At 35.4% G+C, this 68560-nt stretch overlaps 4 protein-coding genes and 1 long non-coding RNA gene across 7 annotated transcripts in view; 1 reads left to right on the top strand and 4 right to left on the bottom strand.

The window, feature by feature from the left end:
• The first annotated feature begins 8804 nt into the window (after nt 1–8804).
• LOC131010192 (uncharacterized) lies at nt 8805–10403 on the top strand. The gene is made up of 2 exons (XR_009096500.1): nt 8805–9240; nt 9655–10403. It is a non-coding gene; the product is annotated as an uncharacterized LOC131010192 (long non-coding RNA).
• Nucleotides 10404–12691: 2288 nt separating this feature from the next.
• On the bottom strand, nt 12692–14709 carry LOC131010183 (transcription factor TCP23-like). The gene has a single exon (XM_057937609.1). It carries the CDS (start codon nt 14114–14116, stop codon nt 12878–12880), a length of 1239 nt encoding a protein of 412 aa, XP_057793592.1. The 5' UTR covers nt 14117–14709; the 3' UTR covers nt 12692–12877.
• A 13260-nt stretch (nt 14710–27969) lies between these two features.
• Nucleotides 27970–32599, bottom strand: LOC131010182 (probable alkaline/neutral invertase D). 3 transcript variants are annotated; one of them, XM_057937608.1, is made up of 5 exons: nt 32287–32599; nt 30473–30926; nt 29941–30372; nt 29065–29623; nt 27970–28493 (listed from the first exon to the last, which is right to left on the bottom strand). In XM_057937608.1, the coding sequence occupies exons 2-5, from the start codon at nt 30893–30895 to the stop codon at nt 28198–28200; spliced, it is 1710 nt and encodes a 569-aa protein (XP_057793591.1). In that variant the 5' UTR covers nt 30896–30926; nt 32287–32599; the 3' UTR covers nt 27970–28197. The 3 variants fall into 3 exon arrangements, with proteins under 3 accessions (XP_057793591.1, XP_057793589.1, XP_057793590.1); XM_057937606.1 differs by having other exon boundaries at nt 32143–32519; XM_057937607.1 differs by having other exon boundaries at nt 32147–32458.
• A 19273-nt stretch (nt 32600–51872) lies between these two features.
• LOC131009736 (uncharacterized) lies at nt 51873–52688 on the bottom strand. The gene has a single exon (XM_057937144.1). The coding sequence runs from the start codon at nt 52686–52688 to the stop codon at nt 51873–51875; it is 816 nt and encodes a 271-aa protein (XP_057793127.1).
• A 15729-nt stretch (nt 52689–68417) lies between these two features.
• LOC131010187 (uncharacterized) overlaps nt 68418–68560 on the bottom strand; it is a 3552-nt gene continuing 3409 nt past the window's right edge. The window contains exon 6 of the mRNA XM_057937613.1: nt 68418–68560. This exon is cut by the window's right edge and continues 658 nt beyond it. The gene's annotated coding sequence lies outside the window, so the exon portion shown is untranslated.

Here is a 68560-nt window from a genome sequence, read left to right as displayed (position 1 = left end):
AGAAGTCCGAAAGGACATCTACCAATGGAATATGGCATCTTTTTGTCAAGGAATGATTGTCCTTCTAATGATAATGAGATTTAATGCACAAAGAATGATCCTAATGCTAGGGCAATAGGATGGTCATGAATGTCATGATTTTCATTACACAAGGTGTAGTTTGTGTGCTTAGCATCGTTGGCAGATTTTAAGTGATATTAGAAACAAGAGATTATGTTAGAGCAAGTTCCCACATAAGAGGACATAGCTAATCCTTTTTGACCGGTTGTTATGCATTATGAATCATAACAAACACTTTGAGTGTTTGGGCATTGGATATCTTAGAGACTGGCTTTAGTCAGTGGGAGTAAAAGTAATATGTCTAGAAATAATCTATGTTGAGACTTATTACTTGATCACATTTATGACATTTGATGTCACTAATGGCATTATGCATTTATTTGATTGAATACTTTGATTATTTGTTTTCATTCAATTAAATGTTCCCATGAGTTTATATTGTTGCTAATTTAGTGGGAGGTTAGCAATAGAGTATAACTCTTAAAGAGCCCCAACTAAGGATCATCAAGATTGGGATATTGATGATATGTTATAAGTTGGCATGCGATCTGTATCACATTCTTAGAGAATATAGTTGTTCCCACGACTATGAGATATTAGATACTCGTGATAGATGCATGGATACTTTAGAGAGTATTGGCATACCCAACCAATATATCATTTGTTTTGGTGTCTATGATTATTGGTGTGTGGAGTTTGTGACAGTCCTTTGACTTGAGGGCAATGCTTATCTTACTTATTGAATGGTATACTTTGACCAAGTACAATGCTTGCACTCCAACCAAAGGGGTAGATACGGCTTGTGTTGGGTATATCGGGATATAAGGGAAGGTGGTAGTTGTGCCAAGATAGGATTCATTCCTCGATTTACATTTCGAGAAGAACACTCAGTTTCTCTATATTACTTGACCGTTAAGTCACTGGCCAGTGCAATTGATATGTTCGAACTTTAAAAGTTGAACATGATCGATGGAGGTCATTTAATAAAGATGAGATAAATTGATAGAGCTATTAGAAAGACACAATGGCAAATTCTAGGCTCTATCGAGTGGTTCGTGAATGAAAGGATGTTACTATATCTTCGCATAAAGGTTTTGTTTACAGAATCCACGTAAACGTTCTTCATATATCGAGTTCGCTACACAACGCAGTCTAGGAGTTTTGTGTAGACTTTAATTTGATTATCGACGATAATGGAGGCCTATTGGGTCACACTTTATGTGTATTGTTGATTCGCTTAAGAGTGCAAAGTTAGTGCTTGGTGTTTAATCTAATGCTAGTCCAAGTGGGAGATTGAAAGATATTATGGACTAGATTAGGATATATTTGATATATTCTAATACTAAGTAAGACAGTTCAAGTGTGAATTCCTTAGTCGTAATTGTTGACTCAAGTGTGAATTCCTTAGTCGTAATTGTTGACTAAGGAAGACAAGACAATTTAGAATTGTCTTCTTCGCTTATAAATAAGGGAGCTTGGTCTTACGAATCGAATATGAAAATATACGAAAACATTAGAAGAGAAAAACACCTAGAGAGTACTATGGTTTCAATCGGAGATTTCCTAGCTGTCGAAGATTGAAACATGCACTGGGAATTGTTCCTGCATCGAATCGACATACACGTGGATACCTCTAGTGGTGGATTCAATTCGCAGGAATCGAGACGCATGTTTACTACACAACGAGTAAGTTAATTTTATTGTTGTGTACGTTTGTAATCTCTACACATGAATCAATTGTAAATCTAGATCTAATCCTTGAATGTATATTCCGCTGCGTATCATTAGATGATGTCAAGGATAACCAACATTCACCCCATCTGTAGGTACGAACATAATATTCTGATCTAAAAGTTGTTAATTAGTCGAATTTAACCTCATAATCTTCTACTCCCCCGTCCCACAAATAGCTTCCTCTTTGGGGACGGCACAAATTTTAAGGAAAAGTTGTAAAATGTATTAATAGTGGAGAAAAAGTGTAATAATTATCACGGGAAATTGTGAAAATGTGTTATAATTAGTATAGAGAGTGGTGAAAAATGAAAAATAAGAATAAATAAAGTATTATTAATGGTGTGATAGTTGTCCAAAAATAGAAAGAAAGAAAGAGAAAGTTATTTGGAAGACGTCCCAAAAAGGAAAAATATGAAGTTATTTATGGGACGGAGTGAGTAGCTAGTTACGAATAGCGCCTTTACCAATTAAGCGAGGGTGTTTGGCTAAACTTATTTTAAAGAGCTTGTAAGTTCCTTGGGCTTATTTTCGGTGCTTATAAATTGTTTAGAATCTTATTTTGCCAAACAACTTAATTATATAGTTTTTAAACAACTTATATATAAGTTATTTTAAAGAGTTTATAAGCCCAGTCAATCAGTCACTTGACTAGACCATATTGACATGTTATTAATATTTGAACTTTACATATATATGTTAATTACGTATTTTTCCTAATTAACCTTAGTTTTGTTATTATTTTTTTCAATAATTTTTAGGACAATCGAAGAAATATTGTCCGGCTCCAGATATTTCAAGAATAGGTGCATGTGGTAAAAATGGAGAACGTGAGTGTTTTCTAAGTGTTTTGGGGCGTTATCCAGCCAGCAAAATGCCCACTAACATTCGTTGTGTTAATGTAGCAAAAAATATGAGCAAATGTACTAGTCAGATTGTTTGTGACGATGTTGAAATTGTGAAGAATTAATTTAGAAATACTAAGGTTATGAACTTTTGAATAACTGATTTGGGTTTCTCGCATGATTATCATGAATCACATGCATGATCCATCCCAATTAATGGAAAAGTGTAACTGTGTTGAAAATTTTATTTTGTGATATGTCATGGGCTCATATTAGTGTTTGATAAAAGGGTGTTATATTAATTTAAATTAAATTATTTTTACACTATTAATTATATTCTGAATTATCAATAATATTTTTAAAATTTATGTGTAACAGCCCGACTCCCGGGAGAATAAGAAACGGCTACTTAATGGGATTTGCTAGACTTTGTTAGAATAAAACGGGTGATATGTTTTTAGATTCGGGTAATACATTGTTAATAAAGGAGTGCGCAATTGAAGGATAATAAATACAACAATTAGGATAGAAATTTTTCCAACCAGGATCAAAAGTTCGGAGGTCTGAGACAACAAGATAACACTTCATACTAGACATACATATATGCGAGGTTCAATTGCTAGAAATGCGGTTGCCAAAAGAGTTCATAATAATTAGGCTAAGAGTATTTAAAGAGTCATTCTCAAAAGATATCCACCTAAGTGAATATTATGGCAGCGGAAATTGTTATACGAAACTACAACAACATCCTCCCCAGCCTCGCACGACACCACCTGCCGCTCAACCTGCAAAAGGTTTTGAAAACAATTGCAGGGCTGAGTACTAATATACTCAGTGGGTTTAGCCATTTGAAAACATTTGAAATTCCATTTAAAGGAATAATCCATGCTATGAACAGTATAACATATAAATATTTGAAAGCATTCCATGCATACTTAAAATAAATTTGTGGATCCATTTCCAGTCTTCTCTCTATTGGTGCTTCACCTATAATGTGAACATGTAGGAGCAGCCCACAGAGGTCCACTACCATGCATGTTTCAGAAATGGGAGCAACCCAAGTCTGACAGTCTGAGGCAAGTGAGAGCAGCCCACAATACCCCTTTGTGTGTACACAATCCTAACCAGGGCGATCCAATCGCTACGCCGGCTAGGACCCGATCGTTAGATAACATAGGAGCACTTTAAACAATAGAGATATAAGAAACATTTTAACATGGATATTCATTTGCATTTGCATAATACAAGTAGAGTTCAATAACTCAAAGCATATTTTTGAAAATAAAACCCACCTTGATAGGACAAGTCTGTAGATAAAAGATGTACAATTCTCTTCTTGTAAAAGCAAAGCTAATTCCTTCTCTCAAGTGGACCTACAAGACAATCTAATCTTAATAGGTCTCAAAATATCGCATGAGCTAACGATTCTACAAAGTTGCTAAATCTTAATATTCTACGCCCGGATTTTCAAAACTCAATTTAAAATCTTAAAAATCAAAATTATCAAAATATTTTTATTGCATTATTCACTATGCAAATTCATATCATATCTCAAAATCACATAAGGTAAATAATTACACTTAATAAAATAAATAGTCATATTAATATATCAATTGATTAAGAACTTAACTAAATAATTTTAAGTAAAGCATGATTTAACAAAAATTAAATCAGCCCAACATCTAAAATAAAAATGCAGCCCAATACTTTTATTAAATCAAACCCATCTTGAATTTAATAAAAATGCAGTCCAATACTTTTATTAAATCAAACCCATCTTAAATAGGCCCAAAAATTTAATAGTCCAATACTAAAAACCCTAGCCCACAAGCCATCTCCTTTATTAAAAGAAAAATCACACACACACACACACACAACCCACACACGCACACACACAACACAGACGCACGCACACACACACACCCAGACGCACACACCCTCACTCTCTCTCCCTCTCACGCTACTGCCGCCGCTGCCCCTCTCTCTCTCTCCTCCGACTTCTCTCTCTTCTCCTCTCTCTCTCTCTCTTTTCCTCTCTCTCTCTCATTTCCCCCAGCCCTCTCACTTCTCCTCTCATCTCTCCCTCTTCTCCGTCGACGGCAGCGGAAGTCACCGCCGGCGCCGCGTCGACAGCAGCACGGCGGTAGCTGCCGCCTCCTCTTCCCCCGTCTCCCTCTCGACCGGTGTTGGGTATCTTCGCCTAGCCAGGGTTACACCTCTTAATTCCCGAACCTCCTGTCTTCCCCATTCGTGCTCAAGCACTTGAATCTTCTTCTGCTCTGGATCTTCACTTCGCTGCTCTGGAGCGACTTCTCTGCTCTGGAGCGACTTCTTTGCTCTGGCAGCTTCGACTCCTCTGCTCTGGAGCGACTTAACTCCTCTGGCCCAATACTCTTCCCTAGCCCAAATCTGCAGCAGCTGTCTTCGTCGTCCCTGCACGGAGCAGCGCCGCTGCCTCTTCTTTCCTCCAGATCCGGCGACACCGTCGCCCTCGCTCCGTCCGACAACAACACAGCAGCAGCAGCAGCGCCGGCGCCGTGGCCGACGCCTCCTTCTCCTGCCACGCCGAGCAGCCGATGCTGCTCTCCTTCTCCGGCTACAAATCGGCGCCCAACACCCCTCCCCAAATCATCTCAAATCCCTCTATCACATTCTAGTCTTCTATTTCATTTTTTTTTATCGGAAAAAGGAAATAAGATTAAAGAAGGGGCCAAAGGTACCAGCAGTCTTCTAATTCATTTGAAATGGTGAAGAGAAATTTTTAATCTTTTCTTAAAAAAAATTCAATCTTTCTTATGCAAAAATTCAGTCTTTTCTTATGCATTGGAAAAAAAAGCACTTGAGAAATATACTTACAGACTGTGTACTTTCTTGAAGGGATGCTTGTGATTTGAATGAATTTTTGGAGAGGAAAGAAAGCTGATGATAATTGTATTTTCTGTAAATGATCTGATCTTGAGTTTTGGCAAATTTATTTTGGAAGGGAAAAATTGCATGTAAGATGATTGGCTTAAGAAGTGGTGAATGATAGAGTGATACGCGGTGGAATTTCTTGATGAATATGACAAATGGCTGCTGCCAAAACATAACCCATCTCTCTCTTCAAAAGTAAAAGTAAAAATCAACAAAATTTAATAAGAGTATGTGGGCTGATATGAATTTAAAGAAAAATTGTGGATAAAAATGGGCTTATAAGATGTATAGACAATCTAAAAAAAAAATATGCCCAATCTAGATAGGTTAGTATAATAGTTCTATTTGGGCTCAATTCAAATTAAAAGTAATTGAAAAATAAAATGTAATATGAAATATATTCACATAGTCACGTATTTGCATTTAATCCCACTTGGTAAAATTTAATAAAATCTTTTACTGAAAGAAATCCCCTTTTTTTTATCTACAAAAATTTTTATCCGGACGAGAATTCACTTAAATAATATTCTAAATTCAAGTATTCTCGGGAAATCCTATTAGGAAAAATCGGGGTGTTACATTATGAATCACCAATTTTATATTTCTTCGACCAATTTTCAGTTCTAAAAAGTTGACGTGACTCGTCGTGTATTATAATTAATGTACTAATTAAAATTATTCTTTTTTTTATCAAAACAAATACTAGTATTCTTTTTTATAGGAGGCGCAAAAGGACAAAATTGTAATTAACTTAACCAACGACTAGTAAATATTATGCACGTAATGCGATCTTAATGAATGAAGGCATCTAAATGTCGTTGTAATATTTTATGCATAGTATTTTATTTCTCATTTATCTATTTTAAATATTGGTTCGAATTTTTCGATTGAAGAAGGCGGATCAAGACTCTGATCAAGTCTAGGGCGGCCGCATGTTCGTGGCTTGCAGCACGCAACAAGTGCGCCTCTATTCATTTTTGAATCAGAGTTTTGATGCATCTCATGAATATTGCCACAAGACTCTTCCCAATTCTTTTAATATATTCCCATAATCTCATTAGTAATATCTCAATTATTATATTGAGACGTCCTATTAATAATATTTCATTTTATATTTAACAAAAAAAAAGGAAATTAATTAGTTGGCCCGATCCTGATTGAAATGGAATGAGCCTTTTCTCAGTTTCTCTCTCTCTAAAACAAACATTGTAACCCTAAAACACTCCAAATCAATATCATCATAAAAATGTTTCAGATTTTTTTTACTCACTTCAAAATTTAAAGCAAATGGTAAATATCAATTTAAATTTCAAATTAATTTTGTGCTATCAACTACATTTTGAATTATTATAAATAGTTTTTAGCATTCAAGTATTGATTTTGTAACAATTGTATTCTGCATCTATTTTTCAATTCTAAAAAATTGATGTGGTTCATCAAATTGCCAGAATGTATTCAAATATTAATTTTTTAAACTAGCATGGATGCCATGTAGTTAAAAGAAAATTAAAAGAAAATATATCATTTTCACACATTATTCATTGCACCTAAATTAATGTTGAGGTGAATGTCTCTGAAATATCTACATGACTTAAATGGACAACGTAGTTTGATGACTATATAATGGCAACTATCACGAGGACATTAATTTGTCTCTTCAACTAACTATTATGATATTCATTCGCTCAAAATTAATAGTTGTGTGAAAACTCAATATAATTAAAGCTTATATAGGATGACTTCCCGAGAAAATGGAGTATATCTAATTGCAACAATGTCTCCAATGGGAACACCAAGCGGTGCGACCTCCTGTGTCTGAATAGTGAGGTCCCGGATTCAAACGCCACTGCTCCCCCTCCCCAACTCTCCCAAGCCAAAAAAAAATAAAAAAAATCTAATTGCAACAATATCGACCCATAGACGAACGAGTTTTGTAGGGAAGCCATATCACTTCAACTACAATAATTATTTTATTTATTTTTATTATTTTGCACACGCTCTTCACATTTTTTTTCTATCGTTGCGTTCAAATTTTCTCCGCAAATCCAGTTTTCGATCGTAGAAATGGCGATGAACAACGGGTTAAATCATGAGCTCAGAAGCTTCTAAATGCTGCCCCATATATTCTTCCGAAACCAGGTCGGTTTCTTCTGCATATGTCGAATTATTGATATGTATTTTTTTGCATATTTGTCATGTTTAATGATTCTTTGTTCTCAAAAAGGTGTTTAAATTGATGCGGGATGTTAAATTTCAGCCGAGCTCTGTTTCTTGTAGATCGATTAGATGAGTTAAGTTGCCACCTTGATTTTCAAGCTGAATTTGTTGGCTGAATACTAATTCAGCTGGATGCATTTATTTAGTGGAAAGACGATTGCATTTTTGTAATATTGGTTTGTATAATACATGAGGGGTAGCTGCGCCTACATTCACTTTTACCAAATTCTGTCAACTAAAAAACCTTGCCTCAATATGCACGAATTTTCAGTTATTCATTGTTCACAAGATTGTCAATTGATCCCAAGTTAAAGTTAAGGTGGACGCTTAAAATGTGTACATAACTTAGACATTTGAGGGCGTTTACTTTGAATGATTAGTCTTGATAGATAACAATAGTAAGATTAATCCCTTGCTTACTTTGATGGATTGAAATTTTAGGGTATTTTAAGACCCTTGATTATTTCTATCATTTAAGCTCGTTTTGCTTGATTCTTATCCCATTGAAAGGGTGAGACTGGAGAAATCCTACCCTTGAGGATAAAAATACTCAATCATGCATTTTATTAATCATGCTCATGCAAAGTAAACGCCCCCTTGATGTACTAAACGATATATTTGGATGTATGTGTCATAGCTAATCATAAATCATGATGGTATTATTTTCCAATTCAGCCAGCCACAGTGGCATTAATTCGCTGGAAATCGACAATTGTGCGAAAAATCAAAACAATGGAACATTCGTGGGCTTACAGTTGTTATTCCAAACACTGTGTTTTCCGGCGTCTTGCTTTCTACGGTTGATTCTTTCATATATTGAACAGCCAAAATGAGCTACTTTTTCATAATGGGAACCGACTTTCAACTACGAAGAGCAGCTTTATCCTTTATGCTTCTTCTCCAACCATTATGCGAGTCACCACAAAAGGCAGGAACCATTATCCATCCTCTTTTTTTCTAAAAAAAAAAAAAAACTAACTCTCAAATATGTGAACTCATTTCCTGATATATAATAGAGAAGCTACATAGAACAAAATACTCAAAATCTAATCGTTGGTTTCCTCGTGATTTCTTGCATACCTAAAAGTGAAAGGAAAGCTTAAGACTTCTATCTTGTCTTCAATTAGTTGTGTTGTTTCTCTGTCTCAATAGTTTTTGGATTTATTTGATACGATTTGCAACATATATATCTACTTTTGTCATATTTTACGGTCCTGTATAAGCATTAGTGTTTTGCATTGAATTATTGATTTCGTGTAAAATGTCCATAAGGTATGTTTTCTTTGGTGGAAAAGGATGGAAAACAATTATTTTCAACTCTTTTCTCCTCTTATTACATATTCTGTCGAGTAGATAACTTTCTCCGATCATAATGAAAAATTTTCATGTGGAAGGTTTTTCCCTTCTCTTCACTCCAGTTGTGGAAAGTATTATCATGCGGGGATGGTGTGTTAACATTATCATAAGAGGAGAGGTTGGTGTTATTATTATTTTTTTCATCGTTTGAGGAGGATTTCTTTTGGTTTGTAATTGTTCATTATTCATCGCAGTTGATTTTTTGGGTTGAGAAAAGAAGAAAATCAATTGCGATAGATAATGAACAGTGAAAAACAGAAAGAAACTCTCCTTAAACGAGGCCCTACGACAAAAGTTGTCCCCAAAACTAATGCAATATCTCTGAATAATAAATCCTAGCTCACAAATACTAACTATTTAAAGACCTAAAGAAACTCGAGGCCCAAGTAAATATCTTGGAGTCCACACAAAAATTTGACCCACTACTTTATTCTAGGCCTAAATAACTTAATCCTAAATAACTAAATAAATTAAAGAATAACCTGACCCACTACTTGAAGTGTAACTATAACTAAATAATTATATGTATCAGAATATCAGACGAGCCGAGCTCAAGCTCAGTTTGAATCGAGCTCAAGTTCAGTAATTAGGTGGCGAGCCAAGCTTGATCAACAAGACAGAAGCTCAAGCTCGAGCTCGTTCAATAAAAATAGAAGCTCTGAGTCGAGCCCGAGACGAGCTTGAAACTCAAATATTTAAAAGAGCTGAGCTCGAGCCGGCTACTATTTGACTCGGCTCGTTTACAGCCATTGCTCATGCAGCAGAACTCTCCTCAAAGGCTGAAAATCCAGTGAGTGTCTTCATCTTCGTCTCTGTTTCATTATATATTGATAGGCACTGCACAACTGCATGACACATGTGATCGTGGCATAGAAAATGCAAGAAGATAACCATTTTTTTATTACTAAACTACTCATTTCACCATCATCATCTTTGACTATCTATGCAGGTGGTAACATCTAGATACTATTATTTATATAGTGCTTTGTGAATTCTTGCTACTCATGAATCATGTGGCTTTGTTGAAGATTTTCTCTAGTATTATTCTTGGTATATTTTGTTATTACATGTATATATTATCCTTCCCAAAAATTGATATCTTGCTGGATGTACTGCTGCACTGCACAGACATTACTTTCCGGGAAAAAAATGTTCTGTACAAGAATATTGATGTCCTGTAATAAGGTGCTCCAGCTGTACACACACACACACACACATTATATATCTTATTCTTGGAATCATCTTGATTAATTTTTGGGAGTGGCATATCCAATCCAACCACATATTGCCTGTTCATTGTCAGTACATACAATTTCTATTCAGGTTTCATGTTTGAAATCTCTTATGATTTAATATAGATTTGAGAATCTTCTAATAACTTCCTTTGTAGGGATTAAGGAAAAGACATTGAACTCTTTTCTTGGTCAAGTTTTTTGGCATCAAGTTGTTGGAATCCCAAGAATAGTTAACTCGAACCATTTTTGACTCGTAATAATTAAGATCTCTTACATAGATGCTACATCTGGTGAAATGAGATACACGTCATGCAATATCCCAAATACGTAATCGTAGGGGGTGTTCGGTATCAGTTGAGTAGATAGGGTTCGGTACTTACTCTCGAGACGATGTCACGTAAGATTAGTCATGGTTTATATATGAGTCTTAGCCTATCCCATATGATAAAAATAATCTCGAGCAATCGAACGCTCCATAGTTGTTGAAGTAGGAAGATTAGTTAATGGAAGCATTAATTCTTAGCCGTGACTGGATCCCGGTGAAATGAGGTATATATATTGAGTAAGGTGAATACGCAATGATAGGCACTAAGGAGGAAAAAAGGAAAGGTGAAAGGGATCCAATGAAGGAGATTGGTGGTTATACTTATAGTAGAGAGAATCAAATGGAATAGAAAAAGTAGTAGCATGCTTTTCTGAAATTAGGCTATGAGAAAGACAGACAAAATAAGGTGACTCTGATTCCCTCTTTAATTCCTATCCTTTCTTCCAAACTAATTTCTTTCTCATGTGCACCTGCTACCACAATTCCATGTATCATATCCTTTCAATTATTCAACTCTTTGTTGTTTTTCATGTTTCGTGTCTCCAAATCTTGGTTTCTGAGAAAGACTTCTATCTACTTGCATGCTTTCCAGAATTCTACATTTTTAACTTGTTTTAATATATATCAATTATTACCATTTTTTAACTTTAATCTATCAATTTTTGACATTAATACCAAAACTATGCAGATTCATCGCCCTCCCCCCAAATCGTCATGAATTTTGACGTGACTCGAGCTGATGTGATAGTAAAACAACTCATTTTTACTAACGTCAAATTCACAATAGCTCCATGTAACATTTAGGTATGAGAATATATATTCTTTTGAATAATACTCCATATTTTACATAATTTCTCGTAGTTTGAATATTAATTAGTTAAAGATGATAAAGCATTATCTATCAACGATAGAACTCAAGAGAGGATGATACTTTGAGATATGTTTGTCTGTTAAGGCTATTTTTTTTTTTTTTTTTTTGAGAAATAAGTTGCATTTGCATATATTGCATTGAGATTTGTGGGTAAAAAACAACAGGTTGTTGCCATTTAGAATCGATATCTCACTATGTGGTGAACACGAGGTGACAATTTTAGAAATTCTAGCGACATTTGGAGAGAGAGAGAGAGAGAGAGAGAACACTCAATTATTGGAAGAGATTGAGTTTTAATTTTTGAATCAATCAATTAAAATTAGGTTAACAGCGACACGCTACATGAGGGGAAATATTATATTTATTGCCTTCGATTTTCGTTATCTTCTTCCCACTTTAAATGCATCCATTTTCAAGAGACCTCTTTGTTTAAAATAATTTTTTATTCCTTTCAAAGAAGAAAAAGATATTCCTAAATATCATATTTTATTAATAAATAATATTATAATAGCGAAAACTATTATATGTAATCTTTTTTTTTTTAATTTCTTTTCTTTTATAATAAAAGAAATTCGTGGTGTTACATGACTGCTACCTACAAATATGTTATAAAAAAATCCATTCCTAAATAATACCATATAAAGTTAAGAAGGTTGCAATATTCCAAATTATGCATATAGAGAAAGTAGAGAGAGAGTAATAACAGAGTGTCGGCATGAATGGTATCCACAATGTTCCAGATAAGCTAAACAATAATCTCTATTTCTCTCTCTCTAAATCATAAAAATCCACGTAAGGAAAAGAAAAGAGAAGGCAAGGCCCCTCAAGAAATTAAAAAAGTCAAAGCAATTATAGCAAGTAGAGACTTACACATTTCTCCAATCAGAGAAATCACACCTTTGATTACTCACCACAGAATGAAAGAGTACAGTCACCCATTAAATAAACAATCACAAATTTCAAGACCTCTCAGGTTTTCTGCACTGAAATATTTACTCCTAAAAATATAAAAAAATCATACACAAATCCCACAATTTTCTATTTTGAACCCAACATTCTCAAATTTGTCGCTACAAAAGATGCAAAGTTGCCTAATTCAAGAATCATCAAGAGAGAGAGAGAGAGAGCTCAAATGACATGTGGTGAAAAACTTAAGTACTTAGCAAAGCCGACAATAGTTAAAAAAGGAAAAACAAATAGGTATGCACACAAATCTTAATTTTTTTTTACTCTAAGCTATGATAAAAATTGAAAAGGTACAAAAAAATACTACAAGCATTGAAAATATTGCAAGGGTGGTGCAAACTCTTGAAGATTTGTTTTACTATTGTGAATCTTTGGGGGTTTCGTCGCCGCTGTCGCTTTGTTGCGGCTGGTGGTGGTGGTGGTGCTCCAAATTCATGCCGAGATCGATTCTATTGTGGTTGTTGTTGTTGTTATTGTTGTATGCGTTCATAGACGCCAGCATTCCCATATTAGTTTCAGTGACGCCCAAACCGAGCTGATGTACCGGCGGCTGCGGCTGCTGCAGCACCATCGACCCGAGTTGAACCGGGCTGAACCGGCCGGCTCCTGGGAACTCGAACCCGCCGATTCTCTGCGCCGAGGAGGTTTTATACTGCCACTCCGGCTGCCCCGCTGCTGTCGTGGCTGCGCTCCCCGTCACGGGGAGCATCCAGAAGGCGTTCCCCACGTTGGCGGCAGCAGGGGCCACCGCCCACATGGCGGGGGCCGGGATGTAGCTTGAGGGCTGGGACGAACCGGGTTTGTGCTCCGGGCCCGGTTCTTGATCGTGGACGCTGGTTCTAGCTGGTTTAGGGGAGGTGGCGCCGCTGGTGTCTTCCCTGAATCGTTTCTTGAGGTAATTCTCATCCGGGTCTTGCCCGAAATGGGAGTTGGAGGTGAGCTGGTGGTGGAACCCCAGCATGCCGGCGCCACCGCCGAGGAAGAGAGGCGCGGACTTGGACGGCGGCGCCGAGATGGTGGTACCGCTGCTGCGCAGCGAGACGTTGAGGGTGGAGAAGTTGGCTGGGATTGTCCCGGTTCCGGTGGCGGCGATGATGGCCGGTTCGGCCTGGTGGAGGAGCCACTCGATTGTTTCGCCGTCGGATTTGTGGCCCAATTCCCGGGTCAGCTGGAAGACTCGGGCGGCGCATAGGGCGGGCATCCGTATGCGCCGCCCGCGGCCGTCCACCTTGGTGTGGCGGTCCTTGGAGGGCTTCTTGGCGACCTTATTGGTGGCAGAAGTATTGTTGTTGTTGTTGTTCTCATCGCTATTGCTGTTGTTGGCGGTAGCGACAATTGCAGTGGTGGTGGCGGAGGAGGAGGAAGGGGAGTGGGCTAAGTTTCTTGGTTGTTGGAGGGAGATGGAGCCCATTAATGGACCATGGGGTGGGGCTGGGCCGGACCCAGAACCGGGTTCGGTTTGACTTTGGAGGTGGTGGTGGAGGTGGAGGTGGTGGGGGGAGACGAGCTGGAGGGAGGAGGGTGGTTCGCGGTGGCGGTCCGGGTTGGGATTACTATTGGCTCCTTGATTTTTGGCGTGTGTCTCCATAAATTCCATGTTTTTGGGGGGAGGAGAGAGAGAGAGAGGGGGGCAAGGGTTTTTTATTTTTCTGGGGGAAGGTTGTTCAAGAAAATCTTCCCAATCATGCAATTGAAGAATCAAGAGAGGGAGAGAGGAGCAAAACAAGTTAATTTTGATGCAAAGTCTTTAGAGGCAAGTGGAAGGAATTGGTGGGGCTTGCTCTCTTTGCCCTCTCCTCTCCTCTTCTCTTCTTTGTGGTTGACTGCTGTCTTTGGAGAGGGAGAATAGGTGTGGGGGCTAGACAGAAAAAAAAAGAGGATGAGAGAGAGAGGGGAAGGGTCCAAGTGGTGGAGGCAAGTGGGGACCAAACGCAAAAAGATAAATAAATGTTTGCAGAAGCTGAAGCCCACCCGTGGGGTCTTTCTTCTATTAATATTTTATCACAGTGCATTTTAGCTGGCTCCCTCCAAAACTATCAGTTTTCATCCCTTCTTTTTTTATTTTTATATATACGATTATTTTTGCTAAAATACATCAATTTGGCCTATTTAAATTATTATGAGTTAAATGCTCGCTTGTATTTAGTAATATATGAAAAAATATTTATTTTATAAACATAAATAGTCTGTTTAAATTAAGTGAAATACCCTTAGATATTAATGAATGTGTTTGGTTTATTGTAAAAAACCTTACACATTTCTTAGACAAATACAATCTTGGAAGAAATATCAAATGTGTAAGAAATTATATTAAAAGTGAACGAGTTGACAACACTCAATCAAAATCCGTCTAGCTCGTCAAATGATTTAGCCGACGATTAGATGGATTTTGAATGAATGTTGTCAAATCATTCACTTTTTCATATGTGTAATATGTTGTTTTTCAAGTACAATAATGATTGAGACATTACGAAAAATTTAATTAATTTTGACACATAATGCATATGTTTATAAAATGAGTTTTTTCATATAGACTTAGGGATATGAACATTTTTAATTCTCACCCAATTATTATCAAAACATCATTTCGATTGGCACAGTGTCACGTTGATATACACTAACGATTTATTTTATCAGAATACTGTGTCAGTTTTATTTTGGGCAAAAAGCTCAATCATTATAAAATTATAATAATGATTAAGTTCGTGTATTTATATACAACCTATTTTGAAATTGGTGTATTTTAACATTAATATCTCAATCATAAAATAGACATTTTACATAGGTTTGAATCCTAGATGGGGTAAAAGTTTCACCACATTAATTGAATACGGTTATTGGTGTGTTATATTGATTTATTCATAGATTTTATTGATTTATTTGTGATTCTCATTTCTCACTATTAATTAAAATAAACACCAGCCATAAGATTTGAATATGAGAAGTTTCAGATTCATTCTCATTTCTCACCACATTTAATTATTCTTAATGGATATTTCTCTCTCTCTCTCTCTCTCTCTCTCTCTATATGGGTGGGCTAAAGAGAGATTCAAATAAAAACCTTCTTATCGTGAGAATTGTGAGACCTCTTGCCCAGAACGTACAAAATATATGCAAGTGTAAAGTAACTCCACTATGATAGCATTATATTTTTAGTTCATAATTGTAGTGCATATACTTTGTACGTTCTGTGCAAGAGTTCTCACAGTTCTTATGATAAGAAGTTTTTATTTTGATGGGCTAAAATAAAAGACTGATTTAAAATATAAATTAGGAATTATCGTTTTCAACCCTTAGATCATGAAGATCTACTGTGAATTCATCACTTTGTTTGAAAGCTAAAATATCAATGTTTGAATTTATACATTTTCATAATGTATTCATACATATTTTACGTAGATTCATAGGTTCTTAGTTTGTGTTTTAAAAGAGATTTGTAACCTAATGTATAAATTAAAAAATTAAAATTTCTAGCTCCATATAAATTCGAACTCAGGATCATGAATTTATCCATTAAAGTGATGAATCCACCGTAAATCTTCATGATCTAAAGACTGAAAATTAACTAATTTTTATTTTAACTCGTCCCAATATATATATATATATATATATATATATATATATATATATATATATATATATATATATGAACCATTTATACCCCTTATATATATTGTGACGATATACAATGACTTTATGATTTGCTGAATGAATTGTCAGTCCAATGTATGAATCCCATGGTGACGAAATTTTTATTTCTTTAGTATTCATCATTTTCATAATGGATTTTTAATATTTCGTAGCAAATTTTTATTGAACTTAATTATGTTTTTTGTATTGACTACTATTACTGTGACTGAGTATTGAAACTCCTATTTTCATGGGAAATTATTATCTTGTGAGTGGTATGATTTTGTCATTTGACAAATTAAAATATCTCAACTAAATAATATTACCAATTAGGTTTAATTTAAGTGGCAAAATTGAAATACTAAAAAACTCTTATTTGTGATAGGTCTTGGATTCAATCTCGTTCACGTGTGATGTAGTTTTCCCACTTTTATGTGGATAGTGGTCTTGCCTGCGTGCGATTATTTTCTCACCTTTATCTGGTGTAGAGGTCTTGTCTGCGTGCAGGTATCTTATTTGATTAGATAATATATACTCCATCTTGTAATTCTAAAAATAAATAAAAGTATTCTTAATATTTGATCGCTCTAAGAATGATATTTCGTGGAAATTGTAATTTCATTTGGACATCTAGAATTTGTAATAGGGATGGCAACGGGCCGGATCTGGACCGGGTCTGGCTAATACCAGATCCAGATCCGTTTTCATATACCAGATCCAGATCCAGATCCATGGATCTGAAAATTTTGGATCCAGATCCAGATCTGTCAGATCCGCGGGTCCACGGGTCCAGATCCATGAATCTACTATTTTTATATTAAATTAAAAAAAATTCACAAAATCAACAACATCTAATTTCCATCATGAAAAATATAACACAAAATACTTTTATCTAATTACTTTTAGTTTTTATTATTTTGAATATAATTTATTTATTATTTTTAATTTAGTTAATATTATTACTAAACTAAATATAAAATATAAAAAATATATATATAAAATAAAATGGATCCATGGGTCGGATCTGGGCCGGATCCGGATCTAAAATTTCAAGATCCAGATCCAGATCCGTTTTCAAAACTGAGATCCAGATCCGTCGGGTCCAAAAAATTGAGATCCAGATCCGTAAAAACGGATTTTTACGGATCTGGACCGGGTCCAAGATCCACTGCCATCCCTAATTTGTGCCATCCCTAATTTGTAATGCGTACGATGGATTCTCAATGTTTTTGCAGTATTTGAATAAATTGTCATAGGTGTCATGTCATGTGCTAAAACAGTGTTGTGTTTGGGGTGGTCGGTCACTCTGCTGAATTGAAATTTTATTAAAGAAAACGGAACCAAAAAAAACCCAAAGAAAAGACCAGGGTCGGGCCTCATTAAAACCTCAGAACGAGGAAAAAGAGTACCTGTCTAGATACAAAGAAAACATGAAAGAAACTAGGTGCTGCAGAAACTGAGTTGAGGAGACTTCGGAAGTTCCGGCCGTACCATCACCCTCAAATCTCCCCGGTTCCCACCAAGCACCGAATAAAAAACCCAGGACAAGCTATCGCACCATGCGAACAAAGGAAGAATGTACATCATCGAAAACCAGCTGAGCAATCTCAGGAATAGAATGAAGCCAAAACCCTTCCTGCGAAAGAGAGGAAGCGAGGTAATCGGCAACGCGGTTACCTTCCCGGTAGTTATGAGAGCAACGGAGGTTGTACTGCTCCACACCTTGAAGCGCCGCCCGCCATCTGCTCCGGAAACGCCACGGGACCGGAACCTCACGATTATTGAAGACATTAACAACGTATGTCGAATCAGATTCAATCCAAAGGTTATACCATTGATGAGCAGCAGCCCTCTCAAGAATGATAATAAAAGCAAAAAGTTCCGCCTCAAAGGCAAAACCGGCCCCTGCCGAAAAGTGAAAGGACGCCACCACCGAATTAAAGGCATTTCTGACCACACCTCCCGCATGCATCACCGGAGGATTACCCCGAATGGACCCGTCTATATTGGCTTTTAGCCAAGAAGGAGAAGGAAGATTCCAGCCAACATCAATGGTGACCGGAGCAGGGCGCGGATTGCCTGCAACACCAAGGCGACGAAGGATCCCGAGCTCAAATACCGAGTTCGCCATGCTTCCTAATTTAAAATTGCTCGCAGCCTCCAAAAAGGAAATCTTAAGAAGCTTCATCATAGCATGAGGTGAGGCCACAACATTTTGAAAAATCCATTGGTTACGAGAGTACCAGAGACCCCAAAGAATTGTAACGACGCCCACACGCCAAAGGCTTGTCACCTGCGCACTTGCATTATAATTCATAGCAAAGATAATGATACTGCCAATATCATGAGAAAACGGGACCTCCATCTCAAACCATGAGAAAAGAAAACCCCATAAATGCTTAGCAAAGTTGCAACCCCAAAAAAGATGATCAATATTTTCCTCTGCATTGAGACAGATGCTGTATATTGGTGAAGATTGAAAGTGTTAATTGGTGAATTGAGTACCAGGGTGGTCGGTCACTCAAATTATGTGTTAATTGGTGAAGATTGAAAGTGTATCACTACTATATATGTCAAAGTTCCAAATTAGATTATGTACGTAGTTGGGTGAAATATTATAATTATAATCGACTCCAATATATATAGTTATATATACTATAACAAAAAAAATGTTTTGATATATGTGACTGTGAGGCTGTCGACTATCTTACACAAGTGAATGAATTATCAGAAATGTTAGGAGCGTGTGTTTATCGACAGTGTTCGTTTCTACGAAAATTCCCACTTTCACACTCTGTTCTGTTCATTAGAAATTGACACTTTGTCATCTCTTCTCTTAAAATAATAGGCACATGGAGAAATATGAACAGATTACAAAGTCAAAATACAAATTATTATTATTAGCTTTATTTTATTCAAGAAAAATATAATCTTTAGTAAAATATAACCTACATGCGCTGAATAATTATTTTAAGAGGCATTTAATTTGAGTGATAAAACATGATTGATAAAATTAATCAAATTTAATTAGTTTTGTATAAAATTAGAACAATCGAAAATTGGTGCATTTAAAGATAATTTTTGTAAAAAAATCGTGTATAATATTTGATTCTTCTAGACAGCATTAACGAATAAATCATACGATCCCAAATTTACGATCGTACCCGTGTCAGATAATCTTGTGAAGAAACTCGACTTGGTATTTTTTTTTTTTACCAATCTCTGAAATCACCCAATTAACAAAAATAACTTGGGTTGCAGAATAGGACTATGCTATTTATAAGCAGAAACAGAGGGTGAGAGTACTGATAGAGAAAGTTGTTCCCCACCCAAGTTGCTGTCACTCATATAATTTAGAGCAAATATTGTACACATGAATTTCAAATTCCATTCCTTCAAAAATGAGATAAAATTAAAATTAGTAGAGGGTCATATGTGATATGTAAGTGAGCCTTCTTCAAAATTTTCATTTATTTGCACACTCAAACTTGTGTCTCCCAATCAAGATGTGGATCCAATTAAGCCCATATCTAATTATTTATTTGTAATATATATACCAACAAATTACAAATATAAATTTAGATTTGAATCTTCACCCCGTTTTTTAATAAGTATAAATTTAGATGAGGAACAATTTGGAATCCTATCGATGTTTTCTGTCCGGCGAAACGTGATCTTAAGGGCAAACCTTTCGGTTTCGTGAGATTTGAAGGGGTTTTGGATGAAGAGAAGCTACTTACAGACCTCAACACCCTTTGGATAGGTAGCTACAAGCTTAGGGTTTTTAAACCCAAGTTCAAAAGATCCTTTAAAGCTGGAGAAGGCAGGGAAGTGGGTAGATTTGGAGATGCATTACAGAGTTCTACCAAGACCAACAAGATACCAGAAGGTCTTCGGAAGAAGGGGGTTTCTATTAGAGAAGTTCTGATCGGAGATAAGGATGTCAAGGCTGTTGAGAGGTGTGCTCCACAGATCGACGAGGAACTCAACTTTCAAACTTTAGAAGAGGAGAAGGAGTGGCTTCGGGGAGCTTTTACCGGGTTCATTAAATCGGATCATGTTTGGGAGGAGATTAAGGAAGAAGTCAATTGTGAATGTGCTGGGAAATTGAAGGTTACAACGCTCGGTGGGAACTTGGTTTTGATTCGTAGCCTGTGCGACCAAACAACGGAACAGGTTTTGGAAGAACTCAATGAGTGGAGCGATTTCTGGTTCCAATGGAGAAGACCTTGGAGGAACATCGACGTGAGCCATCAACGAATCATTTGGACCAGATGGAGCGGTGTACCGCTCCATGCATGGAACCAAAGGTTTTTCGACGTTGCATGCTCAAAATTTGGAATGGTTCTTAAACTGGAAGATAGAACACGGTGCAAGGAGAAGTTGGATGAAGCTAGAGTCCAAATTTCAACGGGTCTTATCTCGATCGACAGAATCATTTCTTGCAGGATTGATGGTGCTGCCTTCAAAGTCCGGGTGGAAGAGGTGCGTTCACCAGAGGATTTTTCGTGTGAGAATGAATGGAGGAAGATGGAATCGGAGTCGGAATCTGGATGGTCTTGGGAGGACAATTCCATTGCCCCGGCGGAGGCGGTCATCGGCAACGAAACAGATTCCGAAGCGGCGTTGGAAGGCGGTGCGACGAGTTTCGAAGGCGTCTCCTCGTTGCCTGCGAAGGACAATCATGAGTGCATTGGGTCTGGGGAAAATTGCGGCGCACGGGAGGCGGGACGTGAGTTGAGAAACACAGATACCAATACAGACACGGTTGGACCCTTGTGGGCCAATAATTTAATTGGTTTTAAGGCTGTTGGGCCTTCTGACCCAAGTAGAGAAATTCCTAACTCTATTTCCCCTGTTCGGACGGAGGCCCAACAAGATATTGGGCTGGCTGTCTCAGCCCTGGACGCTTTAGTGCGTGAAGACGAGGGTTCTCCACACTCACGGGTAACCTCACCTCTACAAGGGATCTCCGATAGATCGTGTGATAACAACGATGATACTTTGGGAGATTCGACGGCAGCTTCGAATCAGGGGAACCCAGCGCATTCCCCCTCCGATGAAGGCCTTCTTATTGTCTCCTCAGGCGGACAGGCTGGCAGCACCGACGCTGTTACGAAGGAGGTGGATGACGCCCAGACGCAAAAAGGGGAGGAAGGGACAAAGTACCGAGCAGATTCCAGACTGAAGAAGAAAGGCTCGTGCAGGAACTTAGCGGAAAGAGGTTTGGCGAGGAAGCAGAAGAATAGGCAAAAACAAATTTCAAAATCAAATGCTAAGAAGAAATGGAGTTCCTTTATTGCCCAGATGGATCCAGAATCTGGAGAGAAAAGAGAGGAAGGGGAAAGTGGACATCAAAATTGTGCAACACAGGAGAAACAAGGAGGAGAACAAGATACAGAGGAAGGCAAAGTCATTTGGAACTTCGGGAAAAAGCTTGGACTCTCAAGTAATCTCAAAGACTCGGTTATGGAGGAGCAAATTAGATCTCTGAATGAATCAAATAGAGTTCTGGGCGAGAATGATGCAAGTTAATTATGAATTTTCTCTCATACAACATTAGAGGTCTGGGGAGCTCGGCGAAGAAGCGAGATGTTCGAGACGTCATCGGAAATTTCAAAGTTGATTTCTGTTTTTTGCAGGAAACAAAAATGAATAACTTCGACAGGGTGGAGTGCTTTGGCTGGTGGGGAAAGAATAACTTCGAATACGCAAAGAGGGATGCGGAAGGAAGGTCAGGAGGGATATTATGTGCCTGGAATAAGGATCTTTTTTTCAGCGACAAGCTCGTGGGAGATGCCTGGAGCGGTCATCATCAATGGAGTTGGGAAACCAGGTAATCACGGTTTTTGTCTCGTCAATGTGTATGCTCCAATGGAACCTTCTGAGAAAGTGGAATTGTGGGATAAACTGAAGACTATTGCTGAGCAAAATAGAGATAGATGTCTTTGCATTTTGGGTGATTTCAATTCTATTAGAGAGCCTGGTGAAAGGATTGGTAGAGGAGAGAATTATGGATACACAGATATGAGGAGGTTTGATGCTTTTGTTAGAGATAGTGAATTAACAGAAGTCAGAACGCAGGGGAGGAAATTCACTTGGTATCAATCGAATGGAGGCTGCAAAAGTAAACTGGATAGGTTCTTGGTGAATGATTGTTGGCTCGATACGTGGTCGGCAACTGTTGGGAGATGTCTTCAAAGGTCAGTCTCGGATCATTGCCCTATTTTGCTCTCTACAAAAAAGGTGGATTGGGGCCCGAAGCCTTTCCGTTTTGTTAACGCTTGGACCACACACCCAGAGTTTCACCCACTCATCCAGAAGGTGTGGCAGGAGACAAGGGTGGAGGGCTGGGGATGTTACGTTTTCAAGGAGAAAATGAAGGCTCTGAAGGCGGCACTGAGAGAGTGGAACAAGTCTTCCTTTGGCTTATTCAATGATGTGATCAAACGGGGCAAAGAGGAACTGCAACAATGGGACATGATCGACGATGTCTTCGGACTTGATGAACAAGAAGTGATTAAAAGAAATGTGGTCAGAGCCAATATCATACTACACACGAAAAACAAGAACAGCCTCCTCGGGCAAAAAGCTAAATGTCGTTGGCTGAAAGATGGAGATATCAACTCACAGTTCTTCCACAAGATCGTCGCCGGGCAAAGGAAGAAAAACGAGATCGCAGGTCTGTGGTTCGGTGAGCAGTGGATCGATGAACCTGCTGTTCTTAAGCCTAAAGTGTCTGAGTTCTTTGAAAAAAAATTTCGGAAAAAAAGGAGACTTTTGCCAATTATCCCACCTGACTTTACAGCTAGAAGACTGTCAGACGAGGAAAGATTGTGGTTGGTCAGACCTTTCTCCGAGAACGAAATCAAAGAAGCAGTGTGGAATTGTGATGCCAACAAAAGCCCCGGGCCGGATGGATTCAACTTTCATTTCTGGAAATCGACTTGGGAGGTCATTAAGAAAGAGTTTGTCTCACTCATGATGGAATTCCACAAGAATGGCAAGATACCTAGAGGTTGTAATTCATCCTACATTGTCCTCATACCTAAAAAGGAGGAGTGCGGGTCTATTGAGGATTATCGACCGATCTCTTTAATCGGGAGTCTTTATAAAGTCGTTGCAAAGGTGCTTGCGGGTAGAATCAGGGCAGTCATGAGCTCCATCGTGTCTGAAAATCAGAGTGCTTTTATTACTGGCAGATACATCCTTGATGGTGTCATTATCTTGAATGAAGCCATCAACGAAGCAAGGAAAGGTGGCAAAGGAAGGTTGTTATTCAAGATTGACTTTGCAAAGGCGTATGACTCGGTGGAATGGGATTTTCTTGACATCATGCTTGAGAGATTAAATTTCGATGATCTTTGGAGAAATTGGATTAAGGGGTGTCTCTCGTCGGCCTCTGCCAACGTCCTTTTAAACGGCTCACCATCAGGAGAATTCTATCTTGAAAGGGGACTAAGGCAAGGAGACCCCCTTTCTCCTTTCCTCTTCCTCATTGTTGCCGAAGGGTTACAATCCCTCATTGACCGGGCCGTGGAAAAAGATCTGTTACAGCCGGCGGTTATTGGTAGAGATAAGGTGAAAGTGTCTCACCTTCAATATGCAGATGATACGATTTTTTTATTGGAGAATTGTGAGAGGAATATTGAGGCGGCAAGGTACATTTTGCTGCTTTTTGAGCTCATTTCTGGTTTGAAAGTTAATTTTAGCAAAAGTTGCTTGGTTGGTATTGGGGTGGAGGAAGAACTCATTCACAGAATGGCGTCCAAGCTTCAATGTGCAGTTGGGGAAGCTCCTATCAAGTTCTTGGGCATTAAGGTTGGCGGTAGAAATAAAAGTGTTGCTGAGTGGAATTATTTGGTGGAAAAGGTTAAGAAGAGAATTGACAGATGGAAAAACTTGAAGCTCTCGCTGGCCGGCAGAATTACCTTGGTAAAAGCGGTCCTGCAAGCGATACCTCTTTACCAGCTCTCTTTCTCGATCATCCCAAAAGCCACTGTTAAAGCTCTTAATTCTTTATGCTGTAACTTCCTTTGGGGAGGGAACCAGAGTAATGGATGCATTTCGTGGGTCAAGTGGAGCGACGTCTGCCTTAGCAAGAAGGAGGGGGGTCTTGGCTTTCGAAACATAGAATGGGTTAATCTCGCACTTGTTTTGAAATGGATTTGGAGGTACTGGGAAGGGAAGGGCTTATTATGGGTGAGGGTGGTGAACTCGATCTATGGAGCTGTTGAGTGGGGGGAGGGTGGTTTGAATCTCAGAGGGAATAGAGGGACGAAAAATGGGTGGTGGTCGAAAGTTGTGGCTGTGGGAGGGAGGGAGTCGGGATCTTGGTTTAGGGAGCATGTCAAGCGGAGTCTTGGTGACGGGTTGGATACTAAGTTTTGGGAACACTCGTGGGTGGGTACACAAACACTTTGCACGTCTTTCCCTAGGTTGTACCGGCTGAGTGTTAACAGAGAGATAAGCGTTGGCGAAGCGGGAAGCTGGGTTGAGGGGGCGTGGAAGTGGAGGCTGCAGTGGAACAGGACGTTGAGGGAGAGAGAGGAGGAGGCGGTCAGACAACTAACTCATGTTATCTCGTCTTTTGTTCCGGTTGCAGGAATTAAAGATGGCTGGATTTGGGAAGCTGCTAAGGATGGAAGATACTCCATTAAATCAGCGTATGAAGTGATTAAAGATCAACGGAGTGACAGAGGTGCCCTTCGGCCGGAACTGGAAACTCTGGCGTCGATTTGGGACACGCCTGCCCCACAGAAAGCAATTGTTACCGGGTGGAGACTGCTGCGCAATCGCCTCCCAACGTGTGACAACTTGAGGAAAAGGAAGATTAACTTGGGAGAGGAAGATCTTCGGTGTTGTTTATGCCAAGGTCACGAGGAGGACGCAAATCATCTGTTCATATCGTGCCCGAAGACCCAAGAGCTCTGGGACGAAATACAAAGATGGACTGGGATCAGCACGGCTCGCCCCTCCACGGCTGCTGCACATTGGTTAAGCTTCAGCGAGTGCGGACAAGATAAGAAAGGTAGGAAGCTACTGAATGCAATCTGGTTGAGCTGCTGCTGGCTTCTTTGGAAGAGAAGAAATGAGATTAGATTCGAAGGAAAAACGTGGGAGGTTGACAACTTAATCGTGGAAATCAAGGTTAGAGCTTGGAGTTGGAATAAAATCTTTGGTTTAGTTGATAATGTTTTGGATTTTGCACAGTGGTGCTCTAACGGGCTTATACCACGACTGCTGTAAGTTTTTGTTGGGTACCTCTGGTACCTTTTCTTTTATCTAATTCACTTTTGCCTGATCAAAAAAAATAAATTTAGATGAGGAATCTCAATCTATGAGATAAGACTTTAGTTTTCTTAATTTTGTGACGTTCAATCCCTTTTTTTTTTAATCGTCACGCTCAATATCATTTACCTGTTTCTATTGAATGTATCTATAATCTCGTTAGGCGATTTCACACAAGACACTGATTCTCTTTTTTCGGTAATCTTCTTGATTTTGTTTCATCGTTAGGCTCAAATGTGTTCGTCATGTATGAATATTTTATAAAATTTTGGAATATTTAATTTTTGATGGAATGATCAAAATATGTTGTTGCGATTATAGATTTTTTTGTGGGTTTTTCTTTTCTACATAAAGATGAAATATATAAAATAAAGGGGATATGATTCTCATGTTAATAATTGCATGATGAGGAAGGCGGCTAAAGATATTTGAAGAGTGAAAGGTTGGAAAAAATATGAGGATTAGGAGACATTCTCAACCAAAAGTTTAGGCTAAAGTCTTTGTCCAGCTTTTGTTGCCTTTATTTATTTGTTTTTTAATCCAACAAATATATATATATATATATATATATATATATTAGGATGACTGATTTTTTCTTTTCTTGCGTTTCTCAATTCTCACTCATTAAATAATGTACATTATAAGATGTTGATAATGACCAATCCGATTATGTTTGCTTTCCAACATTATGCTATTAAGATTGCTCTTATTATAATATAGAACGACATTTAAAGTGATTATTAGAACACTGGCATATAATCACAATGATTATGGAATTGAATAAAATATATATTGAATCGTATTAATAAACTTAATTAAGTATACAATAATGTTAGTATGGTGTGTATGTACCATCCTTTCTTATAAAGACGTATAACTTTCTACATTGTTATATATATATACAATAGGGCTTTTCATATATTTTTAAGAAGAAACAAATATTTTTACTGCCCATTTAACTTATTAATTCGTTAACGACCAAATTTTATTTATTTTTTGATTTAGAGGAGATAAACTCTAAATTTCACTGTTTATTGAAATGAGTTCGTTTGGTTAGACTATCTCCTAAAGAACAAAAATTTCAAATTATGAATTTTAGGTGAGTTCCCCTTCAATTTTTAAGAATAATCTTTCACATAAATACACATCGAACATGAATCGATAACAAGATATGTGAAATTGAATTGAAAGAGATGATGAATGGTAGAGAGAGAGAGCATTGAAGATGACAAATCATAAGTTTAAATAAAAGAGTCCATTTCTTTGAGGCAAAAGCTAAGGTTGGACAGCTCAGCCAAACACACTGCAACAAAACAACCAGCTCATCGCTACACCCCACCTAACTCCCACTTCTTTTTTCCCTTTTCTTATTTATAAATAAATAAATCTTCATCTCCCCACGATCGCCTAATTTACCGTCTCGTAAATTCAGATACGATACCATCACAATCTACTTTAGTCACTAAACAGCCAAATTTGGGGTTCAAACCTCACATCTTTCCTCTTTTCCAAGGAAAAAAAATACTTCATATTTAATTCTATTGTTACATAATTATGAAAAAGCCGGATTTCGTGATGTTACATATTTGTGCAGTTAGTTTGAGTATCAAAGAATAGAACATCTATTTCCAATGGTTATTTTACTGCATAGGACTTGTTTGATATGGGTTTATAGGTAGGATAAATTAAATTAATACAGATTAATGTGATGTTTGATATCATGTTATATTAATGTGGTCAACTCCTATTTAATCCCACTTCTATGTACTATTTTGTGGGAATAACCCATACTACTAAACCGGCCTCCCCCTCGAATAACTTTAATACTGCGAAGTTGGATAAAAATTCTGCTACCCTTCCTCACGCATATCGACGCAAATGCCCAAGTAATGGTGGACACACATGGTATTTTTAAAATTATATGATGATAGTTTTGGTATTAGATAATATAATTCAACATAATCCTATGGATATCAAACACAACATAGGATTAAGTAGCCATGATATCAAACACTCATGAAATAGTATAAATCCACACTAATTTCTCAAGATAATTTTAATCCTAATCAATCCTAAACTACAAATCAAACGGACCCATAGGGTGCTGCTGCGTTTCCAACATCGGTCCCAACCAGGGTTTTAAAATACATCCCAACATAAACGAGTCAACCTTAAATTTAATAATAAAATAATTTATCTTTTACCGAATTAAATTCGAATAAATTCATGAGCCTTGAATACATTAATAAATTAGATTCAAATTCTATTCCACTCGGCCGATCTAAAAATAACTAATAAACGAGCAACTCAAACTTTCTAATATTCGACTCGACCTGACTCAACTAGTTGCCAAAATTGAGAAAAAAAAAATGTGAATAATAAGGATTTAAAATTTTCGAGACATCATCAATAAGAAATTAACACAATTAGAAAAATTACACAGACTAAAATGATATTGACTGAATACATCAAATACAAACAGAAAAATCTTCAAATTGAGAAAATCCCTATTGAAGAAACAAACACAGATGATCAAGTTGTCTTTCTTTATTTGGGGGAAAAAAGGGAAGAGATGAATGTCTTGCTAGACACTAATTTACACGCAGAGCTGTAAATCTTGAACCCAAGCCTACAAACAAACAAGGGGAGAGAAATCGCCAAAGAATATAGTTCCGTTCTCAACAAAGCAAAACGGCGTCTCACCTCACGCTCACATCTCTCTAACTCTTTATGTGTTGGCCTTAACCCCGAACGCGCTCAGCAGGTCCACGAGGAGGATCTCTTGAGGACGGGCTTCATCTGCTTGTCCTCTTCGAGCGAGATCATGCCCAAGTGCGAGGGATCCTCGAGCATCATCTTTGCCACGAGGTATCCGGCAATGGACCATGTCTGGTATTTTCTTGCTTGCTTCCCAATGTATCTCCCCAGCTTCCCGTCGTAGTACTCCGGCCAGCTGTCCTTCAGCAAGCGGCTCTCTGCAAGGTCGATTGCTCGTCTTGCAATTTGTGGGCGTCCGGTTTTGATGCACGCCGCTGTTAGCATCCATAGAAGCACTGCTCCAAAGATGTAAAAGAGTTTAGCAAAACATATAAGAGCCTTGGGATAGATTCGGACATGTTCACGTGGGAGTTGTGTGACGGGTCAAGCTTCGGACACAAACACAAACAAACACCAATAATATTACGAATATGTCATCATATATGATTTTGGATTCTCATATTATGTGAGGCTGTCTTCTATCTTACACAAGTTTGTCTTGGGGAAATATTAACAGTAGACGGACGGTTGGGACAACAAACATTCGTCTACTTTTAACTATGGATACCAATATAACTATCGAAGGTTGTTTCAAGCAAACTAATCTTGGGAATTTGGAGGCATTGGAAACAGAGAGATTGCTCAAGTTCTCGTTTCAATCTACTTATACATCTAGTCTCAACACCCTTGATGTTATAGAAGCATTGATGTGGAAAACATTACTATTAGCTAGTGCACGAAATGGTGCAAACCACGTTGGCAAAAAAGCAAGACGCATTCTATTATTGATCTTCTGAACTAGATATAAGGCATGGATTGCAAGAGATCTAAGAACAAAGAGTGAATAAAAAGAGAATGGCGGCTGACCTGGCCAAGAACCTCCGTTGTGATAACTCCATCTCGTATTCTTTGGATCACATCCGGTCACAATCCGCCACTCATGACTTTCAATAGCCGGATAACATATCTTCAAGGGCATTTCTCCAACGAGCTCCTCCCATCTCTCCTCAAAAAGGTCCATGATAGCAGAAGCTTGCTCGGGAGTGGCAAGGGAAGACAATATGGCGACACAATTACCAAGAGCAAACCATCTAAAATCCATCCTCGCAGGACTAACATTTCCAATGAAATAACCACCACGCGTTGGCATGAAGTCGAACACCCAGTCCGGGATCGAATCAGGGATCACGTTAAATTTGTTGACAGCGGTGTGAGAGTATTCTTCGGTCTTGTACCGATATATGTCATTCAATTGTTGAAAATCAAGCCAAAAGTAACTCCTCATGTGATAACTCAAGGCGTGGAGACGCTTCACTATTCTCTCGATGAACTCCTTGCCTTCTGCATCGTGCTTCAACATGGCCAGAGCAGATCTCAAAGCCATAAAGAACAGCGCTTGGATCTCAATCGGGTAGCCATAGATTCCCTGCCAAATTGCAGATTCGAAATTAATATAAACATAGCAGATTCAACTGGCATCAAAGAGCATCATGATTTACCACCATTGATCCCCAAGTATTCTAAATTTTAATTCGACTCAATTCCTCAATCCGCGGAAATATATATCATAAATAAGCAAGAACACATATGCCTCACCAAGCATCAAAATTGTCAGATTCAAATAACAAAACCAAAGATGCAACATATACTTCAGACTAATCTAGAGAAAGGCAAGCATGCTCGACTTCATCTCTATCAATCCAATATTTGAAGTGCTAGCAAGAGAATTATAAGATATCTCACCATTCTACGATCGATCATTGAGCAACCATCAGCACACAGCAAAGTCGGGAACGTGTCAAAACCTTCTGACAGGCACAAGGCCAGAATAAGTCTCATCCCCTTCTGGCACTCGGGTGTTTCAGCAAGAGAGAGGTCCCCTGTCGATTTTGTGTATGCACGGAGGAGAATGATCCACCAGAAACCAGAATCAACTGGAGCCACTCTTCCAATAGCACTTTCACCAAAATCTGCTATTATCGTGTCCGTCTTGCGAACAGGATCGTGAAGTACTTTGAAACTAGCCGGCATAGCACCCTCGCCAAGCTTGAATCGGTCTATTCTCTTTTCCCATCCTTGAAGTTGAAGAGTCTTCAATAAGAAGTTCTTTACGATATCCGGCTCCCCGTTCATCAAGAAGGCCAACGCACTTGGCACAAAATCTCGAACAAACACCTGCAGTAAGTGACAATTACATATCAGAAAAATCTACACACACACACACACATATATATATATATATGCAATGAGTTTTTTCCAAGAAAAGAAGCAGCACCTGATCATAATTCAAAACCTCCTCAGAAGCATGATCATATGCAGCAATCGTGCCAACTGGCTGACCACGAAAGTGTACCAATGACCGTCTGAGGGCTTCCCAAGCATCCGCAACCATTGGATGCGGTTCGAACGAATTCCTAGCAGATGAGGCGGGGGTATCCAATGCTGACCGCCCCGGTGAGTACGCACTCTCGTAATTATCTAATCCCCTCGACAGACCAACTGATAACTCGCTCAATGATCTCTCATCAAACGACCTCTGCCTCTCAATGTTTAACCTAGGCTTCTCAAGTAGCTTCAAGAGATCATAATCATCCATCTCCGATATTGAGCAGTGGGAACTCACGTTCTTGAGCCCCGACTCTTTTGCACCTTCCACTCCCCCCTTTCCACCATCAAGAAGAACCTTGACACAATCCATAATTTTCTATGCCTTCCGACACGAATACTCTCTGTTATCACCAAGAATTACTAGCCATCAGTGCAAAATGAGACATAGAAACACAAGGGCACATGCTAGAACTAGTAAGCAAGCATAACTGTCTAATCCGAGAAATTACATATATATATAGAGAAAAGATCATAAGAATCCCCCAGATTTAGGAAGTACCATAAATCCCTTAACAGTGCATCATGTTAAACACAAAAATGCATAATGTTGAACAAAAAAGTGCATATATAAATTCATAAATGCATCAACTCGAAAACACATTACTACATACATATATATATACACATATATACAATGCATTATCAAAATATGCATGATTATATATATAATAATAAAGCATTTGTCTACACATAAAAAATGCATGAATACTACGGTACTACAGGAGGGATGGGTTCTACCTGATCCTACCAATATATGTAATCAAGAAATAGATTGTCTAAACTACAATAAGGTATACCTCTTCTATCATAGGCTAACCATAATGTTATATCATGATGCAAAACAAATGATTATATAAAGGAGAGGCAAACCATTGATAAAGCAACCTCAAATAATAAACTCCACAAGAAACGAAACTAGAAAAATGGATACAAGAAAATGAGTAAAGGGAAAAAAAGTTAACTATTACCAAAATGAATATGATCATATCCAACAAATACAAGTGCATAAATCAGAATAAATAACCGAAGATTTCCATATGATTTAAATCCTTATCCATGTTGCTATATAATCCGCATCCTTATCCACAAAAATAAGGAAACTAGCGAGTAAACATAGAAAGAAAAATTGAGCTACACAATCTTGGCACACAACTAAGATTTTAAAAAATTGGCAAGAAATCGATATCTACAGTTTGCAAAATATAAACTTCTCTATTAATTATGGTTGACAAGTTCAGTTACATATTACTCAACTGTCACAAACACTACCCATCATTAAATTTTTTATTTTTTTTAAATCATACAAAATTTGAACACAGAATAAAAGAAGCAAGAAAATATTTTCAAGAATAATATTATCCATTTATGATTAAGAAAATTCGCATCATTACTACACTGTCGCCGAAATCTTTGAAAAAAAAAAACTGAAACTATGTAAAGATTGAATCTTTGCAAAATTGAAGTGGGAAAAAGAGAGAGAGAAACCACATTACAGAAATTGAAAGAAAAGACACAAGATCCACTGAAAAACAGCTGAAATTTTGGGGGAAATCGAACCCACGAAAACTCAAAAGGGCGTGGAGCGAAAAAAGTGCAAATTGAAAGAATCAGTTTCGCTGAAGCAGGTCAACAATGAGTGAAGGTTGCAGTAGATCTAAAGCTCTTTCATCAGAGATCTAGAGTGTGAGAGAGAGAGCTGACCTTGGAGATATATATGTCGAGGAATGGGACAAAGATTATATAGGTGGGATATATCCGGCGGGAGAGGCGGCCGGCGGGAGAGAAAACAAGAGAGAGAGATAGAGAGGAGTGTGAAAAAATGGAGGAGAGAGGAAAAAGAGATCATTCTGGCGGAGGTTTAATTTATAGCCAAACCAACCAACCACCAACCCAGAGAGAGAGAGAGAGAGAGAGATAGAATGAGACAGTGTGTGTGTGTGTGAGAGAGAGAGACAGAGAGAGAGAGAGAGGAAAATAATAAATTAAAGGGCATATGGAGGAAATGAATTAAATCGAAGTGTTTAATGCGGGCAACAATTTAATTAATTTCTTTTTGTTTGAAGGAATTTACCGGTGTTTGCCGGTTTGTGTTGGATTTCTATTGACCCAAAGTTCGTGACTTGTGGCTCACCTACTCAAAATGACAAGGCCGATTGAGTTTTTTTTTTTTGAAAAGTTAAATAGAAATCGTATTAAAGTCAAAAAGAGTAGAAGAAGTACTCAAATCAAATCACCATACATCGAGCTCGAGCGTCACACAAAAAGGCGATACCAAAATAAATAAATAAAAATAGTAAGAAAAATAAGATCTAGAATCAAGGATCCAATCATAAAAGGAGAAGCAAAAATCACGATCAAATCCAGCCTTTATCCATCTCTAAGAAAACAAGGAAATATCCTCCACGCTTTTACGGTTTTACCCATATTCGGGTTTTCATTCTCGAAAATTCTTATGTTTCTAACTTTTAAAAGCTTCCAGCACACGCACTGTCAAATACTATTGATAATTAACTTCTCTGATTTATTCTTGCCCGAGCCGATGAACTCAAAGAAGTGGTCTAAAATGATAGATTTCGATAAGCGAGGAATCTGTAACCAATCGCACACCTTATTCCAGACTGAGTTTGAAGTCGAATAATGTTGATATCTTCTCATCCTGATATTTTGAAATATAAATCATAATTTATATTTTAATAATATATTTATAATTTAAATTAATTTCATGTAAATTCACGAAGTTTCAAAATATTCTGATGTTTTCCATAAGATTTTAATTTTGCTAATTAATTCACTATCGGAACATTTGTTTTTAATGTTTCTGCGGTGATATATTTCGATCAAATTACTTGACAATCACTTATAATATATTAATTACATGACAATTAAATATGACATATCAATTAAAAGAAAAATAAAAATACTTAATTTTTTTTTTTTTTTGAAATCATCTCAAACTCATTATCTTTTGTCTACATATATAATGGAAAGTGCAGATAGGTACCGGCGCTTCCGGTAGAGGCATGAGCAAACAATAATAAGAAGAGAACAAGAAATAACGTGTAAGGTGAGGAAAGTGCTTGGAAAGAGGTGAGAATTAACGGGCACGAGGAGATTGCCGGGCATCCCACGTGGACAATACGACAACGTTCTGTCTGATCAGTACCTTTTCTTTTCGGGCAGCTCCTGCCCGTAGCAGTACGTTTGGAGGGTTTAGGATTTTTAGATATATTCACTGGACTCATAATTATATTCACACACACCACACCTACTAAATCTCTCGTGAGATTTTCTCGTGATTGAAATACTAAATATCAAAAATACTATTTCGTCCCTTCCATAATTTAGTTACTCCTATTTAAAAATATTGTGTAAATGAAATTATAAAGAATTTTAATAAAATTATTAAATTTATAAATGGAATAAGAATTCCACCTTTATGAGAATATTAAATTAGTTAAAACAGAATAAAAAGTTCACATTTTATAAAATATGTGAGGTACTTTTACTAAAAATAAAAAATAATGTGAAATTGGATAATATACTAAAATAGAAATATAGATACTAAATTGTGGGACGGATAAAGTATTTTATTTTTAAAATAAATTGGAGTACTTTCTTTTTAAAATAAATTATTCTCTCCATCTCATAATAAGTGTTGTAAGTTTGTTTCGACACGATAATTTAGGTGAATATAATTAAAGAGTAAAAAATAAAAAGTTGTGGAGCATATTTTTAGGGAAAATTGCACCTAAATACACAAACTTTGCCAAAAATTCATATTTGACGCGAAGATAGGATTTTACATTTTAATACACCAACTTTCGTTGTTGTCCAAATTTGACACGACTGCTGCTAGAAAATCGTTCTGTGCCGCTGCTCATGAAGTTCCGAGTAGTCAAAACCCAGAATCCAATTACCCCATTTCCACACCAATTATGTTTCATCACTTTCCAACGATTTCTTGCTAAGATTTCGCCAAGAAGTTGTTGATTTGAGTTTTTGGTAGCTACGGATTTTGGGATTTTTGCAGGTCATGAATTGAAGATGATGAGGAAGAACTCGAGCACAGCTGCGATCAACTGTACATTTCGCTCAGGTTTTGCTACTTATTTTGCAGAGCGAGGCGGCCGCGCGACGAGGGCGGTGCGGCCGAGTTCGCGCACTAGCGGCTGCTGCTACTTCTGTTCGGCTGTTGTTGCTGCTTCCGTTCAGCTGTTGCGGTTGCATTGTGGATGAGCAGCTGGTGGTGATGGTGGTGGAAGGTGGCGGCGGCGGTGGAGTGGCCGAGAAAGAAAGAGATGAGAGTTGAGCAAGACTAATGATGGGCCCCATTTTTTAATTAAATAATAATAATAATAATAATAAGTTGATTGGCGGCCGTAAACGGAGTTAGGTCAGAGGGGCCTGATTGCACGATTTTTTTAAGTTCGGGGTTGCACACACAATGATTAAGAGGGGTTAAACGCTATAATGACTACTACTTCGGGGGCCAATTTGCACTTTTTACCTAGAATTAAAGTGGAGATGATTGAAAGATAAAATTATAATAGTAGTGGAGTTCACTTTCTATTCTATAAAGAAGACACTTGTTATAAAACAACTCAAAAAGAAAAATATGACACTTGTTATAGGACAGAGGTAGTAATAAATATTTTAATCATTGCATGAATATTGATTTAAATTTAAGATGCTTAACTTCAATCAATGAACCAGTTTTACCGTTAGATTAAAACACATGCACCAAAAATAGTATTGCATTAATCTCATTTAGCGTGATTTTTTATATGTTTTTTACACTATTAAATTTAGACACACATACATTTAGATTATAACTTTATTTTTCTAAATAATCGTGTCGAAAATAAATATATCAAATCAATTGTGACAGATGTGGTACCTTTTTTTAAGGTTGATTATTAAGAATGATGCAATTTATCTAGCCTTATGATCATTTCGTCCCAACTAACTTGATCAATATTTTTTTTTGATCATCCCAATTAAGTTGATCAATTTCTTTATATGGAATAAATATTAGCAATGAAATATGTAATAACATATTTACTTTATTCTTAAATACATTTAAAACATTAGTCTCTTAAATCTCGTGCTGAAAAGAAGTTGATATATATTTAGGTGGGACAGAGAAAATAATATTTTATACGATTTTAAAATATTATGAAAATAATATAGTAGTTTTTTGTAATTATAACTAAAATTTAATTGTTTATAACAAAGTATAACTCAACTGATAAGTCATTTTTTCCTTAATACTAAATTGAGGGTTCGATTCATGATGGAGCATTACAACTATTCAGCTGCCTACTATTTTTTTTTTTTTATAAATTTATAATATTAAATAAAAAAATTAAAAGGACGAGCCACAAGGAACTTGAACCAAAAACCTTTGATTTTAGACATTAACCCCTTACCACTTGACCAACACACACACACCTTCAGGTGCCTACTACTAAAACAATGTCAATTCTATTCGGACTATGTAGTTTTTTTATGAAATTTTGGGACGTTGTGATTACAAATAAACAAAACAAAATAAATATTATAATTGTGTGTGTATATTGCAAATTCAACTCAATTAAAAATTTAAAACACGATTTTAAGAGGGAAAAATACTATTTCATCAATCAAGTTACAAATATCTACTAATATATTTATATCTAACATTTTTTTATAAAGTGATGACGAAATTTATAATTTATAGAAATATTTATACTTTTCAAATCAATACGAGTCAAGCCTCACTAATTAATTAGAATATGTGAAATAATTAATTTAATATGAAAAATAACTATTCCAAAACTTTAAGCAATATTTCCGACAACCAACAACTGATGCAACGGTTCAAACTTCATTCTCAATCCAACCTATAAACAACCACATTTTTTGTGTGATGATTAAAGCAAAAAACAAAAAAAACAAAAAAAAAAAACGGCGAAGTGGCGTTAGGTGAAAAAAGGAAATAAAATAAGAGTCGAGGGTATATCTGGAATTTCATTAATTTTGAAAAATAAATAAAAAAGTCCATCAAGTTTTATGGAATATATATAAGACACTAAACGAGTTGGAACACGTGGGTTAATAAATTATAGTAGCTTTTTTTGAAATATATAATAGGTAGTGATAATGACTCGGGAACTATTTTTGACTAAACTTAATTAATTAAGGATACTAATATTAATTACAGGCCATAACACGTGAACAATGTTATTATATAAATAATCTTGATATATACCAAAAGTAATTGATGCAATTAAGTGTCTAACATATAGATAAACAATATTTTTTCTTTAAAAAAAGAGTTAAGTATCAAATTGTCCCTTATCGATGGCGTCTTATGACTTTTAGCCCCTTAAAGTCAGTGGGAGAGCTGCCTCCGTCAAAAGGCTGGGGGGAAAATTGGTGCCAAAAAGCCACGTTAAGGTAGTGGGCAGCTCCGTCAAAAGGCTGGGGGGAAAATTGGTGTCAAAAAGCCACGTTAAGGTAGTGGGCAGCTCTCCCCCTAACTTTAGGGGGCTAAACGTGAGGGGGACCCCTATCGATAGGGGGAAATTGGTGTCAAAAAGCCACGTTAAGGTATTGGGCAGTTCTCCCCCTGACTTTAGGGAGCTAAAAGCCATAGGGACGCCATCGATGGGGGGCAATTTGATACTTAACCTTTAAAAAACAATATTTATTCACAAGATTAATAGACAAAAAAATTAAAAATTGTAGATGAATGAATAGTACCACGCTCTTGGGCTGAAGAAAGAATTTTTTTTTTTAGGAACGATATTACTATTGTGTGACAAAGCGATGGTATGAATGAGAGAAAATAATAAAAGAGGAAGTGGTTGTCAAAATTTATACTAACTAAAAGCGTATTACTCATTATATTAACAACACTTATTTATTTATTTATTTATTTATTTTTCTTAAAAGTTGACATTTTCTATTAAAACACTTATCCATATTCTAGCTGCAAGCAGGCCGTCGTACATATTTATGAATAATCACAAAATCTATAATAATAATAATAATAATAATAATAATCATCGGCAGAGCCATAGCATGCAGGATTGGAAGACTGACCTTCTCGTTGACAATAACGTTAGATGTTTTTTAATATAATTGGAAATATTATGAAAATACATATATTGTCTTTTAAGATAATTGGAAACGTCATCGAAAAATAATTTGTCATGATATACTATCAGAGTTCTGTTGTCTTGTAATTCAGTGGCGGGGCCAGAGGCTGGGGCCTAGAGCCCCCTCCCAATTTTTATATATATACAGTATAAAATAGTCTTGTTTTACAAAATTCGATTTGCCTATTATATCTCTCATTTATCCTTAATTTAAGGTTAATTGTATTATTTATAATTTTTGTTTTATAATAATAATTATTTAAGTAGTAGTATCCATTAGAACTTTTCATCTACATTAGTTAGTAATTTAAATTCTATAAATTTAATAATTTAGAATTACAATACAAAGGATATATTTAATAGTTTTATTAGAAGTTTAATTTTACTAGAATTCTTGGAATTAAAATAATTATATAAAGATGAAACGTAGGAAATAAACATGAATTTCAATCAATCTTCTTTTCCTTTTGTTCGTGTTTTTATATTAAATTTAGATGAGTTTTTTTAATTTTATGAGTTTTATAAGTATTATAATTTCTAAACATTATCCAATAACTGATTGAAAAATGTATTAAAATGATAAATATTAACATGAAATGAAATATAAATTTGCACCTCATAAATAATTAGTTATTAAAATAATTTCTTTTTACGTGCATCCGCACGTCATCTCTGTTAATACAAATAAAAAGTTTGTGTTAGAGTATAATATAGCAAAAGTTTGCCTAGTTAGAGTATCGTGCAAGTATTCATTCTTAAGTTATTTATAATGTGTTGCAATTTTATAATCTATTATGACAATATTATTTTATTATTATTACTTTTATGATTGCCTTTTAATAAAAAATATTTAAAATATACGAAATATTGAAAAAGAAAAAAATATTGAGGCTAACGTCCCCATACCCCATATAAGTTTAGTCCCCAAACTAAATTTCAGGATTCGCCACTATTGTAATTTATGTATAAATATAGGGTTACTTGAATAGTAATATTTTATTGGTATACAAATAACTTGCACAAATGAAATTAAAAGATAAATTATCATACGATAGAGATTTATTATAGATTAATAATGAGGTGGGAGGTAGGTTTCGATAGGAGTATTTAATATGGGGGTACATCATGCTTCACGAGTCGCACGTCACATCATTTATGTGTAAGTTCAGAAAGTGGACCGCAATAAACCCTACTGAGGTGGGCATCTTTATTTTAATTTAATTTTATTTATTATAATACAGAAGAATAAATTAAATTAGCCAATAACATAAAGTTGAGCAACCAAAAAATTCTCTTCTGTCGAAGATCTTGGATTCAATCCCACATACATATAGTGTAGTTTTTCACCTTTATGTAAATAGTAATTCCACTTACATACAGTTAATTTTTCACTTTTCTATAGTGTAGAAATCCCCCGTCTACATGCGCGTGGCTTATTTGATTAGATAATCCAATTTTAAAAAAATAATTAAGTTATCAAGTTTTATTATACATGGAAAAAATTTAGTTCCAATTTTATATACTCCTTTCGTTCATAAAAAATAATTCTAGAAGAGGACGACACAAGTTTTAATAAATTTGATTGAGTTTATTGTAAGTGGAGAAATGATCTTATTAAAAAGATAGTATTAATAATAATAATTAAATATATTATGAGTGGAAATAAGATTTCACTATGTAATAGAAAATTGTCAAAAATGAAAAGCGATTAATTTTTGTGAACGTTCCAAAATGATAAAAATTGACTATTTTTTATGAACAGATTGAGTATATCTTTTCCATAATAACTTTAATCACCGCCGAAATAGAATATTAGAATATGGTAAAGTCCTTTTTTATTAGTATTTATTTTATTCTTTTAGATTTTTAGGCTTACCGATCCATTATGATTTCCGGGCATCTTTGAATAGCATCTTAAAAAATACGCCAATAATTAATTAGAGGATAATATTTTCCAATTTGATTATTCTACATTATCCAAATATTAAGTCATGTAATAAATCCTGAAATTTCGTTAAGTGGCCTTGATTTCCAGATAACAAGTTAGTCCCATTTTATTTTATTAGTTTATTAAGTTTAAAATTGGGGCTAATTGCCAACAAATGTAAAATATTTTATCGAATTCAGAAATTACATATATTCGTTTTATTTTTTCTCAGGATCTATAACCTTTTGTTTTCTCTAATTTATATTCGGGCATCAATTTCCTCCGACGTGACCGTCGAAAATGACATCGTGGACTCAATAATGACATTTGAACTAAAAAATGACACTTAAAAAAAATGTCATCTTCCTTCCAAACCTGCGGTGTTCCATTCCCCCTCCCCCACTCGCCGCCGTCCCCCCTCCCGGCGGCCTGGACGCCGCCCTACTCCCTTGCCCAAACCTCCCCTCGTCGTCATGTACACTCCAGCCCTCCACTGCCCAACCCCCTCATCCACTTGTTGGCGGCGCCCCCAACCCCCAAATCCCAGCGTCTCCCTCATTGCCACTGGTGCGAACCTGTTCACCCATGCCTCGTAGTTTGCCTCCATCGTCGGGAACATCTGCTCGATTTCCCCCTACTCGAACCACCCGTGATAATTGTGGTTGTTTAGGAATCTGCACAACACAAATCAACCAATTTTTAGGTTTTTTATATATATATATATAAATTACACAAGTAAATAAAAAAATTTAAAAACCGCGCGACAGTGGACTTGAACCCAAGACCTCCTTGGGCATTAACCACCTACTGTTAGGGAAATTATGGTTTATTTTGACCATAGGGAGAATCCGACGAGGATGAGCTTAGTGAAGAGTTGGGGGTGTTGATGGAGACAACGATTCCAATAGTGGCGGAGACGGAGTGACCGACATAGGTGCAACGGTCGATGCGGAGGTGACAAACATGGTTTTCGTACCTCAATTCCACATGATTTGTTGTCATTTCCCTTCATGTTTTACTTGTGAATGCTTGTTTGTGCCCCAATGTTTAGTTTTATGAAGATTTGATGTCTTGGTGTAGTTTTGGAGTGATTTCAGGAAAAATCAAGGATCAATTAGAGGATTTTGAAGATATGAGATTGAAGTGCATCTCGAGAGGAATCCGCGAGTGCAAACGGCGACCAAATTGGAGTTCGGCCGAGAGAGAGCGGAGCCGAACGAGCGGACTGCGCATGAAGCCTAGTACCCCGCGGTCACGGGCCCAACCGCGGGCCCTTGCTCCAGAAGCGCCAGAACGCGCCCACGGTCTGGGCCGCGGCCGTGGGCCCCTACAACAGCTTCCCCACGATCCTGTACCGTGGTCACGGTCGTGACTGCGGCCAAAAGGCGGAATTGGTCATTTTGTGGGCCCTATACAGGATTTTCAGCCCATATACCCTTTCAACCTTCAATTTGGGGGGATTCATCACATTCTCTACCATTCTTCACATCTCCAAACCCTAGCTAGCCTCCAATTTTCTTCTCCAACCCATCATTTTCTTCCACCATTTTCTCTCTTCCACACATTAGAACAACACCAAAATCAAAGAAAGAAGAGGAAGACTTGGAAAGGAGCTCATCAAGACTACATGATTGAAGATCAAGATTATAGGATTTGTCTATGAATCTCTATCTCTCTATATCTTTGTTTATATTTTCTTATGACTTGAGATTTGCTTTTATTATGAATATGTATGGCTAAAATCTAATATCTTAGGGATTAGATTAGATGGATTTGTAATGGATTGATTTCTTTGTTCAATATATATCTTGATTGTGCTTATTGTCATCTTTTCAAGTCCTAGATTTATCTCTTGTATGATTGGTTGGCCACCTTTTCTGCATTTCTAATTTTTTATTTGAATCGGGAGAGGATAATTACAATAGTTTAGGAGTTTGATACATATCATCTCAATAAACTGGGAGGTTGAGAGTTGGGTTGGGTGAGGGCTTGTTGATCTTTTGTGCTCTTGGGAGTTATAGGTTAGATATTGACCGGGGACGGCAATTATGACCCGTAATCTACTGTTTTAGTCGTCCGGGATGGGGCTAAAACTAGTGGGGAGATCGCCCTAGATAAGTAGATCATATCAAGATTAATATTGATTTAGATTGAAATTCATACGATCCATCGAAATCTGATCCCTAGGATAACTTTCCTTCGAATCATTCCCCAATTTATTAACTAAGTTTATGTTATTGCTATTTAGTTTACTTGTTTTAATTTAGCTTTGTTTTAGTTATCAACATCTCTTGATTTCGGTTGTCTAAATAGAATGAAAACAACTTATTAATATTATTTAAAAGTTTGAATTCATCAATCCTTGTGGGATATGACCTTGCTTCCACTTATTGCAACTACACCATGCACTTGCGGCATAGCGAAAATAATTAGCGAATAGGAGGACGTCAAGGATGTAGAGGAAGAATGGTGGCGCGCGGTGACACTGCTGTTGCTGCGGCAGTTTTCACTAGCGAGTGGTTGCAGGCAGCTTGAAGGATATGTGTAGTGACCCGCTCTTTTATATATTTTAAATCCAGTAATGAGTGTTTATTTTTGTTCATCAGTGAATAAAAACGGTTATTATCCTGATATGAATTCAGCTTATGATCCTGAATTTATATTGTTAAAGCAGTCAATGATATTATTTCAGAGTTATAACTGACTTAGCAAAGTCACGTTATTTATTTAAGCGAGATGGAATTTGATTTTATTTTTACTCAGGTCGTGAATTATTTCCGACTCAATAAGTTAATTAAATCTGCGGATTTAATTTAGATATCAGATCAATGAACGAATTAAATCTACGGATTTAATTTAGATTCATTTTATAACTTATCGTTTTTAGTAAGATATCACATGTCGAAATCGGGATTTATTTAAATAAACAGTACAAGCAATTATGAGCACGCGATCCACTTTACAGTTACAGAATCACCGAGACAGAGAAAATACATCATTAATTCTTCTCTACATTATTTTTATTATTTCTTTTTCTTCTATCAACTTTTGTTCCCCAACTCCTCCACACCATTACCACCACTTTCCTCCACCACTTTCACCACTTTTCTACACCACTATACTTTGTTTTCCATTACCACCATTACCACTAATTATGCCAATCAATCAACTATGCCAATCAATCAATTATGCTAATCAGTCCCAATTCACCACTCTTCTCATTTTTACACTTAGAAGCTTTTGGAGAAGCAGGGACCTTCATCCGGTACTCTGCCACTTCAAGGTAAACTTTGGCTACATTTCTTCCACCTTATTCCTTAGCATCACCTGCGCTTATTGAAGAGCAAAACTGTTAAATTATTTCAGCCATTCCAGTTCATATAACTCAGCAACAAATCATCAACCAATCAGTTCGAACATTCAAGGTATTATTCTATTTCGAACATCTATTCTATCAAGCATTTGTATCAGAGCATGATCAGTTCATTCATGTAAAATCCCATAGCATCAGTATTGCTTCACAGACAAAAAGAAAGAGAACACCTTAGCTCTTAATCGAACACAGACTTAGTCCCAACATTGATGTTTCAATATTCAGTTTGCATACTCGTCAACATTCGCGTAATAGAAATAAACGAGACTAAAGAACTTAGCTTAAGGAATAGGGCCGACTGCCCTGTTTAGTCGAGCTCAAGGAAGACGACGGCGAGCTGCCTTGTCGGAATCTGAGTTACAGCAGCGACGTCGGGGCTCGGGGAATCGACGGAGGCGGCAGACTTTCGACGGAGAAGTCCGAGAACGGCGCCGCTCCCAGGCGGCGATATCTCGCCGGAATTTTAGAGCCGCGGAGGCGCAACTGATTTTATGGGAGCAAGATGCGGCGGCGGCAGATCGCGTGAGAGGGTGAGATGTGCGTCTGTGTGTGTGTTTCTTTGAGAGTGAGAGAGACCGACGCAGGAAGACGAACGAGAATCGGCTGTTCGCCGGAGGTGGACAGAGAACTGGACGGCGACTGAAATTCACCGGGTTCACAGAACGCCGCGGCGCCGAGCTGAGGGAGGTGGTTCAAAATCCGCGGGGAAGATTAGGACTTCTGCTTCCCTTCAGCAGATTGGGAAGAAGAGCCGACGCAGGAGGTCGAGCGAGACCCGGCTGTTCGCCGGATGTTGCAGCGGCGACAGAGGCGATTTCAATATCAGGGAGAAATTTGGGTTCGCCCTTCTCGCCTCGGACGAACAGATCGAGAAAGAAAGAGGAAGGGGCTGAAGTCTCGACTGATTTTGAGAGAGACCGCAACTGATTTTTGAAGAAGAGGGAGAGAAGTCTCGACTGGTTTGAGGAGAAGGGGAAGAACGGCTCTTCCAGAGAGAGAGAGAGAGGCGAGATTGGATTGTGTGGGAGAGAGAAAAGGGAGGACCGAGAGTTGTGAGAGAAAAGAAATAGAGTGGGCTTGATTTGGGCCTTTTCATTTAATTCTTTGGGCTTGATTAATTTTAATTGTTTGGGCTTTCCTCTAATTTATGTGGGCCGAAATTTTGAGCTTATTTTTAATGAAATTGGGCTTCCAATTTTAATTGCTTGGGCTTTCATATTTAAATTCGAATTGGGCCAGTCTTTTATTTAATTGGCTCTTCTCATTATTTTTATTGGGCTTGAATTAATTTAAGGAATTGGGCTTTGTCTTTTAATTCTTTGGGCTGCTGTATCATATCAACTGAGCCGAGTTTTATTTAATTTTAAGCTCAGAATAATTCATTCTATTCTTGGGCTAATTTTAAATTATGGACTGAAATTTTATTTAGTTGGGCATTACATGATTTATTTATTTGAGCCCAACTATTCATTATTTAATCATTTGGGCCAAGATTTATTTAATTACTAAGCCCAATGAATTATTTCAATTGGACCTTTCATTTTAGCTATCCAGGCCCATTTCTACTTAATTAATTATTGGGCTACCTTATGTTGAGCCTTTTAATTATTCGAACTCATAACATTTCAAATTCTCATTATTAAGCCCGGTTGATTATGAGTTTATAAAGCGAATAAGCTGAAGTATTTAATTATTTTCTATCGACTACGAGGAGCGGGATTTATTTAATCGACGGATTAGAACATCCTGAAGAGAATAGATTAATTTTAATTAATTATCCGGTTTCATGAGACGAAACTTAGCTTTTGTTAAATCCGATAGCCATGATTAACAATAGAAATTCCCTGATTATTATCCCAGTATAGTAGTTCATGCATATGAGGTTCATGCATAGTTAAGTACGCATTCTCATTTGAGGATTTTATTCGAGCAAATATCTTACTTTATATCATCGCAATAAAGGTAAAGCGCGAGAGTAATAATAGCCAGTCAAGGAGCTACTTTACCAAAGCAAAAGTTGCTATCAGGTGGGCATTACTTTCATATATATCAAATGAGTTTAATGTTATGTTTGAACAGTTATTTCATTGCAAAATCATTGAACTGAAAATTATTTCAACTGTTGTCTTGCCATAAATGTTTCAATGTTTGGTATGATATCTATCTAATGTGGCTTTGCCAGTTATTATGCAATCGAATTCGGGTCCTGAGCAGTTGATAGCTATCCTGCCAGGGCTAGTGTACACCAGTGACCGTGAGTCATCTAGCGGGTTGGCCGGTCAAGTGACCGTGAGAGGTGGCCACCTCTCCGGCACACAGTTCCAGATATGATAGATTACAAGAGAACTTAGTCTGCAGACGAACTTTAAGAATCACAAATGAATTTAGTAAGCTTGGGCCTTTTTAGCGAAAAACTCCCTTGCTGTACTATTTATGATGGCATGACAATTTACAACTTTACGAAGCATGTTATATTTCATAGTAGGCATATGTGCCCACTGAGTACTTTTGTACTCAGCCCTGCATATATTTCTAAATGTGCAGGTTGAGCAGCTGCCGATGGTGATGAAGTGACGAGCGGGATTCTTTTGTCTTATTATGTATTAATGAACTCTAGGGTTACATGTCTTCATACATGTAATCAGAACCTTATTCCGCTGCGTACTCAGAAGTTTTATGTTATTTTGGATAAGTCGGAGTTATCCGAACTTACTAGTTATTTGAGTCTATACGACTAAAACTCCGTTATATTATAAATATCCCTGTTGTTAACAATGATACTGCGATCCTTTCTTGTTTGATTATTCCCCTTTCTACCCCGCTTCTAATCTCCCTCCATTAGTCACGGTTTCCCCGGCTTAATTATCCTTAATTAGGACCGGTCGTGACAATATGACAGGATATGCAGTGGCAACACTGCTTTTACTGCAGTTGTTGTCGTAGGTGAGGGAGAAGTGGTGGTTGTCCATCTTGAGAGAGAAAATAGAGAATGTCAAATGTAGAGAGAGAGAGATGACACTTGTTTTTCAAGTGTCATGTTTTAGTCAAAGTGTCATTTTAAACGATTACGATGTCATTTTCATTTGCCACAGTGTCATTTTTTACGGCCACTTGGGAGAAAACCAATGACCGGACATAAATTACAAATAAAACAAAAGATTATAGATTCAAAAAAAAGAATAAATATAATTTTCGAATCGATAAAATATTTTGGATTTACAGGCAATTAATTCTTAAAATTACTATCTGAAAAAAGATAAATTTCAATTGAAGTATACTTAACTTGATTATAATATGTAAATTTAGAGTTGTTATTTTCAAAACATTTAAATACATAATTTGAGACCCTATTCTGATTATAATTATATTGTAGTTTTGGAAACAAATCAACACAAGAACCGCGCGATAAGCAAACAAACATCAATGGCGATTAATCCGAACTTTGTAGAACAAGAAATGAAATAAAAAACGAGTAATGCAAACGAGATTTACGTGGTTCAGCCGTAAGGCTTACATCCACGGGAAAGAGATCAACAAATTCACTATCAACTGGAGAAAAAAATTACAGATGACAAGATTTGAGAAATAAGAGTTGCTCTTAGCTACGACCACTCAATCCTCTCAACTCTATGACATTCACTCTGACTTTTACCTCACTGAATGGAATGAACAACAGACTACACAAATGAAGAATAAACGAGCTAAAATACTATCTCAGTTATCCAAAGATCAACGGCCAAGATCAAAGAAAACCAGCTTGAATAATATCTGCTGTAACTAACTTCACTCATGCAAAATTCAAATTTTGCATATAAGTCCCTGAAGTCTTTAGTATTGCTGATATACCCTTCCAACTATATATATAAATGCGATTTTATTAGAAAAAATGAAAAGGAAAAAAGAAACCTAAAAAGAACTCTTGAAAGCACAGGAAGACAGACTAAGGTCCGTGCCTCATTAAAACCTTGTTATGGAAAACCCAATTGGAAAAACCAAAACAAGAAAAAAGAGTGTCCGTCTATAGAGAACGCAAGAAAAAAAGCGAAAAGGAAAACGACCATGAAGGAAGGAAGAACTTCGGGAACTCCGGCCTAACCATCGCCCCCAAGTGATTCCGGCCACCTTCGAGGCGAAAGAAAACCGAAAAAGCAAACCAAACAAGAACGAACCAATCACAAAGCAGAAAGCCGAAAGAAGAAAAAACGCCGAAAGAAGAACCAGCACACAGGCTGCCACCAGCCCGATCAAAGAACCGACTCGACGCCATGAGAAAACAACTCACAAGCGGAGCAACCAAAAGAGCCCGACAACAACAACCCCAGACTCGAGCGCACTGAAGTTCTGAAAAAAGGTCTTACGACTCTTTGAACCCAACCAAACCCATAAATCTGCTGGGAAATCAAAGTACACAAACTGCTCATCAAAATGCCGCACCAAACATACGGCAACTCCAAAACCCAGCAACTCGCGCACCATAACCACCTCAAACCAGCCACCCGCAACAGTAAGAACAAACCCAAAAAACATGAAGCACTCTGCTTGGAAAACCTAGCACACAAACTGCTCGTCAAAATGCCGAGCCAAAAGACACATGGCAGAGCCGAAACCCAACAACTCTCGCACCTAAACCTCCTCGCGCCAGCAAAAAAACGCGACACGCCCAAAGCCACGTGATAAAAGGTATAACTAGATGAGCTAATTTCTCAGTTACCCTTCCAACTATATTATGTAGTCACATACTTAAAACATATAATATAAAGACAATTTATGTCGTCTACCAACATAAAATCACTAAAAATAAATCTCTTCTATGATAAAATTAGAATAATCGTAACTATTTGTTGGGAACTTAATGAAATATCATAACTCTAGTTTTGATGATACCAAAATTCTTAAGTGTTATTTGTAATAGACTAGAACTTTTTGAACTCAAATGTTGGAGTTCCTTTTTCTAGTTTAGCTTGTATTCTGAAGACTGAAGACTGAAGACCGGAGGAATGAAGAATGAAGAACGAAGGACTGAAGACTGAAGACTGAAAAGCCCGACTGATGTAGCGATTAAAGGCAGAGTCAAATACTGATATTTGATTGAACAGTTCAAGAATCAGTTACGAACTGATACATCAATGCAGACCACGTGGATTCAGCGGACTGTTACTAAAATCAAGTATCAGTTAACATTTTTCCTTGGACTGAACCTCCAAAGTTAAAAGGAAGACAAGCACTCCCAAGTACAGCCGCATTAAATGCAGAGATTTCAAGGATCGTCCTTTCTCTGCAGAGCATTCCTTTTTGGTGATTACCTTTTCAGAGGCGCTTTACCTCATGTACCTGAGTAGCCGTTTCTCACCAAACAAGGAACATCGAAGATTGAAGCCTCAGCCAAATTCGAAATACACTCCAACGGATGAATTCTTGAAGACCATCTCCGTCAATAGATCTATTCAAGATCTCTTCTATAAATAGACCTCGAGGATCACTTCAATCTTCACCGATTCAAATACATAAGCTGAAACGCTGCCGAATTCGTTACTCAGCAAATCAAAGCCTTCCAAAGCTTGAATCGAAGAAGAGAATCACAAAGCCAAAATCAGTCCACTACTGATTACATACATTCTCTTAGAACCTCAGGCAAATATTATTTATTCAAAGCCTAAGTTACTGATTACTGAGAGCCTATTTTCTGTAATCTAGTTGGTAGTTTTTGAATCTTCTTTCAACTGTGCGAAAAGAAAGTTTGAAGTTGTGCGGAGTTCAGACCAGTGTTCTGACTCCAGAGAAATCTTAGTGCCCAGTGAGTGTTAAGTGTGTTTGAGAAATCCAACTCAAGTGTGTTGGTACTGAAACGTGTGGTTTCAATTCAAGGTTTGTTGTGCACCCGTAAGCACAAGCCCAGAGTATTTGTCAGTGTGATCAATTGACCGTGGATGTAGGAATTAGAATCCGAACCACGTAAAAATCCCTTTGTCGTTTATCGCTTTCAGTATTTACTTTCTTATCTGTGTAAAATCCTTTTGTTATTGAAACTGACTAACTGCAAAGTGAAACTAAGATCTTGACAACGTGCTTAATCACAAACGACTTTTTCAAATGACAAAGTTTTCTGTTGCGTGTGTTATTAGTCTAACTGATAAATCTTCGGATAGTCAGTAAGATTTATAACACTTCTCTGTTCAATCCAAGACTGAAGCTCTACGGGTGTATCAGTTAAAAGTTGGGGTGTTATCGAACCGAGCTGAACCGAATAGTGGTGTGCTCAAGTTTGGTTTGTTTAGTATCGAATCAAATCCCGAACTTTACTTACCGAATACTTTGAGGCTCACGAGCCTGATCGAACCTATACGAACTTTCTAAATTTATATTTATATTCAAAATATTGATCATTTTATTTTAAAAATAAATTATTTTATTTTAAAAATAAATTATTTTATTTAAAATAATAAATATATTAATTATTTTCTTATGACAAATAAATTAATTAGAGATTTAATACAATTATTATTAATTTTAGTGGATAAATATAAGTTGTATCTACTAATAATTTATATTTTTCAAGCTGAATCACTTGACGAACATGTTCACGAGCTAACGAGCCAAATACTACTAAGCTCAAGCTTGGTTTGTTTATTTATCGAGCTTCTCTAATCGAAATTGAACGAGCTTTTTTTGAGCCGAGCTCTAAATAGTTCACGATCGGCTTGATTTGTTTACACTTTAACTTAAAAGTCTAGATTTTAACTGATATCTTTACTGAAACGTTTTTCAGTATCAGTCTTCAACCTTTCTTTATATGTTAAAGGTTGTTCTGAGTTTGTTGTTTTTGAAACTGCCCATAGGTGTATTCCCCTTCCCCCCACATACACCTATTATAGACCTTCCGGGACCCAACACTATTAATTAAACTTGACAAAATCTTGAAACAAAATCTCTATATAATTCTCCATCGACTAGTATCATTTAAAAAGTTAATTATAATTTATAACCTGAACTTTTCAGAAATTTTCAATTTACAACCTCAATTATGATATACTCCCTCCATCCGCCAAAAGTATGACACAATTACTATATTTGGCGTTCACAAAAAGCATTCCACTTTCCTTTTAAAGTCATGGTCTCACCATCCACCTTTATATTTTATCCTTAGAAACACTCTTTATTTATAAAAAAAACTCATCCCAAATTCAATCTTAACCACACATCTCATAAAGTCGTGGGACCATTTCTCTACTACAACAACATTATCACCAATTTTATTAAATCTCGTGCCCAGCCAAAGTGCCATACTTTTGACGGACGAAGGGAGTATTTCTTATTATAAATATTTAACCGGAACTTTGAAATATTGTTTGAAAATAGCTCGAACAAAAAAATTTGATGTTGAAAGTCTGACTCGAATAATTTAATATAAAACATGAGTTTTAACGTAAACTTTTTCCCACAAAAATTTCTCTTTCTTCACTTTTTTTATTCTTTTTAAAAAATCATCAACATTGATTCATAAAAAAATATTAAACATGGATGTTAAATTAAAGATAGTGACAAGATCTTGAATGTAATGTAAAATTATAAAAAAATAAATTCAAAATAAATAAAATATTATTGTTTAAAGTCATAAAATTAATTTTTTTCTCTCTCATCATTCATCTCTGACTCTTATCTATCATCTCCTCTCTCCTATCTCATTTCTTTGAATGTCATGGTTCTTTTTTCTTTCTTTTTTCTCTCTTTCATTCCTTTTTCTATACTTATTTTATTTTTTATAATTTTGTTAGATACTCACTTTTAATATTTTCTATTTATATTTTTTTTATTATAACAGTTTAATGCAACTAAAAAACTGAAAATTATATTTGTTCATTTTAGAACTCTTTAGCTTAAAAATAAAATTTTAAGGTGAAATTATTATTAATATAAATTTTTTTAGATAAATAAATAATTATAAAATAGAAATTCAAATATGATTTATAATTATTAAATTTTTATTATGTTTCTGTATGAATTTTTATATTATTATATTAACATATTTGTTATTATTATGTCTTAATTAAATTTAATATTAGATTGACAATTACATATCTATAAGCATCAAAATGACTCATTAGAAAATCATTAACCGGGGAACCATAATTGATTCTATTTAAAAATAAAAAATAAAAGTAAATTGAGGATTTAAATTATGTAGTAACACATCTATTTAAATTTACTAAAATCATATACTACATTTTATTTTTGAAAATGAACAACACATATCTCATGTTCAACCCTTTATTTTTCGAATTGCCCATTGATAAAAATATTTGTCTGTAAAATAACACGAATAAAAAGTTTGACGCATATATAAATAATTATTGTCATATTTATTCAAATTACATGGCATATATACACTTATAACTCACCGATAAAATTATTTTTTAGATAACTTGTTTTATTATTAAAATGCGATTTTATTATAAATGGGAAAAGGGGAAAAAGAACAAAGAAACCCTTGAAAGCACAAAAAAGCAGACTAAGGGCCGAGCCTCATTAAAACCTTTTCATGGAAAACCCCGTGGGAAAAACCAGAAAAGGAAAAAGAGTTCTCGTCAAAAGACAAAGACCACGACCAGAAGAGCGGAAAGGAAAGTTTCTGAAACTCCGGCCTAACCATCGTCCCAAAACAATCCCAGCTCAAAAAGTCACAACCGAAATAAGAACATGCAAAGCAACAAAGATGATGGCCGGTGAGAGCCCGTCGCCGTCATCCAAGAAAAAGAAAAAATAGTTGAACCTCAGTCGGTAAGACGCTGTAGTAAACCAACCGAGCATCAACCACTCCAATAGACCAATCCAAAACAGCCCCATGTAATCAATTCTTCAAACGAACGCGACTATGAGTCGCCATATCTAAAGACACCGCAATCTTTATATCCTCAATAGCAAAGGGCCACCACCCTTCGATCCGGGCATGATTAGCCATAATATCCGCCACACTATTTCCTTCTCTAAAAATATGCGAGATCTGAAGTCGAAAATTTGAAAGCCAATTTAAAGTCTGTTTCCATAGCGGGAGAAATCGCCAAGGAACATTCAAAGAGCGAGAATGCAGAAGCTGGACAACATAAGACGAGTCTGCTTCAATCCAAAGCCAGTGCCAACCACGAAAATTCGCAATTCGAATGGCATGCATGATCGCGAAAAGCTCCGCTTCAAAAGCGAACCCCGAACCCCCTTTATAGTGATAACAACCGCGAACCGCACCCCAGTTATCGCGGAATACACCGCCCGCGGCAATGCTTCCAGGTTTCCCAAACGCCGAACCGTCAGTATTGACTTTAATCCACTGCCCCGCCGGTGGCCACCAGTGAACCTCAATCATCAAAGGGGGCGCAAAAGCGCGCATAGCAACCCCAATTCGCCTAAGCACCAAATAATCCTGCCAAGAGTTATGAGAACGCCCAAGCTTAGGGAAATTGGAATCCATCTCCTTAAACACAACTTTCAGGAACCCAAGAATCAATTTTGGATGGAAACTGGCCTCATTAAAAGTCACTTGATTGCGGCAGTCCCAAATTTTCCAAATAAAATTAATCACTCCAGCTTTCCAGTAGGACCGAACCAACGGACTGAAATCCGTGTTCCATGCAGCAGCCAACATTGTATGAATATCCAAGCAGTCCAGCATTTGCGACTTGGCAAACCAATCAAAGAAAACCACCCAAGTCTGCCGAATAACACTGCAATTCCAGAACAAGTGGTCAATCAAAGATAACTTGTTTTATTAAAATTTAATCCCAACTAAAATAATGCAACATCATCGTTCAATATTATAAAATTAAACTTAATGAATTAACCAATTTTATTCGTGGAATCAAATCATGTCTTTTCTACAAAATCAAATTTTTGGATGTTGCAAATGAACTTTATTTTAAAATTTGTATTTAAACAAAATGACTGCAGAAATATGATTTAAATATGCATTCAAAAAATATACTATTAAACTATGTGCAAATAAATAATTTTGTACATCTTACAAATATCATATGATACATAATGATACTCATTATCATTTATACTTGCTTTTGATATTTGATGATTTGTATATTTATACACATTATCAATTATAATCAATTAATGAGTATTTTAAAAATTGAAAATTCAAATATTTTTAGATTAATATTTTTATTGAGATTACGCCGTGCATAATTTCAATTTTATTTTTATTGAGATTCATGTTTGCATTTACTTATATTTAAATTATAATTAATATGTATATTTATTTATTTAAAATATCGTTCAATTTCAATGTTGGTCGGGTGAACTATGTTACAAATGACTATGTTTCTGACGATATTTAATTCTTTCATATTTTAATAAAATAACTACATTAAAGTAGTTGGATAATCTAAATGGGCCCTCATAAATATCCTCTCAAATCTCAATAAAAGAAGAAAAATAGAAATAAATAAATACAATGAATTATGCAAAGGGTAGAATGAAGTGGAGATCTTATCCATATCAGAAGCAAAAACTAATAAAAATAGAATTTTATGAGAAATGTGGCTTTGACTTTTCAAAAAGTAAGTAAAATTTATGCTACAAAAAGTAGTTTTCCTTTCAAAATCCATTTCAATCATTTTCATAGCATCCATGGAAACAGACATATTTAAACACACACACATGTATATATGTAGCACGTGACTTTGTATTTGTGAATTTCACAAAGAGACTAACCAATCAACAAAAAGTAGATATTATATTTTAATTCGAGGCGAGTGCCATACGTATTTAATTAAATTTGTATTTTGATAGGTGATATGGTGTATTATTGATACGAGAAGATAATGCATTTTCAAATGTTTATTTTTTGTGAAGTATATTGTCGTTTATATATTAGTGGTTCTTGGGTACAATGGATAAGAATACCCATAAAGTTCATTTATGAATCTTTATTTCAACCATTTTTGACTTTTCAAGCATGCCATTTCGATGGTACACATCTTTTTGGAATAAATAGTAATTTTATGATGAAAAGAAACAAGTGCAGAACAAATTATATATGAAATAACTTTTAAAATGTTGCAATAACATTTATATAATTTTTCCTATAGAAAAAAAAACCATTTTTTAAAATAATAAAAATACATCACTTGATCGATAAAACGATGTTCCAATACTGTCATGATTTTTGCAAATATTGCCACTTATTAGTGCCACTAAATAAAATTATGACATATTGAGTTTGGTAGTTATTATGTGTGTCACAAAAATAAAGACATGTAACTAAATTTAATGACATTTAAAGGTTTAGCTATTTTTGTGACATATAAAAGTATAGTTATTTTTGTAACATGTGAAAGTATAATGATTTTCTATGACAATATATAATATAATTAGTTTTAAAAAAATATATATAATTTTACTAATAATATAGTAATATAATTAGTTTTTAATTAATTTTACTAATAATATAATTATATTTATATATGTGTATTAATTTGTGTGACACACCCTCTGCGCGCGCGTGTGTGTGTGTGTGTGAGAGAGAGAGAGAGAGAGGAAAAATATATTGTGACATCTATGTGTAATGAAAATATTTTGTGATAGTTTTAGATGTCACAAATTTTGTTACCAATAAAGATTTTCGGACACTGCAGTGTCCGGACACTGCATGAAAAACCGGTTTTTTAAGGTTTTTTGATTGAGCCGGTTTTTTACCAATTTATGATTTTACTAAAATATTATTTCCTTAAATTTCTCAACTACTTTTAATCTTTTCCTAAATATATTTTATTTACATTTTTATTTTCTGTAAATTTCATTTTTTTTGCCATTTTTTTTTGAATTTTTTTTTAATTTTTAAATTGTTTTTTATTTTTCTTTTAAAATATTCTTCCCTTAAATTCTCAACTACTTTTATTTACATTTTTATTTTATCTAAATTTCGTTTTTTTTTTTTGCCATTTTGTTTTCGATTTTTTTTATTTTAATTTTTTTTTTATTTTTTTATCATTTTTTTATTTTTCTTTTAAAATATTCTTTCCTTAAATTTCTCAACTACTTTTAATCTTTTCCTAAATATATTTTATTTACATTTTTATTTTACCTAAATTTTGTTTTTTTTTTGCCATTTTTTTTTCGAAAAATATATTTTATTTTTAAATTGTTTTTTTTATCGTTTTATTATTTTTCTTTTAAAACATTATTTCCTTAAATGTCTCAACTACTTTTAAAATTTATATTTTTTTCGAAATTAATATTTTAGTTGTTTTAAGAGTAAATTTTTATTTTTTTCCAAAATTATGTTTTATTAATTTGTTTCCTGCTTTTTTTATTATTATTATTTATTTTTCGGAATTAAATATTTTTTTCAAATTTTATTTTTTTGGGAATTTAGTATTTTAGTTGTTTTAAGAGTAAATTATTTTTTTTTCAAAATTATGTTTTATTAAGTTGTTTCCAGATATTTAGGGATTCTCTTAAAAATAATCATATATATTTCACACCATGTGTTTGTGAAAATGCCAGTTCGATTTTTTTAAAAAAAAATTAGCGATTTGTTGCCATAAAAAAATCGCCCCCTCTAAGGGACAAGGGGGAATCAAACCTCTAACCTTCGTCTAATGTATATGATACTTTGCCACCTTGCCCGGCGGTGGCAGCCGCAATAAGTTATGGTTGGAAATTAACTTACCTTCTAATGTCGTGTACTTATGTTTATTTTAGCTCATTTTAGCTTTTTCATACATTCAATTTAATTCTTATGTTGATTATAAAAATATTAGTTGTTAATATAATTTAACTATATTGTTGATTAGTGTTTTAAGTGTGTAATTAATAAAGTATAAAATTGATAAAATAAAAGGAAACGTGTCAAGATTCGTGAGACAACCCAAAAAGAAAAACGTGTCAAGATTCGTGGGACGGAGGGAGTATATGTTAAATGGTCTTGCAAGCGAAATCCAATCGTATAAATTTTTTTATTTTTTCCAAATTCAATAATTAATTTCAATACATTGCAAAATGCCATCGTATAATGCATTCTTTCTCATCCAAAAATATGTTAAATAGTGTCGCGGCCGAAATCCAATTGTATGAATCATTTCACTTTATTTCATTTATTTATATATTATATTCACAAATTTAACTTAAATTAATTAATAACTCATAATTTTATAACAAATAGTTATATCGACTTCGTTAAACTATAGTATAGCAGTTCATTGTCTTATTGACATATCACGTTTAATTGTTTTCAATAAAGCATTGTATTTCCCTCAAGTATATGTTAAATAGTTTTATATGTTAATTTTATTTCCAAATTCACTAATTAATTTCAAATAATTTATTAACTTTATTTCATTGAATATAATTTTTCCGACTTCACAAAGTATATGGTACATAGTTTTCCAAACAAAATCCATTCGTTTGATTCATTTATTTTAATTTTCTTATCGTCACTCACACAGTAGTAGTTCATTTTCTTATTATTACATCACCTTTAATAAAGTATATGTTATTTATTTTTTCGATCTATTTCCCATCATACGATTCATTTTATTTTTAAAAATGTAACTAATTTAGTTTAATCAATTAGTTCAACTTTATTTCATTGAGTATAATTATTTCGACATCATTATTTAAACTATAGTAGTTCATTTTCTTATTATCAAATTGACATCAATACTATATTATGATACATTTTCTTCAAGTATATGTTATATAGTTTCCCGAGCGATGTCTCATCGTATGATTCATTTTGTTTAAGTAAGATTTTTAATTACACAACATAATTCCATTGAGTAAACCAGGGGGCTTAGCCCACTGGCCACCGGGTCCTCCCTTAAGTGAAGTGACCCGGGTTCGATCCCTCTTGGGAGCGAATTGGAGATTGGAGATATAAGGTGGATTTTGGTGAATGGAGAGATAAGGTGGTTCTTGGAGTGGATGGGGGGAACTAATTACTACATCTAACATGACTTTGCCCGATCAAAAAAAAAAATCCATTGAGTAATATATTTATTCATTTATAATATATTTTATGCAATTTTATGTTTTTTAGGCTAAAACATATTCAATTGTTTTGACAAAATATACATTACTTAAAATATAATATATTATAGGCAATTTTATTTTTGGCAAAACAACTTCAATTGTTTATACAATATAAATATTCCTTCATTTATATAATATTTAATTTTATAATTTTCATCATTTATATTGCCCACATACGTATTCCTTCATTTATAATATATTTAATATTATATATGTCTTCATTTAATTGGCCAACATATATATTCTTTCATTTTTAATAAAATTTCCTTCATTACATATATATCTTATACAATTCAATTTATTTCATTTTTTTTTCAAATTCACTAAATAATTCAACTTTATTTCATTGAATACACTTATTTCAACTTCATTAATCACACAATAGTGATTTATTTAGTTATTGTGATATCTATTACAATACTTTATTATAATATAATCAAATAAAGTATATGTTACATACTTTTCCGATCAAAATCCCATCATATGATTAATTGTTTTATTTTTTATTTTTATCAACTTCACTAATTTATTTGAATTAATAAATTCAAATTGATGAACGTTGAGTATAATTATTTCTTATAATTATATCGCGTTTAATACTAAAATATAATACATTGTCTTCATATATATGTCATGTCATATAGTTATTGACTTCACTAATTTCATTCAATCAATTAGTTCAACATTATTTCATTTAGTATAATTATTTCGACATCATTATTTACACTATTTTTATTAAATTGAAGTTTTATTAAAAAGATAAAGGAAAAACCAGTGAAAGCACAAGTACGCAAACAAGGGGCCCGAGGCTCGAGAAGGAGCTCGTCAAAAGAAAGAAAAAAAACAAAAAAAGGAAACGCAGAAAGCCTAAAACTTCAGCGTACAGAAACTCAATCTCAAGAATGATCCATGTTGTTGCAGAAGTCGTCCATCTCCATTTCATCCGACCAACGTCCTTTGGAGATATTATTCATAACACAGATACTAGCACTTCTGCTTTTATCGATAACAAACTCCCTCGGCTTATAACTCATTTCCTCCGCATGACGGAGTCGATTCTTTATGCTATCTTCCAAAGGTTGTGGGACGCGCGTGCGTTCCATACCCTTTGGAGGACGTCCCCGTCGTTTAGGCGGTGCTTGATCAACAAGTAATTGTATTCCCTGGCTAACCTGCTCCTCTAACCGATTAATACGACTTGCAAAATCTGGAGTAGGAGAGTCTTTAACATTCTTCCCAGACGGGGTGTCCATCTCAAGATCCTCGTCCACCTCCTCGTCACTATTAGCTGGCTGAATAATCTGCTTCAAAACAGCCGTATTCGGCCCGTAAACTGTATGGTCAGCCATTTCGCTTGATTGTTCCGCCGTCACCAAAGGGGCAAAGGAATTCCCAGACTTCTGCTCTACCGTGGTCTGCTCCACTTGAGCAAGCTCCGTCAGAGCAGACTTCACCTCAACAGCTTTAACAGATGTAACTTGTAAATGATCCGAGGAGTCATTATTATCAACCGCTTCCAAAGCCTCAGTGTTATGCAACACCGAAGCTTGTACCACCGCCTTCCCGATAGCGTGCCATTCCGGTCCGTTGTCCCTCTTTTCCACCTCATCTGTTGTCTTTCCCTGTGATTTGTCACCATTGCGACATTTCTCCATCGAATGGCCCGTAATCTTGCATCGATGACAAAAAATAGGTATATATTCATAACTGAACTCCACCGAAAACTCGTGGTCCCCTCCATCAATATTAAGCGTCATCGGCAAAATATGTGCCAAATCAATTTCAACCAACATACGCACAAAGTGTCCTACATCTTCAGTCATAGAATTTCCATCAATTTTCAACGGCTGTCCAAGCCAACTTCCAATACCCGAAATAATTTCAGGATGCCAAAACTCCACAGGCAAATGATAAATCCGAATCCACACCTGAGCGAGAGAAGAAGATTCCTTGTAGGGATTAAAGAAACGTACCCAATCACGTAACCGAAGCGATCCAACAGATAAATTCCATAAAAGATTAGCTTTGGCAGTGGCTTTATCCTCTTGCGACTGAAATCTAAGAGTATAGTAACCCTTTCCCATCGGCATCAAGTGCCAGGGAGAAGAAATTTTCCAAAGCGATTGAAGTTCCGCCTTTAACTCACGAGATTGCCTCGGCTTATCGCCTTTATTTAACAAAAGTCTGCCTATAAGAGCATGCTTAAACTTCTTCAATTGAGAATCCTGAATATCACGTGGTATAACAAGAGTACCTTGATCACCATGCCTAACCGGACGTAGGGCACGAAAATTATGCGCTGGTAAATCCGGCTGTCGAACCGTTTGAGGGGCAGTAATCCGAGCGTATGAAACGTTCTGTTGTTCAGTCGAATTCAAAGAAACAGGTGCAGCAGGGACATCCACCGTGCTCCTGAGATTAACTTGAAAGTTTTGCTTAGAAACCCCATTCGAGGGTTTGAAATGATGTTCAAAATTTGCAGAAACCGAGGGGAGATTGAGGGCCCCTCTGATCATTATTTACACTATAGTAGTTCATTATCTTATTATCAAATCGACATCAATACAATATTACAATGCATTATCTTCAATGATATGTTATATACTTTTCCGACCAATATCCCAACGTATTCACAATTTCTTTTTTTCAAGTTCATTAATTTATTTCAATTAATTAAGTAAACTTTATTCGCATTATTCCAATTATTATAATATATTTAATCTAAGTATATATTATTTAATTTTTCAATCGATGCCCCATAGTATGATTCATTTTAATTTATTTCTAACGCATAACTAATGCGTTTGTCACTACCGGACAAGGTGGCAAAGTATTACTCACATATTATTGAGGTCTCAGGTTAAAATCCCGCAAACACACCTTTTTCTTTTTATTTCGTTTTTTTTTTAAATCTTCTTCCAAACGTTCTTTTTTTATTATATTTCGTTTTTTAAAAAAATAATCTTCCAGATGTTCTTTAAAAAAAATAATATATAAATGAAAACAAATATAGGATTATTTTGAAGGGAGTCTTTAAAATTAGTAATAATAAAAATAATTAACATAAATTTCGCAACTTTTGCTTTTATTTCGGTTTTTTTTAAAAAAAAAAAACTTCTTCCAATTTTATTTTTTTGTTATTGTATTTCATTTTTTAAAAAAAAAATCATCTTCAATATGTTATTTTTAAAAATATATTCGAATAAAATATATAAATGAAAACAAATCTAGAATTATTTTGAAAGGAATCTCTAAATTAGTAAAAATAAAAAAATTAACATAACATTCACAAAATAAATTATATGTAGAAATAAATCTAGGATTATTTTAGGAGAATATCTAAATTACTGGAATCAAATATAGGATTAATCTTTGGAGAATGAAAATCTAGGATTATTTTAGTATAATCTCTAAATATGTGGAAACAAATTAATAAAACATAATTTTGAAAAAAAAAACAATTTACTCTTAACACAACTAAAATATTAATTTCAAAAAAAATTCGAAAAAAAATGTAATTTCGAAAAATAAATATTAATAATAATAAAAATATCTGGAAACAAATCTATGATTATTTTTAAGAGAATCCCTAAATATTTGGAAAACATTAATAAAACATAATTTTGGGAAAAAAAATTTACTCTTAAAACAACTAAAATATTAATTTCGGAAAAAAATAAATTTCCAAAAAAACAAATTCGAAAAATAAATAATAATAATAAAAATATCTGAAAACAAATTAATAAAACATAATTTTGGGAAAAAAAATAATTTACTCTTAAAACAACTAAAATATTAATTTCGGAAAAAAATAAATTTTGAAAACAATATTTAATTTCGAAAAATAAATAATAATAATAATAATAATAATAGTAATAATAATAAATCTGGAAACAAATTAATAAAACATAATTTTGGAAAAAAATAAAAATTTACTCTTAAAACAACTAAAATATTAATTTCGAAAAAAATATAAATTTTAAAAGTAGTTGAGAAATTTAAGGAAATAATATTTAAAAAGAAAAATAATAAAACGATAAAAAAATAAAAAAAAAACAATTTAAAAATAAAATATATTTTTAGAAAAAAAAGGCAAAAAAAAACGAAATTTAGGTAAAATAAAAGTGTAAATAAAATATATTTAGGAAAATATTAAAAGTAGTTGAGAAATTTAAGGAAAGAATATTTTAAAAGAAAAATAAAAAAACGATAAAAAAAATAAGAAAACAATTTAAAAATAAAAAATATTTTTCGAAAAAAAAAACGAAATTTACAGAAAATAAAAATGTAAATAAAATATATTTAGGAAAAGATTAAAAGTAGTTGAGAAATTTAAGGAAATGATATTTTAGTAAAACCATAAATTAGCAAAAAATCGGCTCAATCAAAAAACCTTAAAAAAATCGGTTTTTCATGCAGTGTCCGGACACTGCAGTGTCCGAAAATCACTACTCTTTTGTTACATGGATAGATGTCATCACAAATTTATTACACTTTTAAATGTAACAAAATTTAATTACATTTCTATGTGTAATTAAAGTATATAGATACATGTGTGGGTGTAGCTAAACTTTGTTACATTTAAAGATGTAACAAGTTTAGTGACATATCTCTTGATATGACTAAAATTGTGCCACTACTAAATAATGTTGTTGCAGTGCAGGAATTTTGTAATTATAAAAAAACAATAAGAAGAATAATATCATAATCACAATATTTGAAAATTTGCGTGAAGCTTATAAATTCAAGAAAATATGACAATAATAATAAGTCAAGAGTAAGTTGAGGCTAGTGTTGGACACTATCTCCGGAAGATAATATTGTTTTGTTATATAATGCACAAAATATGCAACAAATTATTTCCAATATACAATTATTCTGGTTGAACTCGAATCATTGCAAACTACATGATCGATGTTTCGACGAACTAGTAGATATTCGAGATTGAATATTTTCCTAGGTCATGATATTCGAGATTGAATATTTTCCTAGGTCATGAACTAGATGAATTTAATGAAAGATGCTTCGAAGATGATCGAAATGGTACAATATAAGTGATTATGACTAGGGCTGTGCATCGGTTCAAAACCGAACCGAACCGACCCAATTTATAAAAACCGAAACCGAACCGAACTGTGAAATGGTCAAACCGAACCGAACCGCTGAAAGGTCAAAAACCGACCAAAACCGAACCGGTCTAAACCGATCGGTTTCGGTCGGTAACCGAACCAAACCAAATTATTTATCTTTCTTTTCTCTTTTCAATCATGCAATTTCAACCAAGTTCAGCCACATTATATCATCTCTAAACAAAATCAAAATAAAATAAAAAATTGCATCACCTATCAGCATCACCCAGAAAAAAATAAACAAGCAACAGCGTCGTCGGACGCGGGATGGCGGCAGAGGAAACGCCGGGTGAAAGGGCAGCGTCGACGCAGGCTGGCGGAGGAGGAAAAGTCGGGGGAGAAGGGCATCGTCATCGGACGCGGGCTGCTGGCGGAGGAAAAGCCGGGGGAGAAGGGCAGAGCCGCCGCCTCGCTGGTCTGCTGCTGCGTCAGCGTCAATGTCGCCGGTATGCTCCTGCGCTGGCCTACTGCTAGTCGTCGGCGGAGGATGAGTGGTGTCGCCCGCCCGGCGGCGCCGCAGTTGCAGGAGGAAGGGATAGGAGGACGAAGGGAGGCTGTTGGCTGAGTAAAGTTACAGGACTTCTAAGGCAGTGGGGCGGCGGATAGTTCACAATACTTAGGGTTTTCAAATGTTAATTATGTATTTATATTTTCGTATATTAAATATATTATAAATAATATATTTAATAAAAAATATGTATGCATCGGTTCGGTTCGGTTCCCGACCGAACCATGGGACGAGAACCGAAACCGAACCGACATTTGATCGGTTTACACTTTCAAAAACCGAACCGAAAACCGACCCAAAAATCTAAAAACCGAACCAAACCAAAAATGATCGGTTCGATCGGTTTTTTCGGTTCGGGTCGGTTTATGCTCACCCCTAATTATGACCATTATGGGGGCGTCTATTTACAGGTGGAATATGTCTATTGGTGAAAGGGTGTGAACTTGAACAAGTGGGTCTGGCATGCCCAAATAGGTGCGAACCTAGACCCTGGACAGAATCGACACGTCGGCTTAGGCTACGGGTTTCCAAACGGGTAGCGAATGTCGGATATTCTCGACCCGACCTCGATACCCGAGCGAGTATCGAGTACCCAATACTTGGTAAAGTATGCATCGGGTATTCACTGAGTTATTTCATCGGGTATTGGGTATATCTGAGTACCCATTTTTTTTAATTTAATAGGTTATTAATAATTTTATTTTATTTCATTATTTGAAATTGGAAAAAAAAAAAACAACAAATTAGACAAAACCATACGTTCTGAACTGAACTGAAATCAACAGTGCACCTTGTCAGAAGGCATTTGCTTTAATTTCTACAAATTGCATGGTTGATGTATTTAATTACATCTGCACGTAAGGAACATAGGAAGGAAGAGAACAATATGAATGATATGAACACTTGTCCATGATAAGTGTGGTATTTTTATCATTTTCGTCTATTCACAATAACTGTGGTCGTTCTATTTTAGGACATATACTCTTATACTTATATCATTCACACATAATATTTAAAAATTTCATCTTACAAATCATTTATTTATTACCTAATAAATCAACTCGATAAGACCCTTTCTCCACTTTATACTCATCTCCCAATATTTTCTTAAAACATGTGTCCTCCCATCCACACAGCACTTATCGTGGACGGAGGAGTAAATCATACTTACATCTCTCTAAGTGGAAGCATATAATCAAATTTGTCACTAAAAATAATCATAATCATGGGCCTTTCGTTATCTACTCATTTAAAATCAAGAAAAGGTAAATATTGGAAACATGAGAATAATTTCTAGTGATTCAACCCTTGTTTGTGCAGTCATTTCTTTGAATAATAACTATTGGTACAATGAAGCGATGTCTATGTGGTATTATGCAGTGAATAGTGAATGGGGCATAATTTTTTTAAAAAAATTGCGGGTATGCGGGTATTAGGGTACCCGATATGTTTCGTTGTGTCGAAATCGGGTATTAGATAGAGGTTATTTTTGGGTTCGGGTGCCCGTAAATTTCGGGTAAGGTACCCGACCTGAATTGACACCCTTAGGTCAGGCACACGTCAACCACCACAACCTATGTACCATGTGGCACAATTGTCATCATCTCTACACTGCGTGTTCCATCACTGTCACGTTACACGTCCATGTGTGAACCAGGACCAGAGCAAGCCACGATCGAACCACCATCGAGCCACTTCCACGAATCACTTTGTCAAAACTCAAGGCTCCTCAATGCTCCTCACGACAATGCTAAGTGCATCTCAAAGCACCGATTGCGACAAGTGTGACGTCCACATGTGCGGACTCTAGTGGTGCTATGCACCATCTTCGTAGGAAATAGGGCTAACCATAAATGCCTAACATAAAAGGTTGGGTGCACCATAGTGGTGACACTTGATTGTTCACTTCTAATGGGACAAGCCTCATAAATAGCTTAGGACTTATTCATTTTTTTTCCAATGTGGTATAATCACATTTTCCTCATTTACAAGTATCAATCTTTATGCATTAATTGCTCATTTATCCCAACTTGAAAATGAAATAATAAATAAATTAAATTTATGTGCTCGAAATGTAGATTCTAAATATACTATTTAGTCTCGACAAATTCCAACAAATTATGTGATGTCCGAGGCAGAAGTAAGGAGTGATCGCAGATTCAAATAATACTTCGAAGCAGATGTGTACACGAACGAATTGAAACATACCCGAAATAGAGGAATTCCAAGAATATGCAGGAATGAGACTACATATTCGAGGAACGCTTAAATGATTTGATATGTGCTACTCATACCAACAAGATGCATCTTCTTTTCTGCTGACCATGTGGAAAAAACTCCAAAGTTAAACGTGTTTAGCTTAAAGCACTTTCACGATGGGTGACCCCTTGACAAGCTTCTCTGGTAGGGGTGAGCATTCGGTTATATGGTTCGGTTTTTGCTAAAACCAAACCAAACCATATTTTAGTTCGGTTCTAAAAAAAAAACGAACCGAACCGAATTAACCGAACAAATCGAACCGAATTAACCGAATTTTTTATAATTAAAACCGAACCGAACCGAAAAACCGAATTAATCCGAAGAAAACCGAAATTTTCGAAAAAAAACCGAAAAAACCGAAATTTTTGAAAAAAAACCGAAAATTCCAAAAAAAAATATTAGAAGTTAAATATTATAAAATTATAATTAAAATATTATACATATATATATATATATATTTATATATATATATATGTATTATAAATATAATTCGGTTTTTCGGTTTTGTTCGGTTTTAAAAAATCCGAACCGAACCGAACCGAAAAACCGAAATTTTATGAAAAAAAAAACCGAACCGAACCGAAAAAACCGAAAAAAACCGAACCATATTTTAAAATTTCGGTTTGGATCGGTTCGGTTATTCGGTTTCGGATTTTTTGCTCACCCCTATTCTCTGGGAGTGTACGAGTGAAGACAAAGCACGCTAGAAAAGACTTGTGTTGATTTGTGAGGACAATCGTCAAGTCTGGAGTCGGATCATCACAGGCTTATTGGAGCCGAACCTCTCGTATTACGGTGCGTTCGAAGACGAACAAAGCGGAAGTTGGTGCACATGGGACACCCGACGTAGAAGTAAGGACTGATCGTCGGTGCACAAGGAACAAACAAATAGCGTCTCCTAATAATGATTTGAAGTGGAATATAAACGAACCGAAACACACCAAAAACAGGAGATTCCAAGAATATGCATAAATGAAACTGCATACTCGAGGATAGCATAAATGATTTGATATGTGCTATTCATATCAACAAGATGCATATTTTTTTCTAGTGACCACATGAAAGAAACTCCAAGGTTAAGTAACCACATGAAATGAACTCCAAGGTTAAGCGTGCTTGATTTAGAGCAATTCCATGATAGGTGACCCATGTGAAGTTTCTTAGGTCTCTTGTGAGTGAGGACAAAACAAAGTAGAAAAGACTCGTATTGATCTGTGGAGACAACGTTCAAGTCTGAAGCTAGACAGTACATCTCACCTTCTTTTGTGGTCTTGGCATTGTTCTCGTCATCATCGACTAATTTTCAGCCTGAGGTGGAAATTGTCAGGAATTTGCTAATCACAATGCCTTAGGTAAAACAACATTAATTAATGCCAGTGTTCGAAGTGGTGCGCATTTCAGTAAATTTGATTGGCCTCTTGATACCTACAGACGACTCCATCTTCCAATAAAATATTATCTTGCGATTGTAAAATAAAATATATATTGAAAATGAAATATACGATAATAACAATAAGTCAAGAATGAACTGAGGCTAGTGTTTGACACTATCTCCGCAAGATAATATTACCCTGTCATATTGTGCACACAAACTGCAGCATATCATCTCTCCAAGATACAACAATTTTGGTTGAACTCGAGTCATTGCACACCACGAGCACGATGTTCCAGCGAACTACTGAATATTGGTGACTGAGTATTTTCCTAGGACTCGAACTAGATTAATATAATGAAAAATGCTTCGAAGACTATCGACAGTACATTGAATGAGTGATTCTGAGCATTCCAGGGCCCTCAATTTATAGGTGGAAGATGTATGTTGGTGAAGGGGTGTGAACCTCAACACGTGGGATTGGTATGCCCAAACAAGTGCAAACCCTAACACCAACCCAAACTGATATGTCGGTTCAGTGTGCCACAAGTCAGGCATATGTCAACCACCATCACCTATGCGCCATGTGGCGCAACTTGCGCCACCTCTGCACATGCATATCCGATCACTGTCATGTCACGCGTCTATGAGTGAACCAGGACAAGCGCAAGCCGCTTGCATGACTTCACAGAAATTAAAATATTCTCAATGCTTCTCGTGGCGATGTACACGTGTGAAGTGTACCTCAATGCGTTTATTGCGACGTGCCTATGCCCGTGCTCGAACTTGAATTCCATTACAACGTGCCCGTGCCCGTGTGCTCGGACTCTGATGGTGCTATAGTTCTAGCTATAAAAGGCTAACACAAAAGACCTAATAGGGTGCACACTTATTATTCTCTTCTAATAGAACAACACTTATAATTAATTTAGGATTTCTTTATTTTTTCAATGTTGGATAACCACATTTCCCTGATTTACATGTACTAATCTTTATTCATTTATTTTTAATTCATTTTAATTCGAAAATGAACTAATAAATACATTAAATTTATATACTCAAAAACTTAAATTCTAAATCTACCATTTAGTCTAAAAAATTCTAATAGATTATCATAATTAATTATTTTCCGTCCCATTACAAATGTCTCAGTTTTCATAATAAAATATTCAATTATAAATATCTCATTCATTTTTTGGCAAATAATTAAGGAATTAATTAAATTCATTAACTAATGGGCTCACCCACCTCACTTTGTTTCTATATCTACTTTTACAAATCTCAATTTATTTCAATCTTTCCACCAACTCACTTTATCTATTAATTACACACTTCTTAATCTTCGTATTTATAAGTAATGAGACATTTCTAATGGAACATGGGGAATATTATTTTATAAACTATTTATTACAAAAGTCCCAATAGCCTTACGTAACCTTAATTTACAAAAAAAAAAAACTATATCTATATATACATACATATAGAAATGCATTCTTATAAGAACTATTCTTAATGTATGAACTAGAAATCAATATGATATATAAATATTGATTAAATGAATGACCATGATTGACTTTTGGGTTGAATAATGCAACACAATGCGCTTCATGATACTCGATTCGTCCATTAAAAATATGATACTTTTGGTGAGCATAAATTTTAATAAAATGAGTGGTGATTTTTATTTAGTGAAAAAAGAACCTACAAAAATTTAAAATGAGTGATTGAGATTGAACTAAAAATTGTTTTAGAGGTATCTGTAAGGATTAAAAAAAAATTAGGATCGTGTCTTAAAATAAAAAGTGTCACAATTTTATGAATACTCAAAACGATAAAAGTGTCATACTTTTTATGGACGGGAGAATGATACATTTTTATATAAGTGGTAAAATATCCGATTATGCCAATTGTAAATTATATAGAAATCAAGGGTCCAAATTATTTGTACTACATGAATAACATTTTTATTTAATCATCTCTTTATAGATAAATCGGATTAGCAATCAGTTTTATTCTATTGGATATGGAGTAATTGATTTGGCTCGATTCTAGACATTTCAAAATCATAAATTAATAAATTGAACTCAAACATACAACATAAAATCATCACTGTATAGTAGATAAGACATAGGAGCTTACTAATGCAAGCCACAAGTACTATAACAATGTCAAACACAAACTCTTCATAAAAAACAAACATCTACAAACTAAAACATAACATAAAGTACGTCGAA

Source organism: Salvia miltiorrhiza, chromosome 2, assembly GCF_028751815.1.
Source record: "Salvia miltiorrhiza cultivar Shanhuang (shh) chromosome 2, IMPLAD_Smil_shh, whole genome shotgun sequence".
NCBI classification, from domain to species: Eukaryota; Viridiplantae; Streptophyta; class Magnoliopsida; order Lamiales; family Lamiaceae; genus Salvia; species Salvia miltiorrhiza.
This window is presented reverse-complemented; position numbering and strand designations above follow the sequence as displayed.

Excerpts from the sequence above, each read along its gene's own strand:
- LOC131010183 (XM_057937609.1), bottom strand. The coding sequence starts at position 14,116 with ATGGAATTTATGGAGACACACGCCAAAAATCAAGGAGCCAATAGTAAT.
- LOC131010182 (XM_057937608.1), bottom strand. The coding sequence starts at position 30,895 with ATGGATTGTGTCAAGGTTCTTCTTGATGGTGGAAAGGGGGGAGTGGAA. Across the intron at positions 29,624-29,940 it reads CAATGATCGATCGTAGAATG|GGAATCTATGGCTACCCGAT; the intron begins GTGAGATATCTT and ends GCAATTTGGCAG. Across the intron at positions 28,494-29,064 it reads CAACGGAGGTTCTTGGCCAG|TGCTTCTATGGATGCTAACA; the intron begins GTCAGCCGCCAT and ends TCTTTGGAGCAG.
- LOC131009736 (XM_057937144.1), bottom strand. The coding sequence starts at position 52,688 with ATGCTGGACTGCTTGGATATTCATACAATGTTGGCTGCTGCATGGAAC.